The following is a 61,105-nucleotide window of genomic DNA, read 5'->3' on the forward strand; positions in this document are numbered from 1 at the left end:
CCTCGTTCTTTTATAAAATTCGCGATTTTTTTGTTTTTTGTTTTGTTTTACAATGTATACAATTCACAATTGAAATAGAAGAAGGGCGCGAAGCCCCCTAAAAGACTAGTTTTATATATAAGACATTAGGGAATTACATAAATATTAAAATATACATATTAAGACATATTATATAGTAAATCCCAGTTAATTAATAAAAATATGGAATAGAAAGCCACCATTTAAGCAATCTTTTGCGTATTTGATGTTATTAAAATGCAAAAACTTATCAAGTGAAATTAATGTGTTTCATGTTTTATGGATAATTCAAAATCATAACTTGAGTCTTACACTCGTCTTCTTATCCACAGTTGTTTGGTCTCACTAAATTTTATTTCTGTTCTTACAAGAATGAGATTTAAACAAAAAATGAAAGATTGAGCTTTGAGTATTTGAATACATTTCAATTGTTGCAATTTCTCAAAGCGCGTGATACAATTTCAATTTGTCGACAATTTTATAAACTTGCATTTTACGATTTAACAATTTTCAAGGGAAGAAATTCCCCAATTGTTGAATGCATAAAATGTTGAATGCATGACTGGAAACTATAATAAAATCATGTTAAAAATAGATTCACATGCACATATGCATTTCCACCCTTACAATTTATAGAACCTTCCTGTTTCATATGATCCTTGAATATTCTTTTTTTTCAGTTTTTTTTTCGTACTTTTTGTTTTACTCATTTCAAATGTACAATTTTAAACTGCTTATTTTTCTCTTAATTTTTTTTATGAAAACATTGAATCTTATTTCGAAGGTACTAATGCAAGGAAAGTTAATTGCAGTCGCGTATACTTTGCATACATATTGAAACCAGTTCTCTCTGGGTAAACAAGAATAGGATTCACCGACAAAGGGTCAAACGACCCAGGGTCAAACGACCCAGGGTCAAACGACAAAGGGTCAAACGACAAAGGGTCAAACGACAAAGGGTCAAACGACAAGGGGTCAAAAACGCGACAAAGGGTCAAACGACACAGGGTCAAACGACAAAGAGTCAAAAAATGCGACAAAAGGGCAAATTTTTTTTTAATTTTGACGGTTAGTATTTTTTTATTATTATCTAAGGTTAGGTTAGGTACATTCTGGGCCGAGCGCTGCGCCTAAAACAGGCTGGGGAGCCGAGCGCTGCGGCCACGGGTTAGGTTAGTTAAGACACTTTCTGGCCAGAGCGCAGCGGCTAGGACAGGCTAGGGGGCCGAGCGCTATGGCCACATGGTCAATTATATCCATTTATTTATTATTATTTAAGGTTAAGTTAGGTTAAGACACTTTCTGGGCCGAGCGCTGCGGCTAGGACAGGCTACGGGGCCGAGCACTATGGCCACATGGTCAATTATATCCATTTATTTATTATTATTTAGGGTTAGTTTAGGTTAAGACACTTTCTGGGCGCTGCGGCTAGGACAGGCTAGGGGGCCGAGCGCTGCGGCCACGGGTTAGGTTAGTTAAGACAATTTCTGGGCCGAGCGCTGCGGCTAGGACAGGCTAGGGGGCCGAGCGCTGCGGCAACATGGTCAATTATATGGCCAACCCGACCATTATGGAAGCCAGAATCAGACTAAAGTTTTAAATCTTCAAAAAGGTTTGGCGGATTTTTGTGATTAAAATTGCGAGTTTCCTATGATTCAAATCAAAAAATATTTTTATCATTTTGACCTTTTGTCGTTTGACCCTTTGTCGCACTTTTGACCCTTTGTCGTTTGACCCAGTGTCGTTTGACCCTGTGTCGTTTGACCCTGTGTCGTTTGACCCTGTGTCGTTTGTCCCTTTGTCGTTTGACCCTGGGTCGTTTGACCCTTTGTCGGTGAATCCAAGAATAGATGCATCAGCGTTCGTTTAGTATCCGAGGAGGTTGAAAGCATTTAATTTTGATAATTTAGAAAATTTACATAATAGTTTCCAAACCAGAATATTTCATAGGTTATTTTGGTGAAAATGGATTCCATGTTAGGCTGTGACATCCGTCTTGTGTTTACTTTTCCGCCCAAAGACAGTACACTGCACTACAAAAATGTGTACACCTCTTAAATAACTTTCCTTACATTAGTACCCTGGGGGGTATAAACTTACGACGAAAACTAGGCGCTTTTGTTCGCTACTAATCTTACTTCTATCTGTTGCGTCTGTAAGGAGAAAATTGTTAAAAACGACTAATACCGAAGAACGTAGAGTCCATACAAATTCAGAAAGTTGCAACATTCAACTCGGATCGTAAAATTATCAATGTAATTCCAAACAAATCATTCAGATATCAAAACCAATAGTCATCGATTATTTTTCGAATCATTCGTATATAGTTGATATTTCATAATATTTTAAGATGATATTTCGCTGGCGCTGGATTTTCGAACATTCCTGGAAAATATGTCGTTTCAATATCAAAAATCCTCGAAACAGAAGTAAAAGTTTTTAAAAGTAACTCTCAGATCATAAAAAATTAAAAATATTATAAAATATTATCTATATACGAATGCGTTGAAAATAAAAAAAAACTTTCTGAATTTGTATGGACTCTACGTTCTTTGGTATGAGTCGTTTTTAATCATTTTCTCCTTATAGACGCAACAGATAGAAGTAAGATTAGTAGCGATCAAACCCCCTCCTTCCCCTCCCTCCCTCCTTCATTGAAACTAAATGATTTAATAAGGTTAGATATTGAAAGGGATATAGTCATATTTTCAAGTGATATTCCATTTATAGAGCAGCATGTCCGATTCACACTTGTCTGATAAAAAATTCATGAGAACTCCGTCCTTCGGATCTTTTTATAAATTTTTATAAATCTATTTTCATATTTCTCCATAAGGAAACAATGAAGTAAATGTTCAATAGTGAACACTAAATAGATTCTAGTACAATAGATGGCAACGTAGACTTTGTACACTTACAATACAGCTGTATCCTGACGTCACTAGTGTTAATTCAGTTTTCGTGTCTGACAAAATTAGTAATAAAAGTGATAATTTTAGAATTAAGTGCTTATCTTACAGTGAAATAAGTGAGATTTTGTGTTAATCATTTTCTGTTTTTACACTTTTTTATTTAATCTTTGAAAACATGTCAACTAATATGAGCAAATTTTGTTTTTCTTGTTATATTTGACACTTGTGACGTCGTGTATAATTGGTCCATTTCTCTGTTGCCACCTATTGTACTTGATAATCTATTTGGTAAACAATATCAGGTTGCAAAGAAAATATGAGTTTATGGCAAAAACTCACTTCCTTTATGTAATTTAAAGGAATTTAGTATTTGCCGCAAACTTAAATTTTCTATTTCCTATATCTTTGCAACCTGATCGGGTAAACCTTTAATATTTCAAATTTAGATTATTTGATCTAACAGGATTCATAGTGAGAAATATCTAAGGTCTACAACATTTGGTTGCAAAGATATAGGGATTAGAAAATAAGAGTTTGTAAAAAAGACTCAATTACTTTATTTTATATAAATAATTACAGGGCCATGTGGAAATAAATTTAGGTTATCTAAGCTTTCCTGCTGTAGTGATCTATCTCTATATCTATATAAAGTAGTAATCTCTGTTTGTTTGTTTGTATGACCGATCATAACTCAGGAAACCCTGGACCGATTTGTCTCAAACTTTGATTGGGAAACTCGGAAGAACCATAGGAATATTCTTAGCTGGGTTTAAAGATTTTAAGTTCAGTGGTTTCAAGTTCAAATTCCAATTAAAGCTGGGTTTCCAAGCTAAGTAGTTCTATATATATTTAACCTTGTATCTAGAAAACAGAGAACAATTCCTAAAATGTCAAATCTACAAAAATATGAACCCGTGAAAGTACTTTAACTCTGTAAACTGTTCAAATTATCTCTCTCTGTAAACCAAACAAATTGTTCATAAAAGGACTGTTCACAAAATCAAACGTAAACCATTAATTTTAAACAAATCTATTTATTGGGGGGAAGATCTGGAGGTGGAATATGGTATGTACGATTCACACTGGTACCCTCTAAACCGTTGTTTGATTTTCTTGCGTTCTGTTCTAAGGGACCAAGCTATTTAAGATTATAATGTAAATTTAGACATTCGAATCATGGCAATTCTGCTTTACACTACAGAACCATACTAGCATTTGTATATGTGTAAATGTAATGTTTATTAGTATAAAATAAGTTAAAATGTGTATCTATGCAACCTACAACTTTTATAATATACTTTATGATTAGATGGCTAGCAGACAGTACTTTTCCCTTTTTTCCAGATTTTAAGTAAAAAATCTATAACAGTCCCTTGTAATAAGGCCCTAGATCAGCCCATTCAGTGTGTTTGCTGTTTGCTGTCTTTGATGAAAGGTCAAGAATCTTGCATTATAGGCTTCTAGCTTCCAGGTCCCCACCTCCCCCCCAGCACCGCCCCTTCAGGGCGTTTTCATGACCTTCAACTACAACACAGGGGTGTTTTACAGTAAGGGAAGTGTAAAAGGAACAATATTAGGGAAAAGATGGGGAAATTGTTTTAAACTTGGCTTTTAGGGAGCTTAGCGCCCCTTTTCCTGTAAATAAATTTAGCTTTAAACTTTTGCTCTGAATTTTTGCGGATTTTTCTTTTTGAATTGGCGCATTTTCAAATTAAAAGGATTTTTTTCCAATTTTGATGGTTTATAAACTTTCACTGGGGTCGTGTGAGATCCCACACAAATTTGGGCCCGCGATCGGTTCAGCCATTTTGACGTTTATTGGATACAAACGGACATACACCGAAACCATTTAGATTGAGCCTGCTTATAAAATGGCTCATCAGTTTAGAAGACAGGGTCGACTTTAAAGTGTTGCAACGCCTTGATTTTACCATTCTAACTCTCTTTTACTTTTCTGTATTAATTTTCATGCACATTTTATAAACTACTTGTTGTTAGTTTTGGCTTTAAAGAAAGAATTAGCAAAATTCTTGTCGATTTTTGCTTGAGAGCTTGAGACACACAGACAAGCAAAGTTTATATTGTAAAGGAGTTTTACTTGACTTTGTACTTGAATGTCTTAAAATGTTGTCTCCACTGAATATATCCTGTTCAGTCACTTTTAATTAAAGAAAATCCACAGAACAAGACATGACACTTTTAAGAAAAAAAACTGTAGAGAAAATAGGATCTATTTATGAGTTAAGTTAACAACACGGCATACAGAACTTGAAATTTTTTTTAAAAAGCCAAATCTAGTTGTCTCCATGGTAAATAAGATGAGTCGAAATTAGTTATTTTGTGGATCATAAAAAATTGACTGATATATCTCTAAATTGCTGTTTATAAAAAAGAATAAGTTTGTTTTACAAACAAATGTTAAGGTTTCTTCTTATAAAATTGTATTTTCAATTCATGAAATGAAATGAATATCCTTGTGTTGCACACCAACTAAAGTGGATAAGAGCCTAAAAGGGCGAAATTCAATTTATGAAAATAGATTTCATCATTTATAAAAAGATGAAACACATTCTCTGTATGTAGTACATATAATATGTGTGAATATGTTAATCCGAGACAGAATATAAAAAATAAAAGAATTCTTTTGAAATTTCATTGCAAAAAGTTTTTGACTGAGAAGAAATAGTTGAGTGTTAAATTGAGAACGACTGCTGAATATCTCAATAAATTCGCCCGGAAAATTTTTAGTTTAACCTTAATCCGATTTTCTGTTCGGATTCTCCAATAGAAACTCAAATTTGTTGAATTTTATATACTCTCTAGGATACAAATTTAAGTTTAAATTAATTTTGAGATTATTAAAAAGGGGAGGTCAAGCATTGATATTGAATTGACAATTCTGAAGTTTTAAGTTCAGGTTTTTTACATATTTATTTTAGTGCTAGCGTTAATAAATCTACTTTAAAAATAAACAAATTAAATAATTCAGCAATGAGCGACAGTTCTAATTTTATTTTCTATAATTTAAACTTTTTATAATATAAAAGCCCGTGAAAAAAAGACCAACACATCATCAAATCAGCCTAGCACCTTGACCAAGTTTTTTTGATCATGAGACAAACAAATTTTTTGTTTTTAGAATTAACAAAACATTTTTTTTAACTGCGGATTCTATAACACTGAATTAGGGAGTTACTGGAATAATTTAGATGTACGAAGAACATAGAATTTACAATGAAAATTGATGTGATTTTGAATTATTGATAATTTTCTAGCAATAAAAATGGTCGTGCTTGTTAGTCTTGTGTCTTTTCAAAATAGGATGTATAGCTTCTTTTAAAATAATTTTTTTCTGAAGAAATAACAGAACACGTGGGATTTATCAGATGAACTATTTAAAACCTCAGTCCATTTTGAAGTCACGAAAACTACAGATCACATTTTGGAAATAACAAGACCTATGGTTTCTTTTAGTAACAAGATGAATATTTCCATGTTTTGTGGAATATTCTGTCTTGCGTTTGTCAGGATGGGTTCGTCTTCCATGTACAGAGTGTCCAATGAAACATGGCAGTTGGTTAATAGTCCAAGTTGTTTGATACCAAAGAGAATAATGTATATATGGCAGTCATATTTTATCAAAATTGATTTTAACGAAATAGTTTGCAAAACACTTTTTAAAATATATGTAAGAAGAAATTCAAAACTATTTACCAACTGTCATGTCTTGTAGGACACCCTGTATAATCTGAAATATTTACAACTCGACCTGTCCTATCCGACAACTCCCCGTCAAGTATGTGATAAGTCGTCTCAATTCAATAAGTCTCGTGGTGTCTCAAAAATAATCGAGATCGGTATTAATAAAATACCCGAGATCGGTATTAATAAAATAACCGATATCGGTATTAATAAAATATCCGAGATCGGTATTAATAAAATATCCAAGATCGGTATTAATAACTCACAAGATGTAATTGAACTGGACAAAGCTAAAATAAACAGACAAAGCTATCAAGGGTACCGTTGTGAATCGGAATACTTTTACTACATCTTCAGTGTAGTTAATAGCCAAGAGAGTACTAGGGAAATAGTTCAAATACTCGAAATATAGTTCAACCCTTCCTTGGTGTTCAAATTGTGATTTTAAAATAACTCTTTCAAGAAAATATAAAAAAAACTTCCTTAAGTTATGTTTTCTGACTCCATGTTGGAGCAATTTCACCGGGAATATATCCCTTAGTTACACTCTGGGTATTTCTAAACCCTAATATGGAACTTTAAAAAAATACGATCATTATGTTCAAAATTATGAGAAAAAAAACGTTAAAGGGAGTGTTCGCGAAAAATGAAAGGAGGTCGATAAAAAAGCGCTTTTGATCGCTACTAATCTTACTTCTATCTGTTGCGTCTATAAGGAGAAAAATATGTCGTTTCAATATCAAAAATCCTCGAAACAGAAGTAAAAGTTTTTAAAAGTAACTCTCAGATCATAAAAAATTAAAAATATTATAAAATATAAACTATATACAAATGCGTCGAAAAATAATCGATGACTATAGGTTGTAATATCTGAATGATTTGTTTGGAATTAAATTGATTTTTTTTACGATCAGGGTCGTATGTTGCAACTTTCTGAATTTGTATGGACTCTACGTTCTTTGGTATGAGTCGTTTTTAATCATTTTCTCCTTATAGACGCAACAGATAGAAGTAAGATTAGTAGCGATCAAAAGCGCTTTATATCGCATTAAGCTTATACCCCCTTTCATTTTTTCGAACACTCCCTTTAAGGGATTTGAACATTTATGAGATTTCCCTAACAATTTGTACATTTAATCGAATGAGAGTTAGATTCCCGCATTTTCCCTTGTACATTGTATTACTATCACAAAATAAACTAAAATATTAAATCTCACATATCTATGTAAATCGGTCCCTCTTTTTAGAAACCTACACCGTAAGAAAAAAACCTAACATTTTGATAGCTATAACGAATAAACCAGAAGCATTTGGAATTTCTGAATATATTCTTAACGTTAACAGAATGTGAAAGATATCTAACGGATATTTAGCTCGTCATAACTCAATTATCTTAATTTTTGTTTTGACTTCGATCAAATGCTTTTTATCCTTGTAACAATATATTTAGCAATTAACGACGCTTTAGGCATGTTAAAAAGGACATACCCCACCTTTTCTTATAAAAAATGGCAATGTCGGAAAATATTTTAAGATCAAAAAATGTCATAAATATTTTCAATTTAGCTTATTTTCAATTTTTAGATGAATCAGTTTTTCAAAATACCTATTCAGCTGAAAATACAAATGGCATCTTGGTATTTTTTTTGAACACTCTTTATATATTACATACAGGATATGTTACCGCTTCGGGCAGATTTAGGTTGATTGAGAGATGTCTTGACTATAAAGTTCATGTGTAGTTAAATACATAGCTAGAACTATAATATAATATATAGTTAGGATTTAGGAGGGCTTTAGGACCTATAATATATAGTTAGGATTTAGGAGGGCTTTAGGACCTATAATATATAGTTAGGATTTAGGAGGGCTTTAGGGCCTATAATATATAGTTAGGACTTAGGAGGGCTTTAGGGCCTATACTATATAGTTAGGATTTAGGAGGGCTTTAGGCCCTATAATATATAGTTAGGATTAAGCAGGGCTTTAGGACCTATACTATATAGTTAGGATTTAGGAGGGCTTTAGGGCCTATAATATATAGTTAGGATTTAGGAGAGCTTTAGGACCTATAATATATAGTTAGGATTTAGGAGCGCTTTAGGACTTATAATATATAGTTAGGATTTAGAAGGGCTTTAGGACCTATAATATATAGTTAGGACTTCGGAAGGCTTTAGGAACTATAATATATAGTTAAGAGTTATTTATGAACTATAATCTATAGTTAGGAGTTCTTTAGGATCAAATATATATATAGTTAGGAGTTCTTCAGGAACTATATTATATAGTTAGAAGTTCTTTAGGATCTAATATATATATAGTTAGGAATTCTTTAGGAACTATATTATATAGTTAGGAGTTCTTTAGGAACTATAATATATAGTTAGGAGTTCTTTAGGAACTATAATGTATAGTTAAGATTAATTTAGGAACTTTAATATATAGTTAGGAGTTCTTTCGGAACTTATATATATATAGTTAGGAGTTCTTTAGAAACTTATATATATAGTTATGATTTTGGAGTGCTTTTGAAAGTTTCATATATTGTTAGGATTTAGGCGTTCTTTAGAAACTATTATAAGTAGTTGGAAATCTATAGGTTCTAAAAACTTGATTTTCCTTTAATCCTTTTCTGTAAATCAAATTTGTGAAATCCTTATCAAAATCAAAATCAAAATGATAAATGGTTTTGTGGGCACAGGAAGGTTTTGGGACAGGTGTGTTGGCATCTTAGAAATTTTGATGATTTTAAATCATCAAAATTTCAAAATGGAAAATCTAACAAACAGTATACATATTTCAAATGAATAAGGAAATTGATAATTCTAAAACTGAAAATAATGATAAATAAATACATATTTAACTTTTGACATATCGTCAAATTATTAAGAGAATTATTGATAAATGCATATTGATTTCGAAAAGAATAAACTGAAATGTTATTAAATTTAGGGTTTTAAAAGAGTCCATTTGTTCTAATTCTGACCCCCCCCCCCACACGACGACATTGTGACGAACTAAAAAAAAGCTAAGACCGAGCGCTGTGGAGAGTAATAGGAAAGGTTGCAGGTGTAGGTTAGGGATATAGAGCAAATTACGTCTGAGACAAAATGACGCATTATATCGCCAATGGTATATAAGAGAAAATAACGTTAAACAGCTTTGCCACTGATAAACTACTGAAAATTCAATCAGAGCTGTTTTTAATATTTGGCAATTTAGTCAAACAAAATAAAATTCCTAGCTCATTAGAAAAATTATCAAATTTTTGAAAGAATTGCGCAGACAATTTATAACCTACTTTTGTTTAGATGTCACTGTGATTATCACTCAGATCTTAATCTTATGTTGGATAGAGTTGCAATTTCACGATGAGTAATTTTGCAAATTCATCCTTACATGGCGAAAACCTGATAATTATAGTTTATTGGCCGGGTAGTAAATGTAGTAAAGGTTACTTTAAGAGCATAGAGAATAGAATATATAGAGAGGAATTAAAAGAATCTCTCGGTATGAATTTTGTCAGTCCCTTTCAGCCTGAAAGGGAGTTCAAAGTGTACAAATCATGTAAATGTTCACAAATTATATGCAGTAGAGCACATTAATACAGTACGTTCCCTAGACTATCCATTTCAATTTCAATACAAAAATATATAGACAATGTTCAAAAATATATAGACAATGTTCAAAAATCCAAATTATGATGATTTAACAAATTTTTCATCCATTGTATGTATAAAAGAGATTTGGAATAGGAATTGAGTCTAATTGCCACGAATACAAATTTTCTAATCCCGATATCTTTTCAACCTGATTGTGTAAACACTTGATCTTTTAAACTTAGATTATTTGATCTATCAGAATTCATAGTTTGAAATATTTAAGGTCTACGACATTGGGTTGCAAAGATATATGGATTCTAAAATCAGAGTTTGTGGCAAAAACTCAATTCCTTTGTAAAATCATTTGAAAAAAAAACAGATTTTATAAATTGTGTTTAATTCTTACAAAAGGAAACTAACCAACTGGAAGCTTTTTTATGGTAACCCTGTAAGTGTCTAAACTTTGAAATCACAAGTTCATAAATTCACAAAGGGTGGGGGTACACGGCTACGCGCACATATGCAGATCCTGCGCGCATTACGACCCAAACAAGACTAAGAGAGGGTGGAGTAAGCTCAAATCTACAATCTACGCTCTTTGAAGTTACACACGCTTACACTATCCTTTAAAGAGCAAGAAAGGGTGTCCCAAAAACATACTGATTTCAAACATTTTCATCCTTTAAAATTATTAGAAAATTTTTTTATCACAAATGCAAAAGTCTAATAATTACAAAACGGATGTAATTTTAATCAAAAAAAATTATTTATAAAAATCAATTTTGAATTTTGAAAATGAACAATAATTTAAACCAGCATAATCTTCGAATGTGTCATATTGTTTCAATGTACAAGAAAAACTTACAGATAACACATCAACTGAAAGCTAAGATTATTATTATTACGAGTAGCGTAAAGCACTCATGTGATGCCTTAATTGTAATAAATTTAAACATTTTAACACTTAAGAGTCTACAGATTTTTTTCTCTGTAGTCGTTTCTTTAAATCTCAAATATTAGATCAAAAATCATGATTGTTGATCAATAGATTAGACCTTGCTCCAGCTGCAAAAGGTGTAAGAAGTCAGCACTTCTCCCAAATAGCCCCCGCCCCCCTCTCCAATTTACGCAATCCCAAGTTCATTTAATCTTGATATAAAGCAAATACAGGATGTCCTATCTCATCATGAATGTCTGTAATTTGGCGTTAAAGATAATCCAATCTGAGATGTGACGCTATTTAGTTTAAAAAGCTTGAAAATCAACTTTATGGTGAAATTTGTCAAGTAAAACTTTTGCTATGTAACAACATCGAATACACTTAAGTATTCCTACAATGTCGTCTTCATATTTCATTGCTTACCGGTTATCACTGTATATAATTCGATTCGGTTACAAATTATAGTTTATTTTATAAAAAAATTTTTAATAACCTTTCCAGAAAATAGAAGTAAGTTTATTGAAGAACAAAAGTTATAAGGTCAGCCTATATTCTTATGCATGTTTACATTTCTTAATATTTCCCGGCATACTATATCCTACTTCATCTGGGCTAAGAAAAATCTTCCCTTATCAAAGATATATAGTACATACACCTATGCACAGGGTGCCCCAATGAATATAGGGGTCAGTATTGCTTACTATGTATGTTGCTTATACTTCTTTACAAACTCGCGTGATTATGCTATTGTAATAAATGCCCTACTCGAACAAATACTTTTAGATCAGTATATATCTAGGTATAACCTTTCGTATCCTTAGGTATCTGTCTTACAAGATACAACTCATTACGAACTCCAGGTCGGTCAATAATACTTTAGTCAATATCAAACTGACTCTATGACTCTATCATTATTCTCAAGTATCTGTCTTACAAGATACAACTCAAATACGTCCCATTTGCTAATCGCGGATATATTACTCTAACACCATAATCAAGTGGAGTATTATTCCAACTAACTTATATTTTGAGTTCTATGATGCAGGTTAAGTTAATGAACGTAATTACAAGTTTTATGTCGTTATAATACAAGTTTTTACATATTTAGTTATTTAAAAACGTAGTTAATTAAAAATGAGCGTAGTTAGTTTACAGATAATGTACAACGTAGGATATATACAGGTATGTTAGAGCTTACAGATATTTTGTTAACTAAGATATTTGCTACACTATATTCCAGGTCAGGTTAGGTTAAGAAAGATAGATAGTCACTGTCACACGTGAAATTTCCAAAAAAATATGCTATATATAAGGTAAATAAAGTTTTTGGATGACAAATTTAATTTTTCATTTATCTTAAAAAAATCAGTAAATGAAAGAGTTTTTGCAATAAACATTGTTTACAATGATGTTTGTTTACAACAAATTAGCATGTTAATTACAATGTATGACCGATACATGATCGGAGTCTCGGAGAAAGGTAAGAGTTCATGATTCATGTTAGTTACACTGTAGATGATTGATTGATTTCAAAAATAAATTTGCGTTTCTCTTTAATTCTGTTCATTTTCGTCTTTGTCTTGTATACATCCGCAAGTCACTGCAATAAAAAATTACCAATTTTCAGGTAGAAAAACAAGAATATCTCTAAATTTAAAGGCTACCATTGTGCATCTTTTACAGCGTCTTATGTCTTATGTATACTTTGCTTGTCTGTCTGGGTGTCTATTTGTTTGTTTGTACCTAATAAAGGTCAACACGACTGAACCCAAATTTTCTGTGGGACCTCACATGACCACAGGGAATGTTTATGAATGATTAAATTTTCCAAAATTAGCCTCCGAAAAAAGTTTGATTTTTATTAAATTTAAAAAAGCCACGAAATTTTTTATAAAATCCGCACAACTTTTATATTTGTTTTAGTTTTACAATATAAACAAAGAGAAAATGTTCAATTGAAAAAGAAGATGGGCGCAAAGCGCTCTGAAAGCCTAGTATTGTTATATTATTGAATAAAAAATATAATATATATCTGTGGATAAACTGTTGATTAAGTTCTCCTTATTACTCTTTATTTTATTTATGAGTGAACCAGTAATTTAACAATGTGTTATTTATTATGTTGCTAAAAGCCTAATAAATTCCTAGCTCCCAGCTGCAGTCAATTGATTGTTATGGGTACTGGGTAGTTTACAGTGATCTTAGATCGACATAAGACTTATTTTAAAGCTCTCTGAATTCGTTGATAAATATTTTCAATTACTTTACAGGAAAGTTAAGAAATTTTACTTTACCAAGAGGTCCCATGCAAAACCAATTTTGTCTGCAAATTTCCAGAAAAAGTAGATATACACGATTTTATCGTCTTTTTAGATAAAAATGCACCACTCAAAGTGAAATGTTTTTTTTCTTAATTTACCCTAGGGACAGATAATAAAGTATTTAAAATCCCGAAGTGTGGGTCGGAATGTTGGTTAAAAGCCTGTAAAATAATAATCATCACAAACGTAATATGCAAAGAAGAGAAAATTCTAAATTGTAATTTCAATAATAAAATTTAAAAAATGGCTGTTTTTGTCTCAAGTCACATTTTTAAAAAATGGTAGGAGTAACAAATATCTACTAAATATGATTTAAACATCTAGATAATATTCAAAAAAATTTATTCCAACCTAACCTAGCAATGCCTAGCAATGCCCCAAATAACTTATTTTGTGTGCCTAATAATCTGAATTAACAATAAATGCCTTAGGCAGTTGAACTTTGGTTTCATGAATATGTAGATAGATGGAGTTGGCTTAGATCATAGTTCTTTATACAGTAGCAAGCAACATATGGATAGATAGATAGATAGATAGATAGATATTATGAGTAGAAAGATAGATAGTAATAGTAAAGGGGCGGATCAAGCTTTTTAAAAAGGGGGGGGGTCAAAGTCTTAATGATATTGGGTATAGTACCGAGCGCAACGTTGTGAGCGAGTAAAATTTTTTTATAAGAAATAAGCATTAAAAGTGAGTATTTTAAGTGCTCAAAACAGAAAATTACTCTTGTAGTATGTAAAATATTTCTGCCTTAGAGCTGCACTTACAATTTTATCACTCAGACATGTTACTCTATAAAAAAACATATTGCCATTTTCATTTCCATTACATAATTTCTAATTACAATTTTACATATTGTTTAAGATTAAGTTATTAACTGCAAAAGGTTCAGGGTGTTCTTTCATGTGACTAATTAAGCTACAAGTTACCCCAAAGGATGCGATTTCAAGATTGTAGTTTTAATCTGTTCTTAACTCCTATTCTTTGTGGTTAACCCTATAGGGATGGGCAATAGCTTAATTGATTCTTTTTGCAGAAACTTTTAATACTTTCGGACTTTAAAAAAGATTTACGGATTCAACAATTTGAAATTGTCTTATGTAGAAGTTTACTATTATCAAACATGCAAAATTGTTATCCTAAGTGAAAACATAAGGCAAAAACGAACTAAAAACGATCGTTTAAAAAAAACCAAAAACTTTCGTTTTTGCCTTATATTTTCTTAGAGGGTAACAAATTTGCATGTTTGGTAAACTTCTGCAGAATTAACAGAAAACAAGTTACAGTAACTTTTAGGTTAGTCTTCAGAAAAGGGGGTCAAAGTTAATCTTGACCCCTTGACCCCCCATGGATCCGCGCCTGTTATAGTAGATAGATAGATAATAATAGGTAGATAGCGATGATGTAGATTCATAGATTTATAGATAGATTTATAAATAGCAATAGTAGATAGATGGATAGCAACAGTTACAGATACATAGATAATAATAGAAGATACATAGATTTATAGATAGAGTAGATAAGTAGATATATAGATAACAATATAGTATATAAACAGATAGCAATAGTAGATTATTATATAGCAATAGTAGATAATTAAATAGCAACAATATAGAAAGATAGCAATAGTAGATAATCATATAGCAATAGTAGATAATTATATAGCAATAGTAGATAATCATATAGCAATAGTAGACAATTAGAACGCACCGAAAGCTTAGTTTAGGGATAGATAGATAGATAGGTACCTGTTAATACTTTGTCTAAACAGAGTTGAGGGATAGATAGGTACCTGTTAATACTTTGTCTAAACAGAGTTGAGGGATAGATAGGTACCTGTTAATCCTTTGTCTAAACAGAGTTGATAGATAGATAGGTACCTGTTAATCCTTTGTCTAAACAAATATTCTAATTTTCTTATGTAATTAAAGGGACCGTTCACTTATTTTGGTAATTTCAGGGTAAACTGAACAGCCTATTCGCTGTTGATTGGTATTAGCCTTACATCATCCGTTACGGTCCCCGTAACGGATGATGGTTTGATCTGTAAAATATCTTCCGTATTTAAAAGTACGTCTATTAAATACTACACAGAAGCACTCAAGTACGTAGTATCTACTAAAAATATAATAAACCCTATTATTTTGAACAGGTTTGATAAACTTTAGAACAATTACAGAAATGCGCAATTCACTTTTACAAAGAATCCACGATTAAAATTAATTAATTTTTGTATGGATAAACATTTAAACCTTTTTCATTCTTGACCATACAAACAAAGCTTTGAGGGTACTTTTAAGAATCTACATGCCATAAATAAAGATACCCTTGAAATTACGACAGCACTCCCTTTCAGAATTAAATTGTAGTTTTGAGGTATCATATATTAGTTCAATTGACCATGAACAATTTCCCGAATTCCTGACACCAATCTGTCTGCCTTATCTTCATGGTTAACTGAGTTTGTCGTCTTGATTTAGTTACAGAGTGTCCCATGTTATCATGAACGTTGAGAGGTGGTTTAAATGTCGTCTTTGATTTTTAATCTTTAATATCTATCTAATTATAAATTATATGTCTGTAATGACAAAGAAATTGAACATTAAAACGTTATTTATTGATTTTAAATCTGAACGATAATAGAAAATAAATAATGTTATTTTGAAACTGTATAATATTTATTGTTGTAGTTTTTATGGATCTAGTATTTGGGACTTGAGTTCCCAATGTGTTTCAAAATTGTATACAGCATGGAATACTGCTATTAGAATTCTTTTTAATGTGCCTAGAGATACGCATAGGTACGTGATTGAAAGTATTTCACAATGTTTACATGTAAAAACTATGTCAGCTAGTAGATGTGTCTCTTTCTATGAGACTATTGAAGCAAGTTCTAAGCTTTGCATTAGATTTCTTTGTAATTTATGCAAAAATGACCTTAACTGCAGTTCTTGGCAGAAATTTATTTTCTATTGCAAATGATTGTTCTGTAAATCATTCGGATCTTAGTAAAATGTTAGTTAAGAAACAAATGAAATATTTTGATGTCCCATTGGAACGTGCATGGAAAGTTCCGGTTTTACAAGAACTTTTAAATACAAGAACGAATAATTTATATGTTGAAGGATTCGATGATTACGTAATAACTGAAATGATAAATATGTTATATTATGAGTAATGATCAATGTCGTCTGTTTGTGCATAATTTTGCATATTTTTCTCTTTTCTTTTGGAAACCTGTATTTTCAAAAATTTATTTAAAAAAATTTAAACTACACTATTTATATACAGTGAAACCCTTAATAAGGAATACATCGGAAGAATTTATCAAATGTCGTCTTGACGATTTTTCGTTTTATACTATATTACGTAAATTTCAGTATTTGCGAAACTAAATAAATAGCCATGAATATGCGGGAACAGTTTTAAAGAGTTCCATATAATCATTTAATTAAAAAACTAAATATCTGCAACATTCCATTATCAGAAAGTGAAGAATACGACATTTGATGAATTCTTTCGATGTATTCGTTATTAAGGGTTTCACTGTATGTATTTATATCTTTGTGTGTAAATAAATCTTTATAATAACAATATCATTTTACCCCCTTTACCCCCTTTAACAGAAACTATTAAAGTAAGGAACGGTCGGACCTAATTTTCGTAAATCAAGAACGCCGAAAAATTAATTGATTAAAGCCCTGTTTATACTATTTTTACTAACAAAATTAATCTTTAAGGACACGTTTTTATTCTCATAAAGGGAATGTAAGTCCTTTTGAAGAAAGGGACCGGAAAGGAGAGGTCACTCCCTTTAATTCTTAAACTTTTCGATCAAATCACTGATCAATACGATGGACTAGTGTTGAATACAGAGTTAAACATTCAAAACATCAAACACAAAGCACTGTAATCAATCTCTGAATAAAAAATGCAAAGAATTAGAATGTTTGCCGCGACCAAACTGAAAACAGAGAACAGGGTTCAGGAGGGATAACATCGCACCACGGTGTAAATGGAAAAAGGATTACTGTCAAGCTTTTATTTTTAAATCTTTGGAATAAAACTTTTAATTTGTATAATGAATTTTGAAATGTAAAAGGTTTACACTATCAGGTTGCAAAATTATACGAATTAGAAAATTTCAGACTCAATTCATTTATTAAAAAGATTTCAAGTGTTCCTTCATGCAAAAGTGTCAATGCCGGATTTCCCACGGTTTCCTTAAAAGCTTTGTCTGTTCAACGTTTTTAAATTTAAAACCTAATTATTTTCAATGGTGGTTCTTCTTCAAAAGTGACCTGCGCATTTTTAATGTAGGAAAACATTATAGAATCTAATTTTAAACCTATAAAAGCGACTTTAACACATAATTGACCTGACAAAGGTCTCTAGGGCACCGTTGTGAATCGGGCATTGAGAGGTTAAAAAAGGGTTATTTGAAAAAAATTCTACAGTCCCTTTAAATTTGGCCCTATATTTATGAAGAGTTTTCAAAGGGAAAATATTTAACAGATAAATATTCAAGATAACAAAAAAATACAAGTTCTCAAAAAAAACTTGAACGCAGCATAGAACAGTAGCTGATTATTATGATTATTTATGCGCTGGTTAAGATTGAAAACGAAACCTCTCCTGTCAAGATAACTACACAGAGAAAGGATGCACAGTAGTATAGAAGGTATGCAGAGAGGTACAGGGTGTCCTAATAAACATGACAAATCAAAGACGATAAAGTAAAATATTGAATTTTCTGTACTTCAGGTGGACTTACGTACAAATATTAAAACTGCTCCTGGAGAATATTCTGTAGATACAAAGTAGTAATATCTGTTTGTTTGGATGTTCTGGTGTTTGTTTGTGTGTCCGATCATAACCCATGAACCAATTGACTGATTTGCTTCCATTTTTGATTGGGGAACTCGGTTGAATCATGAGAGTGATCTTAGTTGTAAGTTGAGTTAGTTTTCAGGCAAAGCTGGGTTCCCAAGCTATCTCTTCATAAAATGACAGCCCTGTTTCTTGGATTTAAAAAGTATTTTTCTTGTTTTATAAACTATATGTATGCATATTGCACGTTAAATATCATGCTTGGCCGTTTTTTTATTCCCAAGTTTGCAGACAGACACCAAGACAAGCAAGTACATACACATCATTCTATAATACTGTATTGGACGTGATATTATATATGCGTCGTTTTATAACGTTTTACGTAACCCTTAAAATAAATTAATTTTGCGGAAAATAAAAAAAATCACGTTATTTTGCATAAGTTTGTGCTAAAACTAGAAAAATGTTATTTTTCATTTAAGTATGGATTGTTGGTTCTTCATTATATTTCGTTCTATAGTTTAAATACAAACATTGAATTTTTCAAAACAAATTAATTTACGATATCAAATGTTAGATCGCAAAATGATTAAGCATTAATCGAGATTGAGCACATGCTTTTAGAGGCGTAATATCCGTGATTTAAAGAATTTTAAAGTTAAATCAAATGGAATTTTAAATCTGTCGCTACGGTCTTTCTTTCAACAATGTAATGCAAAATCTTAAATCATGAGTTTATAAATGTTAGAGCAGAATAATAAAAACATTAAAGTAAAAAAGTGTTTAAAAGAAAGAGTGAGAAATATAGAATTTAAGAGTCCAACCTAAAATCCAAGCATGCATAGCGAAATAATGTATAAAAACTTAAGAATGATAAGAAGAACGATTCGATTTTAGCGGTTTGATAAAGAACACATCATACTTTACATGGGCGTATTTAATTAATTCTGTTAAAATTGTCAAGCTATGAAATAGAAAACGATAGAATTCTCGTTCCTTATTTCTTCTTTTAGTTTAGCAATGTAGTGATAACCAAAAAACTCCAGAATAAAAAGACGACTTTTAGACAAAAAATATTTACATTAAATAGGCTAATGAGTATTGGACATCCCTATTTTGTTGTTTAAAAGGCTCATTTCACTTAAATAGTGATTTAATAAGTGTTTAGTAAAACGATTTGCTTTGTAACACCATGCATCCTATGCAGCCGTATATAAACTTGTATGTATTTCTTATATAAGTCTATGCATCTATGTATCTATGCATCCTATGCAGCCATATATAAACTTGTATGTATTTCTTATATAAGTCTATGCATCTATGCAGCCGTATGTAAACTTGTATATATTTCTTATATAAGTCTATGCATCTATGCATCTATGCATCCTATGCAGCCGTATATAAATTTGTATATATTTCTTATATAAGTCTATGCATCTATGTATCTATGCATCCTATGCAGCCATACATAACCTTGTATGTATTTCTTATATAAGTCTATGCATCTATGCATCCTATGCAGCCTTATATAAACTTGTTTGTATTTTCTTATATAAGTCTATGCATCTATGCATCTATGCAGCCATATATAAACTTGTATATATTTCTTATATAAGTCTATGCATCTATGCATCCTATGCAGTCATATATAAACTTGTATATATTTCTTAAATAAGTCTATAGCATCTATGCATCCCATGCAGCCGTATATAAACTTGCATATATTTCTTATACGTCTATGCATCTATGCATCTGTGCAGCCGTATATAAACTTGTATGTATTTTCTTATATAAGTCTATGCATCTATGCAGCCGTATATAAACTTTCATATATTACTTATACGTCTATGCATCTATGCATCTGTGCAGCCGTATATAAACTTGTATGTACTTTCTTATGTAAGTCTATGCATCTATGCAGCCGTATATAAACTTGTATATATTTCTTATATAAGTCTATGCATATATGCATCCTATGCAGCCGTATATAAACTTATTGTATATATTTTCTTATATAAGTCTATGCATCTATGCATCTATGCATCCTATGCAGCCATATATAAACTTGTATGTATTTCTTATATAAGTCTATGCATCTATGCATCCTATGCAGCCGTATGTTAACTTGTATGTATTTTCTTATATAAGTCTATAGCATCTATGCATCCTATGCAGCCGTATATAAACTTGTATATATTTCTTATATAAGTCTATGCATCTATGCAGCCGTATATAAACTTGTATATATTTCTTATGTAATAAATTATTTAAAACCATTACTAATGTAATTAGTTACTAGGACATAGTCCTAAAAGTGGACAGGACCAGATTGAACCCCACATCCCATTCACCACTGCTATGGTCGGCAGCTCCTGGCTCTTTAAGACTCACAACTGGTGTATTAAGAGATCCCCATTAAAGTAATCAAACTCCTCAAACTTTGTTCCTCAAAAATCTTTCCTCAAATTCTATCCCCAAATTCTTTCCTCAAACTTTTTCCAAATTCTTTTCTCAAATTCTTTCCTCAAATTCTTTCCTCAAATTCTTTCCTCAAATTCTTTCCTAAAATGATCATCCTAGGTTCTTCTCAGTTATCAATTGGATTTAAGCAAAATAAAAATAAAAATAACCAGTTGGAGTGCTTAAAATAGCCTAAACCATTACCAAACATTAAATAAAGCCAGTTTAAGTTTAAATATGAACAATTATTAGCTGATGACAGACAATATTTTCTTTTTCCAAAAGTTCCAAACTGATGGTACTCTGAAGTGGCCGGAGCAGATCACCTGTACAAACAACAAGTCGTTAGCTTTATTACATTGTTTTTCAACACCTATTAATATTCAAAATCCATTTTATGAAAAATTTAATAATTAAAAACTAAAAGTTACAATAGGATAAAATAAAAATTTTTAAAAAAGAATAAAAGTGCCTCTGAAAAGGGGCACTGAACCCATGCAAGGGTCCATTAAGAACGTATAATCACCGACCATGCCGCAATGCAAAAGCGATTCTGCTCCAGCCCCTACGGACCAAATACATTAAATAATTTCAAAATAAAATTTAAAATTACCATGAATATATTAATTCAAAATCCAACTAATCCTTGGGTTCACATATACATAGATCGGTTTAAAAACCAAGCTTTGTTCTCATTTTTCTCACAGTAAAAATCATTTGTTCTAGTTTTCTTCCTGGTACTTCCATGGGTGAAAAATATTTTTCCTGGTCTATATTGCAGGCTTTGAATGCTCTACCAACATATTTATGTCTATTTGACACCTTGTCGAACACTGTTTTGGATAAACATCTTTTTTTAACTTTACCTTTTTTTGATTTAAAATTCTCCATATATTTAATCTGTTTAGAAGTAAAGCCTTTACCTCTAAGTATTTAATATATAACAGAAAATTGATTTTGCAATTCCTTTGATGTGCTTGTATGTGTTCTAGCTGTTTTGAAATAGCTTAATCCTGCCATTCTCTTGTATCTTTTGTGAGTGTTAGAATTAGGTGGAATAATGTTGTATTTGTTTTGAGATTTTCTGAGGACTGTTGTTAAAGGAATCTTAGTTTTTGGATTGTTATATATTCTAATATTCAAGAATTTGCCATAAATAATTCTTGATTCCATATTGAAAATTATGCAAGCTGGATATCCGTTTCCGATTATTTTTATGGTTTGAGATATTTCTTCATTTGTACCAGCAATATGCAAAGATACATCGTCTCGAAATCTTAAAAATCTATAAATGTTATTTAATAGATTTTTCCTGGATAATTTCATAAATATCTCAACTTCATATATTCGAAGTATAATCTCACTTCCTCTTGCTGCTGAGCAGTCTCCCATTGAGAATCCTTTTAATGTTTGGAAGATACCTGTTGGTTCCTTGAAATACGAATGCGACATTATGCATTTAATAAGAAGCTTTATATAGGAAAAGGATGATTCATGTAATTTTGCATATTTACATGCTTTTTCTACACACTCCAATAATAATTGCTCATTACAATTAGAATATAAGTCAGTAAAATCACCTTCTATTTCAATTGATTTGCCCCATCGACCGGTTTTAGAAGCTTTAATTCTGGAAATTGCTTCTTTAACTCCTGTAACCGAAGGTGAAATGCATCCAAACTGTAGATTAAAGTTCTCCTCAATATGGAATAATAAGTGATTAAAAATTTTATCCAGAATCTTTTGGATGACTTTAATTGGGTCTTTCATAGAGCTTTTAATTCCTCTTGAAGTTAAATGTTCAACATTTTCAAAATTGACAGCTTTCAACTTCAACACTTTTGGTTGTAATCGCAATACTCCGATTTCTGAACACTGCTTATCCCAAATGAAATCTTGTTTAACAATTACCTTTGAAAGCTCTGTTGGAAGGTATATCTTAGCATCTTTTATGAATTTTTTAATATTGTCAATATACCATGATTCGGTTATATCAACTTTCACGAAATGTTGTTGAGCATTTATTTTTGTATATTGATCAAGTAAATCTGTTGTGTACATACACACATAACCAACGTTCTTATCAGCTTCGATAATGATTTTGTTTTCCTCCAAATTAAAAATTTTCCCAAATTGTTTTGAGTCTAATTTACTTCCAAAGTAGTTTTGGACTAAATTGGTTTTAAATTGGTTTCTTGTTTTGTTATATACTTTTTCAAAAATCCCTAAGATGTTTACTAACACTGTATTATTCTTAAACTTCATGGTATTCCTAAGTTTTCTCAGGTCTTTGTTTAAATTGCTTGCCGATGAATTTGATCTTAATCCGTATTCAAAGGTTAGGTAGTTAGTAAACATTTGAGTGATTTCTTGGTCGAACTTATGTAATTCTTTTTCTTTTTTGATTTTAAAATAAGGACAATATTTTTTACCCAAATCCAACTTATCCCTCAAATTTATAGGAATGTTTTCGTTAGTAAGATTAAAAAAACCCTGTCCTTCCAAAGATTCTTCTATTTCTAAGATTTCGTTTCTAACATAATATGCTAAATGGTTTTCCAACTCTTTAAAAAGTTCAATTCAATTCAATTCAATTCAAGAAGCTAGGGAAGTCCCGTGGGCTCCCTGATCTAGCTGGGGTACGCCATCACGATCCCATCTAGATCAAGGCTTTTCAGCCTGACATAGTTTAAGCCTAACGTCGGGTATCACGACCAAATTTGAGCCATGAGTCCGGATTAACTCCTTCCACCGGCGAATTACCAAACAAACTATTTCTAGTATCAATTAAATGCCAGTGGATTGAGTCTCCCTTCCGGGAGTACGGGATACGCGCGTTTACTATTATATCATTTTATGATCTGATAGGATATGATCATGATAGGATATGATAACGATAGTATATGATAACGATAAGATATGATAATGATAGGATTGGGATTTTTATCAAAATCTGACTTGAAGTGTTTTTTGGCTTATCATTATATGGAACCAGTGTAAAGTAATATATATGTACATCCTCATTTGACTTTGACCTGTATTTACTATAATTCAATACTCAATACCAAATTAGGCATGAAAAATCAAAACTGTGTAAATAGATGTTGCCTCAATATTATTTGGAACCAGTGTAAAGTAATATATATGTACATCTTTATTTGACTTGGACTTGTATTAAATATAACTGAGTACTCAATACCAAATTAAGCATGAAATATTAAAACTGTATAACTAGATGTTTCCTCAATATTAATTTATACTTTGATGAAAAGACTTTTGAACCAACCTTAGCTCCGTATTTATTTTATCTTGTATTCCTTATAACCAATATTAGGGATACAAAAGCCCACTTTATTCAAACCAGTTTGACTTAAAACTTAACATATTGCAAACCTGATTATAAATACTCCATGGCCGGGTCTAAAAAGAAATTAAACAAAAACTAAACTCACTTGCAAATAACCAATATTAGGGATATAAAAGCCCACTTTATTCAAACCAGTTTGACTTTAAACTTAACATATTGCAAATCTGATTATAAATACTCCATGGCCGGGTCTAAAAAGAAATTAAACAGAAACTAAACTCACTTGCAAATGGGTGTCCGATTCCTAGTGTGGCCTCCAAGCATCTGGGCGTTGGATTGCTCTTCCTCTCGTTTTTGACCACTCTCTGTAGAAGCATGTAAGTAGTAAATCCAGTGCAAGGCCTCTGTCTATCATTGTCATTCTGGTCAGTCTTGGTTCTTTGCCCAAGAAGAGTCTCACCACTTCTTGGTCTGAGCTGCAGGAGAATTTTGCTCTAAGCTCCATTAGAGTTGATCCCAGTGTTAATCCTGATTGCATCTTGATAGAGTTTCTTGTTTGTGATAGGACTGAACAATGCAGTATGAGGTGTATTTCGTCATTCCTGCCTTGTAGACATAAAGGGCAATAGGTCACTCTTCCCTCATCTTGGGACATGGCATCTAACGCCCTGTATGAGTCCCTGTTCCCTAAACCTGTGTTCATGCACCTGAATTTTACTAGAGTCCTTGACCATTTTGCTTCTTCGATGTGAGGTTGCATTGTCCACCATTTCCTAGGTATTGGGAGAATATTTAGGCTAGGTAGGTGCTGGACTCTTTGTAGTATTCCTCTTTTGTGGTGTTCCAGAAGTGTACTGTGCTTCAGTAACTTTAGTGTGTCTAAGTTTAGGTTGTGCTGTTTGATTAACTTGTTTATGTATTGGATGTACATTGTTTCACCGTGAGATTTGTTCCATTCCATACATGATTGTACTAAATGACTTCCCTTAAATTCTGGATCATGCGCTCGTTGGTAGAACCTTATCACTGATTCTTCCAAAAGTAGTTGTATTGGTTTCCATCCCAGCTCCAGGTTTACTATAGGGTTTGCAGAGGATTGCGGTATTCCGAGGATAGACTTTCCAACCTGTTGCTGTATGGTTTCCAACCCATGTATTATATCCTCTGAAACTGGTATTACATCTGCAGTGTAAAGGAGTCCTGGGAGTGCTATAGATCGCCAGATTGTCGATAGTGATTTTACTTTGTCTGGTAAGAAGTTGCCGGTTGATAGGATTACGTTCTTGTACATTTTTGCTTGCTTTAGCATCTCTTCCCCTTTATGTTTCGTTGCTCGTTTCGTTTCGGAGTATTGCATGACTCCGAGGTATTTATATGACTCTACTTGATCAATAATATCGGATTCAGATGTACCGTCACTGGATACAGAGCAGATGAAGTTTTGTTCTGGAGTTATTATATTGGTCTTTCCAATAGATACCGTCATCTTGAAGTCAGAGCACCAACCCTCCAGAATGGTTCTAAGTACATTTATGCTTGCTGAGTTGTCCGCGATTAGAATTATGTCGTCAGCAAATAACAAGATCCCAATTATTTCACCAGAATCCAAACGTACGCCTTGTCCACTACATCTTATTCGCCTTGCAAGTTCTGACACGTATATAATGAAGAGTACGCTACTTAGATTGCAGCCTTGCCTGAGGCCTCTCTGCTGGTATTGTGTTTTTGATCTAGTTCCTGTGGAGGATGTTGATATGTTATCTTGGAAGTAGTAACTCGTTAGCAGTGTGATGAATCGCTCAGGAAAATTTAATTGTCTCAGTTTCGCAAATAGTATATTCCTGTCTACCCTGTCGTAAGCTTCCTTTAGGTCTACAAACAGCAGGTAGGAGAGTTTTTTCCTGCTTTTATTTAGCTCCAGTAAGGTATTAAGGATGAAGGTGTTATCGCTACAGGATCTGTTTGGTCTGAAGCCATTCTGCTCTGGCCCGATTATATCTTCGACCTCGATCGACTCACTCACCCTTTTTGCCATTATCTTTGTCCATAACTTTGACACACAGCTGATTAAGGTGATTGGTCTGTAATTAGTTATGTTTGTGTTAGGTGGCTTCTTGAGTATTAGTGCTATGTCTCCTTCTTTCCATGAATCTGGTGTTTGTCCTGAAATCATTATGTTGTTGTACATATCTAAAAGTTTCTCTCTAGCTGCTGGTCCTGTATTTTTTAGCATTGCATTCGTTACATTATCCATTCCCTCTGCTTTGCTTGCATCAAGATCATCAATGTTTATACACAATTCCTCCATTGTTATTGGGTTCATTATATTTTCTGCTGTCTCTTCATTCAGTTTTGTTAAATCTGGATTTTTCCAGGTTATCTCCTCTTTATCATATGATGTTAAAAATTTCGTTTCAAGAAATTTCTCTACTATAACATTCATTTCTGCTGGGGTTGTTGTAAGCCCTACATCCAATTCAAGAGCTTCTTTAGCTGATGACTTTTTTGGTTTTGGATTTATCAGTTGCCAGAATAGTTTCTGCGCCTTCGTACCCTTTGTATTCAGCAGTTCCCGCATCTTCCTTTTTGTGTTAAAGGCTTCCTTGTAAAACTGTGTTCTTATGTTCGCTGTCTCTCTTTTAGCTCTTTCTTTTAGTTTACTAAATTCTTGATCTGTTTTATCCCTGTGTTCCTTCAATAATTTCTTGGTTTTTTTGCTTGCTTGTAACAGTTGGCTCATCTTTTTTGATTGTTTCTGTTTTTTCATACGAGTTGTTGATGTTGATGGTATGACCGATCTGCCAGCTTTACATAGCTCCTCTGTTAAGTAATTAGACTGTTCAACTCCTGTTAGCTCATCAAAATTTAACTTTGATGACATCATTCTTGAATCAAGTATTTTCGTGTAAGATTCCCATTTCCTGATGTGTCGTAGCGGATTCTTTGTTTTTGGGTGTGTTTCAGTTGTAGTTTGACTGCACATTTTAAATTCCCATAATAACGAACTGTTCAATGGTAATCTTATTTATTAATAAATCAATTCTCTGGTTGATTTTAAATTTTAGTATTTTTGAGTCTATATCTTCTAATATATTAGACAAAATGGCGTTAAAATCAAGATTTTTATTGACTCCATTTATAAAACTCATGAAAGTTCCTAGATTCTGATCAAACAAATCCCCGGAAGATAACTTAAAACATTGTTTACCATCCATTAGAATACGACTCTCATGCTTAATTTTTTGCAAACTATCCTCAATTTGTTTACTAACTTTACTAACTGCCTGTCTGGTAACTCGTGAAATTGAATTTAGACCTATGATTGCAAGGACCAGTTGAACTATTTCTATCATTTTTTCTGAAATTGAGTAAATCCTGAACATTTGTAAATAATGAAAAATAGTTTATTGAAAACTATCACAAAACATAACAATATAAAATTTTATGTTTGGAATCCCTTTCTTATACAAAATTACAAAATATTTCATTGAGAAACCGTGATATTCAATAACCATTAACTATATTGGTAGAGAAAATGAAAAAACGAAAAAATGAAAAAATGAAAAAATGAAAAACCTTTTTTAAAAAACAAACAAAACGAATATCGAATTGAAATTGGTGCCTTTATAATGGATAACAAATGTAACCTGACTTTAAATATCTTGAATCTTTTCATTCTAAAATTAGCTTAATGAGTTAAGCTTAAAATAGATTTGTTAAAAATAAATTAAGTGGTGCCTTTCAAATGGATAACAACTTTAGCCTGATTTTAATTATCTTGAACATTTTCCTTCTAAAATTTTCTTAAAGAGTTGAGCTTAAAAACAGATTTTTTAAAAAAACCTAGATAGTTCTATAAATGTGGCTGCTCGTGTAATTTAATCAAGTTGATAGTATAAAAGCCAAAAACTTGAAATGTAGCTTTTCTAATGCTTAACAAGACTTTTAAACTATTTAAATCCTTATTTTAAGGTATAGAGAGTTGAGCTTCAAATAGAATTCACGCCCTTATAAGTATCTAGTATACTACTCAGAACTTGATAATTCTCGACGTCTGGCTGCACGTTTTATTGGAGGACTTGATGACGATTCCTTAGAGCTAAAGCCGTCCGATTTCCTTGTATAATAACCTCTGGATTCTGGAGTGCTTGATCTGCGATCCTGAGAACCAGAGCTTGATGATGAAGAATGTCCTGATCCAAAGGATGAAGTACTAAGTGTTAAACCCTCATCAAACCCTTGGAGATACCGATCGATCTTTTGCTGGGAGGAATCTGTTTTTTTTACCAATTTTTTGTGAAAAATTATGCTCTTTTTTCCTAATCATTGGCTTTCTGCTTGCAGACTGATTAAACTTCTCCGAAAATTTCTCAATCTGTTCACCATGTGCTTTTGATGGGTCAACATATTTCCTGGTTACTTTGACAGTTGCAAAGTCCCTTCGTTTTGGTGCGATTTTGATTGCCCATTCTGAAGTTGAGGTCACCTTATTAGAAGTTTTGGATACTACTTCATAGTTCCAGAAAACCATATAAGTTTCTTCTTTGATCAGCGACGATAATTCCGTTATCTCAGATTCCTCTCCAAAAGCCCAGACTTGAATAGATTCTCCATTCCTTCCTACTGTAAACACTAGGTTATAGCCTACTTGAGCACTGCTGTTTAGTCTTGGTCCTGCGGACTCTAGGATTTGTCCGTAAAAGGCTCTTTTTGTGTGTTTTCCAATTTGATCAACCTCAATAGGTTCGATCGGCTCGTCTTTCTTACGAGATTCCCGTTCCAAGAACCTAGAAGGCCAGAGGAATATTTTTGTGAAGCTGTTAGAGAACGAATCTATAAATTCCTGACTACCTTCTTGTTTTCCTGTAGAATCCTGTGAGGTGATGCTCATCTCTTTCTCAGAGTCTTTGTTCCTGTCTACCTCCATAGAAACTTCTTCTTCATGGTTTTTAGAACCGGTTGAAACCTTATTTTCATTTGTTACCTTTCTATCCGGGGAGAATGATATTCTCCTGTACTTCTTGTTTTTGGCTCCTACACCACCATTTTTCGATTCTTTTGGAGTTGATGTTTCGACTGGTTTAGTTTCCCCAATATTTTTGGTAACTGAAGTTTCGAGTTTCCCTTCATCAGAATCTCTATTTGGATACAAGAACCGTTTTACTCGCTCTTCATCTAACTGGAAACCTCCAAAGAAAGTAATATAACCATGTTGGACTAGGAACAAAACTACTTTGTTTGCATATGAAGTACTCATGTTAAAACGAATCTTTATGAAATCTACGTTTAGCTCAGTTCCTGGTTGAGTCAGCTTAAACTCTTGTTTGAGAAGGGAATTCATAACACGTTTCAGCATGAGGTTAAAGGCGAAGGTGGAGTGTTCTTGTTGGGACTTATTTGGTTTGGCGACAAACTCTTTAACGCTTTCACTGGTACAGTTTATGTTTTCTTTTACAGAGCAGGGGCCGCAAATGTGTTCAATGCTTATATCGTAAACTCCATAGCAATCAGCATGTGCATACCGTTTACATTTTATGCATAAAAGCATTCCATTCTCGTAACTTTGAAAGGAGCATATACAATATATTTTTCCCTCCTTTAACATCTTTGAGATGAATGTAGAAGTCTAATTTAATGAAACCACGCCATTAAAATTACTTGTAAGAAATCTCGGGCTGGATCGATGAACTCTTTTTGACAGTACCGATCATACATCTCTCATCACCATAGGATTCCACTTCTCCCCTGATATTTAGTATATTGTATATGGGTTTATACCACGATTGAAGAAATGTTTTAGTAGCGATTCAGCTAATCCATTTAACATCCATGTTAGTTTAACATCTAATCCATTTAACATCCATGTTAATTTAACATCTAATTGAATTATTTGCTGATGAAGTTATACTATATCGTGTTACAAGATTTCTCTGGAATTTACTTTTTGTCAAAACCAGTATTGCAAATTTTTAAAAAAGAAAAATTACTTTGTTTTCCTCGATCTAGTAGCGACTCCTCTTCTGTTGTCTTGTTTTCTATCAGAAAACTCTGGGGTTTCCCTCTGATCTATCCACCTGAGAAGTTCAGTTTAAATCTACTACTGATCATATTTAAGAGAATTCATTATTTTGATTTATTTTACTTTGAAAATCAGATAAAGAACTTATCTGCAATATTTCTATATTCCATTTCCCTGTAATACTTGGATTCTTTCTAATTTTAACCGAATCAATTACTTGGTATTTCTAGAATCAGGAGAGATGGTTTTGCTGTATTCTCTTCTTGTAATGAGCGAATCATTCTGGAATGTTGCTTTGTTTTGCGAGCTTGTCTCTTCCTTGACTGCTTCATCATAGGAATGATTCCATCCTTTATCATAGTCTGTACTTCTCGACCTTTAAAAATGTATCTAAATTTGAGTTAAATTTTAAAATCATTTTCCATTCCCCTATCTCTTTCATTGAATATAAGATTGAAAGTTTAGATATTACTTGTTGTGAGCATATGTTCCTCTTCTGTTTTCTTGGTTTTTATATTGGTGTTTGAAAGGACAAGCTCGTTCCCTCCAACATCTTCCATTTTGATAAAACTTACAGATTTTCATTTTGTCTGTAATTAACTTCATTAGTTCTTTATAACTAATTAAATGATCTTTTCGATTAACTCATAGGTTTCCTCATACCCGGTTGTGCTTCCGAAATGCAAGGCTCTTTCGAAAGTCCTATTGTCCTAATATATTAAATTATTTAAAACCATTACTAATGTAATTAGTTACTAGGACATAGTCCTAAAAGTGGACAGGACCAGATTGAACCCCACATCCCATTCACCACTGCTATGGTCGGCAGCTCCTGGCTCTTTAAGACTCACAACTGGTGTATTAAGAGATCCCCATTAAAGTAATCAAACTCCTCAAACTTTGTTCCTCAAAAATCTTTCCTCAAATTCTATCCCCAAATTCTTTCCTCAAACTTTTTCCAAATTCTTTTCTCAAATTCTTTCCTCAAATTCTTTCCTCAAATTCTTTCCTCAAATTCTTTCCTAAAATGATCATCCTAGGTTCTTCTCAGTTATCAATTGGATTTAAGCAAAAGAAAAATAAAAATAACCAGTTGGAGTGCTTAAAATAGCCTAAACCATTACCAAACATTAAATAAAGCCAGTTTAAGTTTAAATATGAACAATTATTAGCTGATGACAGACAATATTTTCTTTTTCCAAAAGTTCCAAACTGATGGTAAGTCTATGCATCCTATGCAGCCGTATATAAACTTGTATATATTTCTTATATAAGTCTATGCATCCTATGCAGCCGTATATAAACTTGTATACATTTCTTATATAAGTCTATGCATCTATGCATCCTATGCAGCAGTATATAAACTTGTATATATTTCTTATATAAGTCTATGCATCTATGCATCCTATGCAACCGTATATAAACTTTTATATATTTTCTTATATAAGTCTATGCATCCTATGCAGCCGTATATAAACTTGTATATATTTTCTTATATAAGTCTATATGCATCTATGTATTCTATGCAAATGATAAAACTCGTTTTTAACTCCAATGGTCTCATATCGTGCCTGGTTTTAGTCGTCTTCCTATTTCAGAGTTTTCTGGTTATCACTGTACCTACCAGGATTTTTAAATTTTAAAAATAGGGTTATCCACAAAGAATAAAACTGTATAGACGACGTAAAACTATTTAAAATTTGACGATCCCAAGATTAAAGTAAGTTTTCTGCCTTGAATATAGTTATAAATTAGCTTATTTTGTGATTTGGCATTAAGGAAGAAATACTTTGCAGGTATTGCTGGTAGTCATGAATATCAGGATACAAACAGTATAAATTCCTTACAGTCGTATCACACAGTCTCATCTTTTGTGGGTAACCTTGCATTTATATAATTTGGTTCATTGTTTTTTATGTAGTGAATAATAACTTATAAACCTGGGTTGAAGCTGCTGTTACTGAAAAAAACATCAAATAGTGTCTATAGAGAGGGACCGTCCCTTTCCGCTCAAATTCTGAACGAAAAATCGGCTTTTTTTCCGGCCACAGTTGTATTTGAAAAGTAAGACTATTACCCATCAACAGCGAATAGGCTGTTTAGTTTACCCTGAAATTACCCAAATAAGTAAACGGTCCCTTTAAGTGAAAAAGTTGTCTTCCAATTCCTAAGTTTTATGGCTCTCACTGTATCAAGGAAAAGAAGTAAAATTAAGAGATGCGCGCATTAATTCATATCGTGAGCAGACAGCGCACATTAACTATATTTAAACGTGTGTAAGGAATGTGCAATTTATATACGTCATTCGTGTCAATGGGGGTCCTGGGAGTGGCCCCTATTTAGTTCAATAAAAATACTGTTAAACACACTTAGCATAATAGTACAAGGGAATGTTAATTCTGTTAAAACTGTCAAGCTGTGAAATAGAAAACAGTAGAATTCTCGTTCCTTATTTCTTCTTTTAGTTCTGCAATGCAGTACAGTAATAACCAAAAAACTCCAGAATAAACAGACGACTTTTAGACAAAAAATATTTACTTTAAATAGGCCAATGAGCATTGTAGTTTAAAAGGCCAACTCGCTAAAATAGTGATTTAATAAGTGTCTAGTAAAACGATTTGCTTTGTAACACCATGAAAATAACTAAGTATTGTTTAAAAGTCGTCTTCGTAGTTCAGAGTTTTCTGGTTATCACTGTAGCTACCAGGATTTTTAAGTTTTAACAACAGGGTTATCCACAAAGAATAAAACTGTATAGACGACGTAAAACTATTTAAAATTTGACGTTCCCAAGATTAAAGTAAAGCCTTGAATATATTTATAAATTGGCTTATTTTGTGATTTGGCATTAAGGAAGAAATAATTTGCAGGTAGTCATGAATATCAGGATACAAACCGTATAATTTCCTTACAGTCGTATCTAACAGTCTCATCTTTTGTGGGTAACCTTGAATTTATATAATTTGGTTCATTGTTTTTCATGTAGTGAATAATAACTTATAAACCTGGGTTGACTTGCTTAGACTATTCCAAAAAATAAGAATCCAAAACTTGAAAATTATATCCTGTAAAAAATTGCCGTTAGTTTTTATCAAAAAACACGGAGTAAAAATATAAAACACACACGCATTTTCTCTAAGGCCGGGTTAGAATTTGGCATAGTGCAAGGAAAGTAAATATTAAGAATAAAAAAACTTTAAAATTCCATCACTATGGCGTTGTTCGTTTATTATACAGTTTTAAAATACCACGGACATCGCCAAGTTTATCAATAAATAGTATTTAAACGATTTTATTCACAAAGAAAAAATGCGCAAATTACAATTTAAAACTTGAAAAAATCAAAAAATGCCATAAATACTATTCAAATCAAATTTGGTAAATAACAAAATAATAAAAAACGACTAATTACAATTGATTAAGTAGATGCTTAATTCGATAGAAACAACATTTCAAATTCAGTTTTCGAAAATATAAAAAAATTAGTTAAAGCTCGCATAGATTCCATTAAAAAGTTTCCACGTATAAGGGACTGAAACCCATATTCAAAATTAACATCTATTAAAAAAGGACCTTCACCAATTCACAACCGTTCCATAAAACAATTTTAAATTGAAGTGTCGCCTTGAATACGTTAACAGATCCCTTTAAATAATTAATATATATTATACAGGATTTAATCTTTTACTATTAATTGATCACACAGAAAGCCAATATCAGTAAGAAAACAGAAACTTTAATTTTTTTTATAAATATCTGTAGAAATGGACATTGTTGTTTTAGGCTTTCAAGAGGCTCCATAAAAATCGAAGAAGTTTTAGAATTTTTCAAATTTGTAATCGTTACAAGTTTACGTTGGTATTGATAATATTTACTTTGGGAGTTGAATAATTTCATAAAATCTAACTGATAAAACATTTTTGAATTGTTTTAGTACTCCATAGAGTTTTGTTGAGCCTCTTTAATGATTAACAAACGGACTATTCCTTAATCTATACATGTCTGACAATAAAGTCCACACCAGGGTTTGCGCATTTTCGGATTTAAAAATATTGAGAAATCAGTTTAGTTTAGCTTTCCGCTGAATCATCTCAATGAAGATGGTCTCAAAATTGTTCTTGGAAGTCCTGAAAATTAGATTAATCAGAAAATGTCATTAAGTATCAGGAAATATAAGGAAATAATAGAAAATATCAGAAAACATGAGAATTCATCAGTTAATATCAGGAAATATCAGAATTCAAAGGTAAATATCAGAAAATATCAGAATTCATCAGAAAATATTAAAAAATATCAGAAAACATCAGTAAACATCAGAAAACTTCAGAAAACATCAGAAAATATCAGAAAACATCAGATTTCATAAGAAAAAAATAAGAGAAAACATCTGAATTCATAAGAAAATATGAGAAAATTTCAAAATTCATAAAAAAATATCAGAAAGTATCAGAAAATATCAGAAAATATCAGAAAGTATCAGAAAATATCAGAAAGTATCAGAAAATATCAGAAAGTAACAGAAAATATCTGGAAGTATTAAAAAGTATCAGAAAATATCGAAATATTTTACTCAAAAAGTCCGATAGTTATTAAAAATAAACCTTTATCAACTATAAGAATGTTTTTACAGCAAAATTCCAAATTACCTGAGATCTTCAATGACCCTGGCAAGCAGCTGGGCTGACCCTTTATTTGAACCTTCAGGTAGGAAAACTTTCATCCCGGAGTTTTTAGTGAACAGTCCTCCCAGTATATTCTTCTTTTCCTCCTGATAAGCTCATTAGTTATTAGGTTGTTTTCAAACTAGGGACTGTCCGACTGTCAGTATAATTTTAAGTGAACCTCTGTGCAAAGATAGCAAAGATAGCAATGCCATGTGAATTTGTCTGTTGTTTCTTGAAAGCAAGAAATGCGCAAGCCACCTTTTTAGAGCAAAAAGGGTTCAGAACTCAACGTATGACATAATTAATGATAGTAGCCACTTTTACATTTTTTTAAATGAAAGATATATTAGCTCTTATTTTGCGTTAAATTGGTGTAGAAATCCACGAAGAACTATTTGGAAATGCCGCAATCGAAAACGGTTAATTTAAAGAAAAAAACAAATTTATATAAATATAACTTAAAAAATATATTAATAAATTTTAATTACAGTTTTACTTTAAAAGTGATTTGCTAATTTTTGTAACAATTAAGGAACTAAAAATCACTGATTTGGTAAGCAACGATGTTATACTAAAAAAAGGGTTTAGAGGATAATTAAAAAATGATTTGTTAATTTTTGAAATAATTAAGGAACTTAACATCACTAATTCTTAATAAAGTTGGTAATCAACGATGTTATGTTAAAAAAAGGTTTTAGAGGGTTCCATTGTGAATCTGGCATGTGTTTCTAAAGTTAAGACGACAAGCACCTAGGATGTGGACAGTCTCTTGAAGTCCGGTATATGTATATATGTTACTTACCAAGGGTTGGATTATAATGTACCATCTTCCTCCTTCCTGTAGTACACTGGGTGGACCCTGGATTCTACTGAATTCAAACTCCCAGTCCATGCTCCAGCTTCCCAATACTAAACAATTTAAAATAAGCGTAGTTAAAAACTAAAAAAATGTTTTCGGTAAAAATCTGTAGGTTAAATAAAATAAATGATGCTAATGCTAATGCTTAATACTAATAATTATACTAATACTAATATCAATATTCAATAATAATAAGAATAATAATAATAAAATAATAATCATAATAACTTACCTGTATGTAAATACAGAAGACGTTTATTTGTCACCAAGAAAACCTCTTTATCCTAAAGTTCAAGAAGCAATAAGACTGCTCAGGACAATTAATATTAGATCAATGTTAAACATGGGGAATAACAAGAATTTAAAATATCTTATTTTACCGAAAAAAGATGTTAATGGAATAAAATATGGAATTTTCAAAATAGTAAAAAGAAAATTACCGGAATTGTGTATTCGTGAAGCATGTAGGTGTCCTCTGCAGCATACCTGCCCTTCTCTACCTGACTGAGTATACGCTGACCCTCAGCTTCCTTCCGGTCATAATACCGGACTACACCATCAGGATGGATGTAACGCGCCGGTCGCACACGCTTAAATTCATCTCCGACCTCTGTGGCACGTTTAACGGTGTCAAAAGTTCCACTGGCGAAGTCAACAATACCGCCGGTAGGCCGGGTAACCAGCCCGGCCACACCCTTTCCAACACCCTTGAAGAATCCGGACACGCCCTCCTTGCTGGCTCCCTCGTAAGGTTTCGTAAAAACGCCGGTCACACCGCCAACAAATCCCATGGAAAGATCTCGAACATTCACCGCCATCCCGTCCATTAGAGTTTGATTTTCCCGCCGTTTAATCGTCTCCCGCCGTTTATTCTGAAACTTTTCATCAAAGGTGAGAGATGCCAAACCTTTGCCAAGAGCTCCGGTTATCTTAGAAACCGTTCCAGCTGCTCCTCCAACTACACCACTAAACACACTACGGACTCCTATAGCCAAACCTTCAGCAAACTCCCCAGGTCCCTCTACAGCCCCCTGGAAGGGTTCATAGAAGAGATCTTCCACACTGCGTGCAACACCAACCGCCAACCCGAATGGATTACCTAAAATGTAAAGAACCAAATTATTTTAGAATCAATTATGATGAATAAAAAAAATACTATCTGTTGGCAAAAAAAGTATTAAAACAGGAACAATTATTCAGATTTCTTTAAGAAAATTGTTTAGTTTCCGCCTTTTTAATAATACAACTTCAAAACAAATTCAATAAAAATTAATGGTAAATATGATTACTGATTAGAAAATTAATTAAAAATTATCATTAAATAAATCAATTCTCCACCCAAAAAACGCATATCAATTACAGAGCCTTAATTTTTGACGTCTGATTTTCGTTTATCATTTTTAAATTCTACATTTAAAAACTTTGACGTTTTAAAAAAAGTCTTTTCTGAAATATGAAAAAAGTGCTTAAAATATTGTCATTATATTATTTTTAATTGTAAATTATTTTGTAGTGATCTGAAAAACATAAAAAAATATAATAATTACAATCATATTATGTTCAGCTTAATAAACATACTATCTATTTTAAGCAGTTAGCTAATATATCCATAACAGTCGGTGTACACTGTACAGTGAACCCCAAAATCTGTGGGGTAGAAAACGGCATTTCAGCAATCTTATGTTTATTTGACGTTGCGGTAGAGCAAATAGTTTTACCAGCAGCTTATAATCAATTTTTTAAAGTAAAATAGGTCAGTGTACTCTGTACACTGTACAGTGTACAGAGTATATACACTCTTCACAATTGCTCCAACCATATGGTTCATCTTTAATCAATGACTAACAAAATATAAAAATTTCCCAAAAACGTAGCCCACACCCCTGGAATTCAAAAACTTGATAATTTTAATCTGTAAGACAAAAAGCGAAAGACGACTTTAAAAAATGAAAAATAAAAGGTTTATGTTTGTTTTCTTAACTTTTTCTTTTAAACTATTGTATTGCAATGTACAGCCGTTTTGTAATAATTTTTTCCTTACAATTATAAAAAACTAATTATTGTTTAAACCATTATAATTTCTAATTTAAAAGATTTTAACTATATCTAGTAAAAAAAGAAAATAATTATTTCAAAAAATGATAAAGGGTTTTTGTTGTTGTTGCTAATTTCATTTCTCCTACCTATGACATCAAGGCCGAGTAGAACCACATACATCTGCTTAACTGCCTGACTAGTATAGTGTCTGGATATCTCTGTTGTCAGATCATTGAACCCATAGAACTGATGTTTACGTTCGAAGTACGCCAGTCTAAAGATGATATCATTGCTGTCTGTGATGGTGACCCCGAAGCTCTGGAGAAGAAGACCGATGAAGTTTGATCCTCGATGAGATGTTCCGTCCCGTCGGGCGTTGTGGGATGTCAGAGAGAAGCTAACATGAATCTTGAGTGGAGACATGTGGAGGTAATCATAGAAATCCTTTTGTCCCTGAGATACAGTTAGGATTGCGTGCTCCTGAAGAGGTTTCCTCGCCATCTCCAGGTCAAGCTCAAGCTTCTCCTTAGTATTCTCCTCAAGGATCTCTTCATCTTCAAACAATTCAGAGATAGCGTTCACAAACCCAAGTTCAATCTAGAAATGAAATAAATTGTATGAAATAATCTTTAAATTTTGGTTTACCTTCAAAGACTCAAACAAGAGACTACTTATATGGTTTTAAATGGGAAATTAACAGTAAATGACAAATGCAATACAGGTCACAATTGGAAACCCCAATCTATTCTGTAATCATAATTTTCTTGCATAATTAAAGAATCTATGTAAATGAAAAATGATTTTTTTAAAAAGGATCTTATTACGCTAATAAAATTAAGAGTTTCTATACATACAAATAAAAACTTATTAAATTTGGTAAATAATTATGATTAAAAAAAAGATGATTAAAATCATGAAACTCTACCTTTAGCTGCATCTCCTGTATGAGAGCATGAATGTATTTATACTGCTTCATATCTACATGTGCTGGACTAGTATACTCTAGAATAGAGAGCTCTATAAAGGGTTTGGGAACACTGTCTGCCATTACAGACTTAGGCGGGGGAACTGGAGCAGCAATTACTGGATACAGACATTCCAGCAGTTGATTGTCAAGCTGAATATGGTTGACTTTCATGTGAATTTGTCTTTGATGTGGTGATGTGCGGACCTGGAGCCATAAACCTTTCTGAAACTGTCTTCGGACCCGTCCTCGGTGGGGCTTTTCCATCCTTTCCTCCCTATAATCAAGTATAATTGAACCATCTTCTATTTCCCTTCTTGGGTTTGGGTTCTTGTTCACCCCTAGCAGACGGTTAAACAACTTGAAATCGTTTTCTATAAGGCTGGATTGATGAACAGTTAAAGGTCTATATCTTTGCTTCCCTTCCTTCCTAACCTCCCAAACTGTGTCACTGCAAGTGACAGAGAGGTATGCCAATTCCTTTCTTACACTCTCAGAGTTATTGACCAGGGAAACTCCAATTGCAGAGATTGATACTTCAATTTCCTGCTCAATCCTTTCCATTTCACCAGTTGTCTTAGCTAATCTCTCGGCCAAGTGACCATTATTGGTGAACAAGAGGACACGTTGCATTCCATCTAGAAAAGATACCCAGGATAAATATCCATTTCCTATCTTAAATGAATCATAGGCATCGCTCTTCAGACTGTTCTCTAGCGGTGGTGTGTTAAGACCCTGAACTGACCAGACTAAGGTTCGTCCTCCTGATGGTTTCTCCCATGTGTACAAACATTTCTTACCAGGAGCAAGAAACTTTCTGTTACTGGAACCCAGCTCTCCAAACTCAATAAACCAGGAGGGTGTATTATTCACAAGAAGAGCTGGTGCATATCCTGTTTTATACCTTGCTAGGGTAACTAGGACCTGGGAATTATCCGTCTTCACTCTTACATCAATACCTCCATACTTGTTTGAGAGCATGAGAAGGGATGTGTTTATGTCTAGAATAGAAAAAGGTACAGTTGTTTCAGGGTAATTTTCAGCCTTGCATATATAGGATTTCCCACCATAGATTGGCCAGATTGGAACACACTCTTTTGCAGGTATAGTTGTCCAACCTAGTTCATCCTCAACCTCCTTCATCAGGATGTTGAAGTCTGCGGAGTTGTACACCATGAAATACGGAGTGAAGGTGATTATCTTGGTAAGACTAGTGCTACTCTGACTAATCTGGATTCCGATACTGTACGCATCTTCTTTAGTTTTATCAAGACCAATAAAATTTCTCTTTAATGATCCTCTTCTTGTGTCCAGCTTGCATGTGATCTTACCAGTGTCTCCTATTGTATCAATGGTGAAGGGATCAGACCACTGAGATGAATCCATCTTCAAACTAATCTTTTTCTTTCCAAACAGTGATTTAGTAATATAAGAAAACATAAGTGGAAGCTTCTCATCGTCAGGGTAGTGAGCTACCTCACTACCTGAATCATGGCCCTTGTAGTACAGAGTACGCTTTGTCTTATTGACTAACCAGAAGGGAGCAAACACTGATAGAACAATGGTACCTTTACTATACTCCTTCTGCACCCCCAGATCTAGCCTGATGTTACTTGACTCTGGTTCAGTGCTCTCAAACCTCCAGAAATCTAATTCCCTCATGTTATCCTCAAAAACCTTGTCACATGCTAGATCTGTGTATCTCCATCCGTACAGTTTGAGGCGGATCATTGAGTGTCCATGTCGCACATCCTCCAGACATCCAATCTCCCCTTCAGTTAGTGTTTTGAACTCCTCTGTCTTTCCTGAGGAGTAGTAGAGGGGGATAGGAAGACAGTTCTTCAGAACAACAACAGGACGAATAGATATTGTGTAGATGCTACTACCCCGATCCCTGGATGTTTCTCTAAAAATATCCGTAGCCAAACCTTCAACGTTGAAGAAGACAGATGGATTTCCATGAGAGTTGGAGCATTCAATTACACGTCTCACACTTCTTGAGAGCTCAATTTCTTTCCAGGTTAGAAACTCCAATCCAATGTTCTGTCCCTGACCATCAAGAGAGAAGTAGAACCGTCCAAGTTGAGTGTAGATATCGGAGATGGGGGCATTCCATTCTTCTCCCTTCTCTAGTCTAGAGATTACTCGAAATTTTCCATTATTCTCTGTCCAAACCTAATAAACCAAATATTTTTACATTTATCTTGTTTTAATAATTTCTGTAAATTATCTCAAATAAATGTGGTTTTACAGGGAAAAAATATCAGAGGTAAAATTATTTAGTTCCTTGACGGGGATGGGATAGTAGTTCTTAAAGATGACTATGGACTGCAGAGTGATAATCTTGGAGCAGTTCTCCACCTCCACCTTGGATACAAATCCTTTCTCGTAACCAAACTCGCATCCCCGGAACTGGAAAGGGAAGAATCTCATATCAGTTTTACTGATGGGTAATGACAGTGGTGTAATTTCTCCAACAATCTTCAATCTAAAAAAGGGAGAGATGACAAAATTAAGATGTCTTTAAGGGTCTTAGTAAGCGTAATTTCAAGTGTCCCTCCATGCAAAGATGACAATGATGACAATAGCCTTGCAACCTTAATGTGATCAAAAATGTGCAAGATTACTTTGTTTTTCTCATCAAAAATTGTTTATTTCTGGGAATTTCTCGCTTATTATCAGCAAGAAATACGGATGTCACTTTTGCAGAGAAACCGCAATGGAAAATAAACTTTTAAAACTTGTAAAACTTGAAATAATACTTACAGCCCCTGTCAGCACATAGTGACAACTGTTTCAAAAATCAATTTTCTTCTTTCTTTTTTAAAAGCATTTTTGAGTAACAAATAGAAAGGACTATCAAAACTACCCTCTAGGAACAACCAAGGACTACACTCTAAGAAGGACTACCGTGGACTAACCTCTAAAGAAGAACTACCCTCTAATTTCTAGGAAGAACTGCTCTCTACATAATACTATCAATGACTACCCTCTAGGAACAACCAAGGACTACACTCTAAGAAGAAATACCGTGGACTAACCTCTAAAGAAGGACTAACCTCTACTATCTAGGAATGACTGTCATCTAAAAGGTTTATCAATGACTCCCTATAGGAACAACCGAGGACTACACTCTAGAAAGACTACCAAGACTACCTGATAGCTGATGATGATTCTTCTGTTTGCTGCTGTAAAGGACTAGTATAGGATCTGGTTTTACAGTCGAGACTACTTCTACTCATTCGTAAACCAAAAGCTTTCTCCGACCCTGACGGTAAACTCACAACATCCATTTCTAAAAACAAAATCTTGAAAATCTATGATTTTTAATAAAATAATTTCTCTATCCTAGATTATTTATAAATTATGGATTTTTCATTAAATTGCCATTTTTTATTTTTAAAGGGACTGTAAGCGTAATTTAAGGTAAAATGCAAAAAGATGACAATGCCGAATTTACAACTGTATCCTTAAAAGCGTAGTCTGATCAATTATGAATTATATATTTATGTTTTTCTTTCTGTAAACTGTTTATTTTCATTAGCGGTTTCTCCGCGTAAGTGACTGGCGCATTCTTGATATGAACAAATTTTAAGAAATAAAAACTTTTCTAGTCAGAGAAACGACGATACCTTCCGCATTTTATGATCAGATTAAGGTTTTAAGGGTATCGTTGTAAATAGGGAACTGTCATCTGTACATGGAGGGTCCCTTGAAATTACGCTTACAGTCCCTTTACGCTGGTTTTCAAGTTAACCTCATTAAAAAAAAATCATAATTGCTGACCTTGAGAATGATCTAGAAGAACAAGCTGCTTGTTATCGGCTAGAGATATCGTTATCTCCCGACCCATCTGGTTTCTGAGAATCAGAGGATCCTCATGGATAACCTTCGAGGATGTCCTCTCCATCCCTAAATAGATGACAAGTTTGGACAAAATACTAGATAAATAATAAATAATAGCTGTAGTGCCCGGGGTTGTCCATGGAATTTTAGAAACACTTTATTTTTTTTCTCGAATTTTGAACAAAAAAAATTGAATTAAAAAATTCGATTAAAGGGTTACTTATTACTTAAGTAACTTAAGAGTTCCATAAAAAAATATCAGCCAATATCCACGATTTTTTTTTATAAAATCCGCATAATTTTTGTTAGTTTTTGTTGTACAATGAATACAAAGCGAATATGTTCACAATTGAAATAGAAGATGGGCGCGAAGTGTTCTAAAAGCCTAGTATATATATACTTTGCTTGTATGTCTGTCTGTTTGTTTATATACAATAAACGTCTGAACGGCTAAACCGATCGAGCCCAAATTTTTTTCTATTCACACTGATGGATTTCCAAAAAATACTAATCGTCAATTTTCCCCAGCAAAGATTTGGTTCCATATAATTTCATTTGACTTTACATTTTTTTATTAAAAAAGAATTATACTAAACATAATGTTTCACGTCTATCATGCCGATCCTCAGTAGTTACAATTCTTTGAACAACTCTTCTTTCTCTCTCTCTCTATATATATATATAAATATATAGAAAGATTATACCTGTCAGACTGAAGGATTCAATCATATTGTTCAGAACAGACAGAAAGGTTCTTGTAATTGTTAGCTAAACAGAAAGGTTCTTGTAATTGTTATCTAAACAGAAAGAAAGGTTCTTGTAATCTTAACAGACAGGTTCTTGTAATTGTTATCTTAACAGAAAGAAAAGGTTTTGTAATTAAAATCTAAACAGAAAGAAATTTCTAGTAACATTTTTTATGATGGGGTCAAAATTCAGTAAAGCAAGTTAAAAAATTTAAGGTAAACTTTGCTGAAAAACACAAGGCTTCATGAATAGGGTACAAGTAGTGATGTGCAATCAGTTAATTCGTTTTAGGCTCGTTTCTAGCAGACATTTCTGTCAGGGTAAAAATTTGGCATAGTGTCAGAAAAGCAATTGTCTTAATAAACTATCGGCAAATTTAGACCCTTCTAGAAGATTAAGGCAGAAAACGATTTAAAAGCGATCCGAATGATGTAAAAACAAAAAAGTCATAACGATCATCTCTAAATCGTTTTTGAATTCTTTTAGGAATTGCAAACTTTAATAAAAGCAAACTTAAAAAAAAATACAATTTTGAAATCTTGGAGGGTTAAAAAAACAATAACAAAAAAAAATGAACAGAACTAGGTAGAACGAGTACCTGTAATGCATGAGAAGAGGATAGCTTGAGTTCTGTAAGCGGAGGAAGATTCTCCGGGCAGACGAATGTATCGGGTTCGTCAACGTTGAAGTTTGGGGAGAGCAGAGCAGAACCAAGTTCATTGACAGAGTTACTCTGATAACTGAAATCCAGGCTCCATCTAGAACAGACAAATTAATGGAGGGCAGTTTCCCTGTTAATCTGAACAGAAACAAATCCACCAACACATAATACGTTTTTAATAACAAAATGTTCAAAATTGGCCTAAATTTTTTAAATGAAAATTCTGAAAAGATTTTCCAATCTATAGGATGGGCTGCGATATTATTATACCTGTAATTATAGGATGGGCTGCGATATTATTTTAATTGTAATTATAGGATGGGCTGCGATGTTATTATACCTGTAATTATAGGATGGGCTGCGATATTATTATACCTGTAATTATAGGATGGGCTGCGATATTATTATACCTGTAATTATAGGATGGCCCAGGTTGGTTAATTACTTGAATGGGTTCGATAATAGGTTCCCATAATGCAACCTAGAAACAAGATCAAATTTAGAAACATTTTTTTCATTTATTTTTTATTTTTCAGTTTCTAAATATCAAGATGCAGAGTTGCTTTAGTGTTGAAGATGTTAACTAACTGTTGTAAAAACTGATAAACATACTTTTGTAAAAAAAAAGCTGCAGACTCACTATTATAAAATTCATTGAATTAACTATAATAAGCTGCTACCTTCTATTGTAGTAAGCTGCTTCTAACTCTAGATTGTTATAAGATGCTACCTTACTTTTGTAGTAAGCTGCTTCTAACTCTAAATTATATTAAGCTACTACCTTACTATTGCAGTAAGCTGCTTCTAACTCTAGATTATCATAAGCTCCTACCTTGCCATTGAAATAAGCAGCTTCTAACTCTAGATTATAATAAACTGCTACCTTGCCATTGTAGTAAGCTGCTTCTAACTCTAGATTATATTAAGCTGCTACCTTGCTATTGTAGTAAGCTGCTTCTAACTCTAGACTATAATCAGCTGCTACCTTGCTATTGTAGTAAGCTGCTTCTAACTCTAGATTATCATAAGCTGCTACCTTGCTATTGTAGTAAGCTTGCTCCTAACTCTAGATTATTATAAGCTGGTACCTTGCTATTGTAGTAAGCTGCTTCTAACTCTAGATTATAATAAGCTGCTACCTTACTATTGTAGTAAGCTGCTTCTAACTCTAAACTATAATAAGCTGCTACCTTGCTATTGTAGTAAGCTGCTTCTAACTCTAGATTAGCTCCAACCCATAGTCTCCAACTCCAATTCCTCACCTCCCCCTCAACCTGGAAATAAGATGGGATTGAGAAACTTTATCATAGTAGAAAGGGTCTCAGTTTAATTTAAATACAGTGATATTCTAAATAACCCGGTGTGGCGTTATTTCTGAGTAAACGTTAAATAATGGTAGTAGATTCTACGCAGCAAATTTTCCGCGGCATCCGCGCATATTTTTGCCGTTCACGGCAGTGCGCACAACCGAAATCTGGTATTTTATCTAAAATTTTAAAGTTAGAAATTATATTCATGCACTTAAAATATACACTACATGCTGATATAAAATGTGAGTGCAGAAGTAATTAACTATACATTAAACTCTCATTAGTTGCAAGTATCAGAATCAATTAACAATTAACTTACGTAAACTAAGCTGTCATATCGATCCCTAATGTTAAAACAATTGATTTTTACTGTCTGTCGCTCAGCAAAACTTGATTGATTCTCAAATATGAGAAATACTTTCCCTTAATTTACTGTTTACATTCACAGAATTGTGCGCAAATCCCGCGGAAAATTTGGTGTGTAGAGTCTACTACCACTATTTAACGTTTACCCAGAATTAACGCCACACCGGTAATTATGAAAGCAAAAAAATGGCTGATCACATTTGGGAAATGGAAAAACTAAGACCATTTTGTTCGTGAAAAGAAGACACTTTAAAAAATGCTTCAACTCGAATAGCTCTGGAGAGTTTGTGATAATAGTTTTATAATAAAAAATATACCTAGTATTATAAATTATTAGGTTGCTTATAATGAATGCCGCATACTATTTATCAATTCCGGTTTAGTTAATAGGACTGTAGTAGAAAGGGTATCAGTTTAATAATTTAAAACTTTAAATCTGTGAAAACTACAAATAACAAAATACTAAGCAAAATTTAGGAGGTCACGACCTCCAGGATCATCTGAGGTCAAAAAAGGGCTATGAGAATGGAATCGGAGAACCAAAAAACCTATAATTTGAAACCTCACATGACTTATTTTCATTGATTTAATATCATTATCGAAGGGAGGTCAAAATTGAGGTCGAATACATGTGGGTATATCAGCGCATGACTTATGTGGTAGCAAAAAGTATGGAAACAAAACCAAATGCAGTCTGTACAAAGTTTGGTGTCACAAAGCGTCGAAGGGGGTTACACTTTTTAAAATCCATGAAAAAACCCTGGGCTCACTGAAAATTATATATATCCAACCTCATACTGAAAGTTAATAAACAATGAATATGTCGATAAAGTTTCTAATGACATATTCTAATCGCAAATAACAAAATCAAAAAGTAAATTAAAATATGGGTGATTATTTAGCATATTTCGCCTTTGCAGTGTACATTTCTTATATTCAACTTTTATTACCTTGGATTCAAGAAGAACTAAAGGAACGGTATTATTCCCTCGTCCAGATTCCATTGTAATTATCAGTTGTTTCACCTGAATGATAAATTCTAATTGATAAGGATGAATTTGAGCAGAATCAAGGATAATAAGTAAAGATATTAGAAACACCTTTTTTTATAAATCAATCTTTCAGTCAAATATGTTACCTTGAACATAAGATGTTCATCCCCCAGGTTGCTAACAGTACTTGCAAGAGACATGGTGTCTGCATGCTGCATTAAATCTAGTGCCTCATCTGGTTTCAGATACCACATCTCATCATCGACTATATCAGCTGTTTTCCAGAGATTTTCATCGCTCTTCTCAACCTTTACCTCCTCTTCAAGATCCTCCGGTAAAGCCTGGAAGTTTAGCATGAAGGTATTGTAGCTCTGAAGAAGGATCATGATAGAGGCAGGGGATACATTGAGCACAAGACTAGAGAAGTTCATATCAATCCTGGTTCTTCGACTCTCAGTGTCCTGGCTGAAGTGCATTGCCATGTTAGTGGGCTTCAATATCTGAGCCAGTGTTTGTTCTCGGTCCTTAGGATCAAACTTACAGGTGTGCCCTCTTAAATCATCCAACGTCATGTTAAATGTCAATTTTTCCTGCTGCTGAACAATGTTCATATTGAGCTGTGCATTGAAAAGAATGGCATCAGTGGTTTTATCCTCAATATCATTGACAAGGATAATATCAGGTTCATCCATCCTAAAGGATATTCTCCTTGTCACTGAAACAGGTTTTGCTTCAGATTCAGACTTGTAGTATCCACCCTCACCTAGCCCTGTGGCAGCAAAGAATTCATCATAATCAACCACCTCATTGGGAATAAAGAACTCGCTAATTTTCAGCAGATATGAAACGGATGCAACAACAGTGAAGCTTGAAATCTTGCAATTCAGTAATTCCTCAGCATTGGAAAACCTTTGATAGGTCACATCTACCATGGTACTGTTGTCAACCATCTTAGACTCAAGAAGGCGAACTATTCTGCCTTGAGCTGAATCCAAACTATGTCTAGTGTCTTCTAAAATAACATTCTTAAGGGTAGCAACAACATAAAGTTCTTCATCAGCAGTCATGGCTCCATAAACATTAAGCTGATCGATACTAATTTCTCCTAAAGAGTCATGCTGGTCATTGCAGTAGCTGTTGTTGAGAATCTGTAGCGAGAACTTTTTAAAAGTAAACTTAAAGTCAGTGGTTTTAGCTTTTGGTGATACTTCTTTCTTTTCCTTATCTGCCAAGACTTCTTGAGATAAAAGACTTGCTCTGCTGCCTCTTTGGTAATTAGGTTTTATGGGAAGATTTAGTTTTGAATTGGTTTTTATAGACATGGGTACAGCTTTAATGACACCTTTTTCTCCAAAGTTCTTTGACAACAATGATATAATATTGTCGTAATCTTCTTTGAGTAAATTAATCTTTACCTGTTCCAGTACACCAGTAACCTTGATATCTGGAGGATCAGACTCGTTAACTGCTCCATTCATGTTCCTAGCCAACTCCATCTCGAATGAAATTGGCTCAATGATAGTAAACTTATTGTGACTGCCTGTCTCTGACCTACACAGTGTTATGTTTGAGAATTCAAGGCTCAGCTCATCCATTAGGAACTTCTCTGGTGTTACTCTGTGTCTGTTACAGAGCAAAAGTCTACCAAGATTAGCTTCAAAGGTGGTCTTGCTTTCTGAATGTATGGGTATAATGATAACTGGAGCTTTGATAGAGATGTCAAGCTTAACTCTTGTAGCAGAGCTGTATATCTCTTTGGCAAGATTCACTGTTCTCTCACTTGCCTCAGCTGAAAGCTCCATCACATACTCTTTCATGTTAGTAAACGGGTCAATAAAGAGAAGCAAGTCCTTAACATATTTCATGAGGAAGACAACACGAAGTTGAGACATATTTGCCTTCACTAAGACATCAGGCATTCCTTTCTCCTTATCTAGCTCATCTACATTATCATTTAGAGTAATGTTGACATTGAAAACCTCAGCATCAGTACTTTTAGCAATCATCTTGTATTGAGTTCTTTCACAAGAATCAAAAACTTGGAATTCCATCAACTTGGCATTGATGGTGGTTTGGGAGCGGGAAATACGAAGATCAGCAACTAAATTTTCTGCACGCATGCTTGAGAAATCTGCATAGCTTGTCATCAAAGAGAAACCAACCTCCTTTAGCTGAGCAAAGAACCTAAACTGCACTGGCTCTTCAACTATCTGTGATTTACTTCTAGATGCAACACGACCTTTAGGTTTATAAATGCTTTTCATAAGACCTCCAGATGCATCATTCCCACCTGAATTCTGTCTCGAAAGTCTTCTTGCGCCTTGTCTCTTCAGTCCCAAAGGAGAGTCCCTATTTGGGGTAGTTACAGGAGTCTTAGGGGCTTCAGCTGCTACCATTAGTTTAGATGCTCTAGACTGAATGTTTGTCATCCAAAGAGCTGACTCTTTTGCCAAATCTAAGATGGCGTCCTGATGGACACAGAAGTGTACAGAGGTTAAGATTGCATCTATTGACTGCTGAACTCCGGCCCAGTCTGGAGAATTGGGGTTAAGCTTGGTATACTTGATTGACAATAGCTTCTGGTCTTTGTATAATGTACTGTCTGTGTTAAGCAGTTTAACAGCTGAACCATCTGGCATTTTAAACTTGACATGTTCACAGACACAAGAGTTGATTTCAAACTTTCCAACAAGACAATGCTTCTTAACAAGGATCGTTGAGCCCATTCCATTAATCTCAAACTTAAACAAAGGAATCTCATTTTTCTCAATATCCAGTTTCAACTTTTCAATGTTAAATGACATGTCTAGCTGAACAACATTTGAGGCAATTGAGGTTTTGGACTCTCTTTTTAACTCTGGGACATTCACTGGAACAACAACATTCTTTTTCCTCCCAATAAAAAATGAGTTTGCAGAGGCACCAAGACTGGAGACAGCACTACTGAAGGATGCATCTGAGTCAGTTCTCTTTAAGGTTTGTTTACTTACAAACTTATCCTCATCATCAGGATCAAGGATCTTCTCCATCAGCTCTGCTAGCATGAGAAGCCTCTGCTCCTCAATACAAAGACCAAGGACTGGAAGACCTCCGTGCAACTTCGTTATTGGAAAATCTGGATCATTTTGAATCAGACAGTACTTAAAGCTGAAGTCTACATTTATCGGTTTCAAGAGATGCAGTTTTGAATTCTTGTTGCAAATTTCAAGTCTCCAGTTTTCATCTCTAAAATAAATTGAATATTGAAAATGGAACTTGAAAAGTAAAAATATTTAATGATTCTAATTATTGTTTGCATGATGAAATAAGAATTCTTTAAAACAAACAATTTCGCTCAGTTTAAATAATTAGGCAAGAGTCACCAATGTTAAGGCATAAATAGCAATAGTAAGTTTTGCGCAAACAAAAAAAAATGAAAATAAACTGCATCAGTTGGATTACATAAAGAAAGGAAAAATAAGGGCTACAAATACAAAAAAGGAATTGGGAAGCCAGTCTACCTGAGAGCCAGCATAAGCTCCATATTTTCCAGCTTGATGGTAAACTTGTCGTATGCCTGCTCCAGAAGGTTCTCCTTTAACTTCGCCTCAAACATCTTCAAAGGATCAAGACCACTCTGTATAAATATCTTATTTCATCAAAGTAGGAGAGGCAGAAAGAAAGAAGCTAAAAAGTTTCCAACTTTTTTTTACAAATTTTGACTGTCGGCTTAATCTCAAGGTAAACTCCATTAGTTGCAAAATTCGATTGAATACCCTTTATATCTTTGCTTGGGCAAAGATAGTGTATAAAGTGAATTATGCAGCAGAGACAAGGATGGCAAATAGAATTAATCTCTTTCCAGGTAATAAAAGAAGATACTTTCCTAAATTTGACCTGGCCGAATAAAGGATTTTGTTGTTAAATAAAGGGTTACTTGAAAAAATGCAAACAGTTCCTTGAAAAAAAATTGAAACATAAAAAATCTGCGTCATGTATTTTTTTGGATAAAATAGTTGCCTTGAGGGCTTCTAGTCCACCCTGCTTCTTGCTGTTCTTCATATTCTGAGTGACCTGACCGCTCTTGATACTAATGCTACCAAGGTTAGCTATTAAAGCAGGACATCCCTCGGTATATACACCACGGTACGGGATCACAATATATGAACTCTCTAATTGAATATTTACATCCATGAACTTGTGGTTCTGGATGACATACTCCCATCCCAGTTTACTCATTCGAACCTCTTTGTACTCCTAGGCATTAATATTGGAATTGATTGTGTTATTTTATGGCTGCATATAAACTGTAAAAACTTTAGTTTTCTGCAAATCAAATTTAAAATTAGATTTTTAGCGGGTTTTATGCATTTTAGTTGTTTTTATGTCCAAAAAATAAAAGCAGTAAATTACGAATTATAAACATTTTTTTCCCGTTCTTTGATTACAAAACAAATAGCTGCGGCGAAGATTTAAACCACTTTTCAAGTTTTAAGTTACTTAAAAAAGATTATTGTAAGCTTATCTAATCATTTGATGCTATTTGTTATTTTACAATTTTCAACGTTTACACAAAATATACATCTACATTTCTTCTAGACTGGGGGAAGATATTATATTAGGAAAAATACCAAGTAAATTCTTTTTAAATTTAGGGACAGCGCACTGTCAGAACAAACAAAAAGTTTAAGAGTTGGTTAAAGAATGGGTAAAAATAAAAATAACTAAAAATAAAAATTTTAGTAGAAAAAAATATGACAATATTAACATTCCTTCATAGTTTCCATAGCTGTCTCCTGTAGATACGAGATCTGAAGTTCCTCTGGGGGTTTAAATATTTCCATCACATGGTTCACTGTCTTCATATCGTAGATGATCTCTAGGGGGGAGGAACTGATGAACAATCTACGATCGTATACTGATCCCTTGTCTTCGTCTAGATTACCTCCTTCGTAAAATATAAATTAGATAGTAACATAATATTATTATTATTATTATTACCAATCAACCTATAGATTAGAAAGTAACATACTAGTATTATTATTATTAAATAGTCATAGACAAATACACTATTAGTATGATATATTTGTCGAACACTCAAATTATAAAATTGAATTTGAAATTTTGGTGTCAGACAAAATATTAAGTTTAAGTTTACAATGAACTTGTGAAATTAATGCAATTTGATTTGTTCTCCATTTTCTATTATATAATCCATTTTTAAAGGGGCTGTTAACAGAAAATTTAAGTGAACCTCCGTTTAAAAAATCATAGGTACGTTTTACTACGGTATCCTATAAAAGTGACTTGCATATGTCTGCTTACATAACAGGATATAGAAATACTACAGAAGCAATGGAGTTAAGTTTCAGAAATAAACATTTTTAAACTTAAAAAACGACTAACGAGATAACAGTTGAAAATATACATATGTGAACTGTGTCACTCCTTTCTGAATGGAAGGTCACTTGAAATTAAACCGACCTTTCCCTTTAATGATTTGGAAATGTGTCACATTTGACACCAACGATATTATGTATAACGCCTTCAAAATCTTAAATCTTCTTTAAAAATATGATTTATTGGATCCGCTGGCAGATTATTCTCATATTCTACAGATAATATATCACCTGGATCCGCTGGCGGATTAATCTCATATTCTACAGAGAGTAGATTACCTGGATCCGCTCGCGGATTAATTTTTTAGTCTACCGAGAGTATATCACCTGGATCCGCTGGCGGATTATTCTCATATTCTATTGAGATAGATTACCTGTATCCGATGGCGGATTAATCTCATATTCTACCAATAGTAGATTCCCTGGATCCGCTGGCGAATTCATCTGATATTCTACTGAGGGTAGATTACCTGGATCCGCTGACGGATTTATCTTGTATTCGCCCAAAAGTAGATTACCTGGATCTGCTTGCGGATTAATATCATATTCTACCAAGGGTAGATTACCTGGATCCGCTGGCGGATTCATCTGATATTCTACTGAGGGTAGATTACCTGGATCTGCTGGCGGATTAATCTTATATTCAAACAAAAATAGATTACCTGGATCCGCTGGCGGATTAATCTCATATTCTACTGAGAGTAGATTACAGTTCTGTAGAGTAGATACAGTTGTTATCACTTTAGGAGCACTCTTATCTATATCTATTCCTGTAATCAGTAATATCTAATTATTATCTCACTATAAAGTAAATAATTTCTAATCATTATCATAACATCATCTAATCATTATCTAATTATTATCTAATTATTATCTAATGATTATCTAATTATTAAAATGATTACCTAAAGATTATTTAATTAGTAATTAGTAATAATATGATTAATATTATCTAAAACCCAGCTTTTTCCATTAATTATTATTATCTAAAAATTAGCTTTTTATTATTATTATTATTATCTATTGATTTTCAAATGATCATTATCATTGTCTAATTATCATATAATTAAAATCTAATAATTATAAGATTATTTATTATTTATTATATCTAACTATTATAAAAGCACAATGTATCCATTATCTAATTAATTTCATATTATTTTTCAATTATGATTCAGTCATTATTGTCTAATTACAGGGTGGCCAAAACTTTTTTGAACCCATCCGTAAAAAAATCCGTGCATTTTCAGAAGAAATCCGTACAATCCGTACAATTTTAGAAAAACAATCCGTACAATCCGTACATTTTTAAATAATAGAAATAATAATAATAATAATAATAATATTCCCAAAGGTACTTCTGATTGATAATGTGAAAGATATCATGGTTTTCTAGTTTGAAAACGTTTAATTCTCACAATTTCCTTCATTGGTTCTACAGCAGAAATCCGCAAGTCATTTTAAAGAGAACTCACAAATGAAAAATTAAGAAATGGATATTTTATTCATTCATTCAGACAAAGTTTTAAGGGTACCGTTGTTAATCGAACCTGACACTTAATACACGGAGTGGAGGGCCGCTCCAAATTTTGAATTTAGTCTCTAGAAATAAAACAACATAAAATGTCTGAGATTAAATAGGTTCCTGAGTTCTTGCATCTGTATATTCAGATCTATCAGAGATTTCGAGAAATCTACTTTCTTAGGATCCGGGCACCAGCATAGATCAGCAGATACACTTACAGGTCCTAGTAGGTACTTCAAGCCCTAGATAGATAGATAGAAAGATATATAGATAGATAGATAGATATAGATAGATAGATATATAGATAGATAGATAGATATATAGATAGATAGATAGATAGATCAGCAGATACACTTACAGGTCCTAGTAGGTATTTAAAGCCCTAGATAGATAGATAGAAAGATATATAGATAGATAGATAGATAGATATAGATAGATATATATATAGATAGATATATATATAGATAGAAAGATAGATAGATCAGCAGATACACTTACAGGTCCTAGTAGGTACTTCAAGCCCTAGATAGATAAATAGATAAATAGATAGATAGATAGATAGATAGATAGATAGATAGATAGATAGATAGATAGATAGATAGAAAGATAGAGATAAAGATAGATAGATAGATAGATAGATAGGTAGATAGATAGATAGATAGATAGATAGGTAGATAGATAGATAGATAGATAGATAGGTCCGCAGATACAATTACAGGTCCTAGTAGGTACTTCAAGTCTTATATAGATAAATAGATAGATATATAGATAGATAGATAGATATATTGATAGATAGATAATTGATTAATGTCTCATCAAGGATGTGATCCACACGACTAAAATCCCATAAACTTATCAACGCCACTACCACTGGGCACGATGTCGTTAGCTATCGATGTCAACAAGGATTGGATGCTAAATTAGAGAAGCTTATCCTCATTCCTCATATTTGGTTCCTGAAAATTCTGAGATCATATTAATTGCGTTTTTTTTTGGGGACTTTTTCAAGGCTTTCACAGTCTCCTATACTCCAAGGGTTCCAAAAAGATGTAGTATACTCAAAGTGGGATCTTACGTACTGTAGATATAATCTTAGAAAAATCTTCCTGTCTCTGAAATGGAAAGCTCTGCTGACACTGTTGAGAGATATTTTGCTTTTCTTACCGCTTCTGAGCATTGTTTACTTGGTTTTCAGGGACCTCCATATGTAAACCTAGGTCCTTTCCCACAGATTTAGGAAGCAGAATTCCGTTCATAGATATATAGATAGATAGATAGATATATAAATAGATAGATAGATAGGTAGATAAAAAGTTAGATATATTGTTAGGTCAGTAAATACACTTACAGGTCCTTGTAGCGTGTACACATTCTTTGAATGCGAAATAATAATAATAATAGGTACTTTAAATCCTAGATAAATAGATAGGGAGACAGATAAAGCAAGATATATTAAGATATGTAGTTAGATAGACAGCTAGTTCAATAGTTTTATTTAAAGAAAAACAGTCAAAGGAATTTTCGAAGCTTTTTACAGGCTAGCATATTGACCTTTATTATTTTCCCGAATATTTTAATTAACAAAAACAATAAAACATATCCTTGAAAATATACGAAAATATCAGGGAGGAGGGGGGGTGGGGATATATGGCCCAGTCAAACCTTTATTCCATCCTCATTCCTTGCAATTTTAGCCTGGAATTGTATATCCCGTACACCATCATCCGAGTAACCTTGCTCTAAATAATTAAACATTAAAATAAAGTTAAAAATTAAATGGATAAATGGGCCAATCAAAGACGACTATGCAAGTTATCGAAAAGAGACATGTTATATTTCTTTCACTAAATGGCAATAAGGCAAACCTGAAAACCTAGCAAAAGTGCTTAGGATCCGGATCCATTGGATCCGCAACATGTTGGCTCCCTGGATCCTGATCCTCAAAAATATGCGGATACATGCATGGATCCGGATCCAAGGACAAAATCAAATCTTAATGGTTAACTGACACAAATCTAGTTAACTAACAAGAGATTAAACAAATGTCCTAATCTCTGAATGGCTTATTAAATTTCAGCATAAAAATATGCGCCAATGGAAGAAAATTGTTGAATATTTTTATTTGTTAAAAAATCATCAAATCTAGAGGAATTGTTCAGGACCTGGATCCAGAACAATATGTGTATGCCCATCAGTATGAAATTAATCCTATGCACTGCTAATAATAATAATAATAAAAAGGTGAATGAAGAGATGATTAACCTGAATACATAATTTTCTCGTGAGGCTGCCAGTAGAAAGCAAGACTAGAGATATCAACGCTTTTAAGGAAATATTTCTGGTTACTCGCCATCGTCTGGAAATTAAATTCATCTTTAAGGCATATTTTTTTCTTCCAGAATTCTGATTTACACATCTGGCCTTTACCAGGAAGAGGCGAGGGATCGTTATATAATAGTTTCCAAAAATCAACTTGGGCTTTTTAATCAGCAGTCAAACATTTTATAATGCCTTTATAGGAACAAGTAAACTCCTTTACCCAAACATCTTGTCTGTCAACCAAAACTTCATTAATTCAACCGAAAATTCATTATTCTCAATAAGATTTTGAAAAGAGGAAGGGGGGGGGGATTATAAATAAAGGCATAAACAAATTTTATATTTTTCTTGAAAAAAGTCTACCTTGTCCTTGTTTGTTCTAATCTCAAGTTTATCTAAACTAATCCCTGCTCCGAAAGGATAACCTAAATACACCAATATTTACAAATGTTCAGAACCATATCAGGAAAAAAAAAGAAAATAAATGTTAAAAAAGAACCTCTGTTGGTGGAATTGTCCTCGATTCTGATATGAACATCTCTGCAAAACGTTTAATTAATTTATACATTGTAACGTAAATCGTTAAAACAGAAAATAAGTTAAACTAACTTCATTTTGACGAGAATTTTTTTTTTTTTTTTCATGAAAAATTTGCTGAAATGAGTGAAAATTTAAAAAAAACGGTGTATTTTCCAGGATAAAAATCCGTACAATCCGTACAATTTGAAAACAAATCCGTACAATCCGTACAATTTTAGGGTTTAAAAAAATCAATCCGTACAATCCGTACATTTTGGCCACCCTGTAATTATTAAATGATTATTAACTTATTTTTATTTAATTATTATCTATGTATTTTCTCACTATAATTTAAGTTAGATACGTATAAAATTATATAAGTTACTATGGTTTAACCTGTAACTGTTAAACTCTGCATAGCTAAACTGACCAGCATATTACCAGCTGCAGGCCGTTGGGTTATTTCCATACTAAACAATTTGTCCATTAATAGAAAAGAAAAAGAACAATACATAAAAAAAAGAAAAACTGCTTTTGATTATTTAATTATTGTTTAGATTTACGATAAAGAAAAAGAAGCAAATCAGCAACAAAATATAAAATTATTACTAAAAAGAGAGTCCCAAAGCAAAATCTAAGAGCATTTATTTATTAACCGGATCTTGATCCATTCTTTACAGGACGAATTCAGATTTCGAATTCATTCTTTGTATGACGGAATCATAATCCAAATTCATTCCTTGTAGGACGGATTCAGAATCTAGATCCATTGTTTACAGGATGGATTCAGAATTTACAGGATGGATACAGAATTCGAATCAATGCTTTTCAGGACGGATTCAAAATCTTGATCCATTCTTTACAAGACGGATTCAGAATCTCAATTCATTCTTTACAGGGCGGATTCTGAACCTGGATCCATTCCTCACAGGACGGATTCAGACCCTGGATCCATTCTTTAAAAGACGGATTCAGAATCTTAATTCATTCTTTACAGGACTGATTGTGAACCTGGATCCATTCTTTACAGGACGGATTCAGAATCTGGAAGAGAAGGGTCTAAGCAAACCTGGAGGAGACAGCTTATAAAGAAGTTCCAACAACTAAACCTAAATATGGCCTCAGCTGAAGCTGCAGCTCAGGATCGAAGAGGTTAAAGTACTCTTGTCAGTGGCCTAAGCTCTACTCCGGAGTAAACAGGCTGGTAAGTAAGTAATTCATAATCTGAATACATCCTTGGAAGGTCGGATTCAGAATCTGAATCCGTTGTTTACAGAACGGATTCAGAATCGTGTGAAAATGGAATGGATCCTAAGTATTGTACCTGACAGTATCAAGGTGTAGGGTGAGAACACTATTATCCCTAAGATCTTCATCAAGAAGTTCTATTCTGAAACCCGCCAAGAGGAAACCAAGCCTAGCTCTCACAAACCTGAAAATCACAACTAATTATTTATTAATTATAACCTTCTTTGATTATACTGACAACGGAACGTTTGTGTGGATATTGTTAATCTTGAACACTTAATCTCGTAATCCAATGTGGGCACTTTCGAATTTGAGGATAAAGGCTTGATCCCTGATTAAAGTGGTCCCTGCAGGGAATAACCAATACCGGATATCGAAGAGCAATTAAATTAAACCGTAGATATGCATAAGATGGAGATCATTGCTTGATTCCGAGATTGACAACACATAAGTTCTGAATACTTCTGAACACATATGTTAATATTTCAAGCTAAAAGAAAGGGGTTAAGGATTCACAATCACAAAAAAACTTTTTTTTCCCCCGGTGACATTGACATTTTTGCGACTTTTTCTTATTTTTATAATTCAAGCTGATAAACCTTCGAGGATACTCTAGTGTCCCCTCCTCTGCATCCTCCTGATATCCAATAGCATCATAGAGTTTAGCACGTTCATCTGGGGTTAAAGCTTTCTCAAGTTCTCCAGCATCTTCCTGTCAATCAATTAATCAATTAATCAACTATTCAATAACTTAATTATCAAAGCATTCATCCCGTAACAAATCCATTATTTTCTCAATCAATCTATCTTTTTTTTCTATCTTTAAATCCATTCTTTGGTTAATCAATAAATCAAATAATAAATTCCTAAATCACTGATAATATAATTGATGATTGATACGTCTGTATCATGTGATCACAACTTCCACCAATAGCAGTGCGGTATCATTGGTGAAATTCTGGTCATGTGATACAGACATATCGATTATACTATCAATTATATCTATTAAAAATGAATAAGTAACATATTCAAATTATAACAGGAGCGTACCTAAGCTGTTCAGGCTTCTCTGGACGATTATAATTTTTAGATTCAATTCAATCAATTAATCAATCAATAAAATCTAACCTTGTTCTCCTTCTTCCCCCAGAACCAGTTAAAATATCCTTGTTTAGCTTCCTCTTTACGCCGAGCACTAGCTGCAGTCTCAGCTAACTCTCTAATTATTAATCTTATATAGCATAGCCTCGAAATTGTATGTTTATTTGTATGTTACACCAAATCGTAACACTTAAAGATGTAAAAAAATTGCAATATTCGCCCCCTAAAAAATCGATTTTTTTAACCTTTGTTACCCCGAGGGTACCCATGAGTTTTCTATATTCTATTAAAACATTCTGAATAATAAGATAAGACTCTTTATAAAAAAATTTTGAACCAAAGAAAAAATCCCTGTTAAGGATCCGGATCCGATTCTGCAAAAATATGCGGATCCACTAATCCGGATCCAAGGGTCAAAATATCAACAAAAAAACTGCAAAAAAAACTTATGCTCTTAACCTCAAATCTGAACTGTGAAAGAAGAGAGAAAATGAAAAATTTCCTTAATCTTCTGTAAGGTTAGTAAAGTTTTAGCATAAAAATAAGCTAAAAAAGAGGAAAAAATTCAAAAATTATTTTTTGTTAATAAAATCAGTTTATATTGAAGAAATTTTCATGATCCGGATCCGAATCCTTTTTTTTCTGTGCGGAGTCAGGATCCGGATCCAATGAAAAAATGCAACTTGAAATGACCTGTTTAAATTGATGTTAAAAACATCTAGAATAATCTCAAGTTCTTCTAATCTCTTGTTAAACTCAACACTCTTGCTTCCCAGCAACTTATCCTAAAAAAATCTTGTTAAATGGCCTGTTAGCGTAATTTCAAGTGACCCTCCATGCAAAGATGGCGCGGTGATTTCCGATTTTCAACGGTACCCTTGAAACCTTAATCTGATTCGAAACGAAAAGTGTTTGTTTATGTACGGTTCTACGTTGCTTCTTATACAAAATGAATGCGCCAGTCACTTTAGCAGAGAAACTGTTAATAAAAATGATCAGTTTAAATATAATATAATTCATACTTGAATCAGAGTAAGCTTTTATGGATAACGTTGTAAATTGGGCATTGCCATATTTGCATATAGTGTGACTTGAAATTACGCTCCCGGTCCCTTTGACTAAATAAATTGAATAGTACCATTAATAATTCACAACGATAGCCGTTACACCATTACTGTTGAGTGATAATGTATATCCTCTTATTTTAGTCCAGGGACCAATAAATATTTCGCTATGCGTGAAGGTTCAGGGCCCAGCTGTGTGGACGTCTCCTATTTTGTTTCTGTTAAGTGATTGATAAGGTTATGATTGCTTGATATTTGACTCGGATTTCTTCTGAGAATAAACATGATTAGTTAGAGAATCTAGTGTGATCAGTTTTATCTTTATATGGGGCTTGAGGTATGATTTCTTGTGTATGTTAAAGACGACCAGTTTTGGCTTCAAATGTCTTGTACATTTGCAACTAGTTTTGGAGAGTTATTTTCACGGGTAGAATTAATTTTTTGGGTTCGGATTTTCTGATATTTTTATAATGTAAAAGTGTTTAGATTTATGAGATTACAGTTAGTATAGTTTGTTTGTCTAGTTTTGACCCCGGAATTGTGGACTTTTGCAGACTAGTATATGCGAGTAGTATTAAATCTGCAGTCCCAAGGATAAGATCTGGAGCTCAAGGTGGAAAGGTAGATTCATGTTGTCTTTTTACCAAGTACGATTTATATGAATGTTTACGGGTCGTATTGTCTAGAATGATTCAACAATTACCAATGAGCATTTATGGAGTCATCTTTGTTTTCCATTTTTTTCCATTTAAACAAGTTCTACTTAAAATTCTAATGGATGATATTGTGAATCTCTGTTGGCAAGTGTTGCTTTAAATGTTGTTGATAATCTTTTTATCCAATTTTCTCGATTAATTTTACTTCTATTAACTTTTAAATTGTTGACAATTTTGAAATTAATTTGTTTGCACCTTATAGAGTTCTCTGTATTCCCTGCAGTTAGCTGTATGCTGCATTATATGCTTCAGATTCCAGTTCTGTAGTTTAGGCCGAACTTCTTCCTCTAGTAGACAAAGAACAAATTTAAATGGAAAACTTCAGAAAGTAAATCAAATCCTTTCACTGCATTAATTTTCTTAAAGGGGTGTCGATGTAATTTTAAGTGACCAACGGCCATCCATTTTATAAGGGGCATGCCCGATTCAAAACGAAACCCTTGAAAGAAAACGCAAGAAATACGGAATCACAAGCACAGAAAAAACCATAAATAAAAACAAACAGTTTCCAAAACAAAAACATGGATATCAAATTAATATATGTTCAGACAAAGTTTTTAAGAATACCGTTGTTAATCGCACATTACACTAAATCAATGTATGGTCACTTAAAATTATGGTTACCTTTAAATACAATTTTGACCACAATACTTGACCCTAAAAAGGCTGATG

At 33.0% G+C, this 61,105-nt stretch overlaps 2 protein-coding genes across 2 annotated transcripts; both read right to left on the bottom strand.

The window, feature by feature from the left end:
• Window positions 1-29,752: 29,752 nt before the first annotated feature.
• LOC111714193 (uncharacterized) lies at window positions 29,753-30,702 on the bottom strand. The gene is made up of 4 exons (XM_023489243.1): window positions 30,590-30,702; window positions 30,335-30,493; window positions 30,086-30,172; window positions 29,753-29,843 (listed from the first exon to the last, which is right to left on the bottom strand). The coding sequence occupies exons 1-4, from the start codon at window positions 30,700-30,702 to the stop codon at window positions 29,753-29,755; spliced, it is 450 nt and encodes a 149-aa protein (XP_023345011.1).
• Window positions 30,703-33,907: 3,205 nt separating this feature from the next.
• Window positions 33,908-60,741, bottom strand: LOC111714196 (vacuolar protein sorting-associated protein 13). The gene is made up of 26 exons (XM_023489249.1): window positions 60,629-60,741; window positions 59,347-59,438; window positions 58,681-58,771; window positions 58,152-58,264; window positions 57,629-57,736; window positions 56,701-56,774; window positions 52,604-52,711; window positions 51,315-51,490; window positions 50,563-50,799; window positions 50,064-50,179; window positions 46,710-49,788; window positions 46,522-46,596; window positions 45,086-45,169; window positions 44,306-44,376; window positions 43,833-43,992; window positions 43,192-43,255; window positions 42,428-42,553; window positions 41,798-41,936; window positions 40,928-41,129; window positions 38,603-40,816; window positions 37,824-38,274; window positions 36,081-36,739; window positions 35,873-35,924; window positions 35,584-35,690; window positions 34,764-34,885; window positions 33,908-34,244 (listed from the first exon to the last, which is right to left on the bottom strand). The coding sequence occupies exons 1-26, from the start codon at window positions 60,671-60,673 to the stop codon at window positions 34,178-34,180; spliced, it is 8,832 nt and encodes a 2,943-aa protein (XP_023345017.1). The 5' UTR covers window positions 60,674-60,741; the 3' UTR covers window positions 33,908-34,177.
• Window positions 60,742-61,105: the final 364 nt, after the last annotated feature.

Source organism: Eurytemora carolleeae, unplaced genomic scaffold, assembly GCF_000591075.1.
Source record: "Eurytemora carolleeae unplaced genomic scaffold, Eaff_2.0 scaffold1399, whole genome shotgun sequence".
Lineage (NCBI taxonomy): Eukaryota > Metazoa > Arthropoda > Copepoda > Calanoida > Temoridae > Eurytemora > Eurytemora carolleeae.

What these genes read in the sequence shown, in the direction of transcription:
- LOC111714193 (XM_023489243.1), bottom strand. Translation starts at nt 30,702, where the DNA reads ATGAAAATCTGTAAGTTTTATCAAAATGGAAGATGTTGGAGGGAACGA. An exon ending in GGAACATATGCTCACAACAA is followed by an intron (nt 30,494 to 30,589) that starts GTAATATCTAAA and finishes ACATTTTTAAAG; the next exon opens with GTCGAGAAGTACAGACTATG. An exon ending in CCTGATTCTAGAAATACCAA is followed by an intron (nt 30,173 to 30,334) that starts GTAATTGATTCG and finishes TGAACTTCTCAG; the next exon opens with GTGGATAGATCAGAGGGAAA.
- LOC111714196 (XM_023489249.1), bottom strand. Translation starts at nt 60,673, where the DNA reads ATGCAGCATACAGCTAACTGCAGGGAATACAGAGAACTCTATAAG. An exon ending in ACACTAGAGTATCCTCGAAG is followed by an intron (nt 57,737 to 58,151) that starts GTTTATCAGCTT and finishes TGTGATTTTCAG; the next exon opens with GTTTGTGAGAGCTAGGCTTG. An exon ending in TACAGGAGATGCAGCTAAAG is followed by an intron (nt 38,275 to 38,602) that starts GTAGAGTTTCAT and finishes TTTCATTTCTAG; the next exon opens with ATTGAACTTGGGTTTGTGAA.